Source organism: Caretta caretta, chromosome 3, assembly GCF_965140235.1.
Source record: "Caretta caretta isolate rCarCar2 chromosome 3, rCarCar1.hap1, whole genome shotgun sequence".
Lineage (NCBI taxonomy): Eukaryota > Metazoa > Chordata > Testudines > Cheloniidae > Caretta > Caretta caretta.
Window position 1 is genome coordinate 101585030 of NC_134208.1, and position 72089 is coordinate 101657118.

Sequence of the window (72089 nt, forward strand, 5' to 3'; positions counted from 1 at the left end):
CCTTGGGCTAAGGGAGAGTATCATTCTATTCTTCTCCCTGCCACTCTGAGGCAAAGAATATGAGGAGCTGGGAGGAAAAGCTGGGGGGAAGGAGGAAGGTATTTGGAGGAACACGGAAGTTCTGGTGGATCGATGCTTCTCCTCTAGCCTTAATTCTAGCAGGATTTTCAAAATCACCGTAAGCACCTCTCAGCATCTTTAGGCACTTACATGCCTTTAACAATTTGGCCCTGAGCCTCTATCACCACATGCACATAGACGTGGTGAAACTAGAATCCTAACAATAACACAACACTCTCTCTCCTCCCCCTGCACTGGTCACTGGAGGAAAGTTAATAAAATAGTTCCTTTCTTTCTCCGTCCTCCTAACCAGCATGTTGCACTGTGCCTTTGTAACCTCTTCCTTAGCTGAGGTATAAAATAATAATTTCAAGCCATTTCACTACAGTGGGAAAGATGCCTGGGATCATGTCTCTGAAATCTTGTTATCTGAAAGCTGCTGCCTCTACTCTGGGATTGCCAGGGTCATGAGACATTCATCAGGTAAGTGTTTTTCTTTTAAGCAAACCACACTTTTAAAGTTACTAATTCAGATTGCAAAACAATTTAACTTCTGGGGTCAGATCCTTCAGCTAGTATAAACTGTGTGACAGTGGAAATCAATGATGTTATGCCCATGCACCCAAAGGTGCCAAAGTCCCATTTTCAAAAGTGACTTAGGGGCCTACTGGGACTTCGGCTCCTCAAACACTTAGGTGCTTTAGAAAATGTTACCGCTGCTCCCTGATCTTAGTTTCCTTCTTAAAAATTCTTCCTTGGCTCTGCCCCCTACCCTCTTTCTATGAGCTCTTTTGCTGTGGCTGTACCCAGGTGGGCAGGTGAAGGTGCCTGCCCTTAATGGTAGCTCCCTTACTGACTTCAAACAGGAATTCAGCATGTTCTTTAACACACCTGACTCCCTCAGCCCAGCTAGCACAGGCATAAATAGCAGTGTAGATGGTGAGGCATGGCTTAGGAGTGTAGAGTGCCCTGCACACCTGAACCCCTAGAATATGTGGCCTACACGGCTCTTTACACACCCAAGGAGTGCCCCTCATGTTGGCATTGCTGCTTTTAGCAGTGTAGTGTCATGCTGCCGGAGCCTTTCCCTGCTGCCTCCTCCTTCCAAAGCCACATGTAGCTACACACCACAGTGACAAGTGTGGTCGCAGCCTGCCTTTCACTGCGGTGTGTAGCTACACGTATCCTAAATGCCACTGCAAGTGTCAATGAGGCTTTTGTCTGGCTAGCTGTAAAATATTCACCTTCCTCACAGATGAATTATGGTACAGGGGCATGGTTTTAAAAATAGAATTCTGAAGTGAGGCTCCTAAATCCACATGTAGTCACCTAAATAGGTGGCCTGACTTTTCCAAAGCACCGAACCCTCAACCGCTAGCTCCTAATGAGGTCAGTGAGAGCCACTGGGTGTTCAACACTTTGGAAAATGAGGCCCTAGAAGCGCAAAGCAAACTTCTGCACATGCACGGAGTCCCACTGAATGGTGCTCACTCTGCCGGGCAGCATGCAGGTATAGCGGTCCATCCCCAAACCCCGTACAGTGCAAGATCAGGGCCCAAGTGTGTGATTTGATGGCCTGTTCGATTAATCAGCATATGTCACAGAGCTAGCTAGCTATAGCTATAGATAACACTGAAACCACATCACAACCAAAAGGAATTTATTTGAAAAAGGTGGAGATATAGGATGTTGAAATGGAAACTACATTTAAGTCTTAATTATATTAAACTGCTTTGGTCTGGGGGGAACATTGGTTAAGTTTGATTTTGAAAATTAGGTCCGCATAAACATAATTAACTCTTTTCACTGGAGATTTTAGTTTTTCTGCAGAATATTTAATATTAAAATATTTAAAGAGGAAAATTAATTTTCCCATGAGACTCTCAAGCTTTGAATATGACAGCTAAAATGGATTGTTCTTAAGTGCACAGAAAATCCATAGGAGAAATAAAAAAGTTGACATACTCCCTAAGGAGGACCCATGCAGACAATTAACCAAATCCCCATGATCATTAGCTTAAAGATCCACATAATGGCTTAATTGCTTTGAGTTGCTGAGAGTGTGGCACTGCAGCCAGATGCTTGCTGTGAAGTGTGTGATTCCCAGAGACATCCATCAGGCTTCAGTGAATTGACTTTCCATGCTAATTGACCTAGATGTGCTTGATTTTTAGCTCACTATCTCCACTTCGTTCAATCACCAGTGTGGAGGAGGGAATGGGGAACAGGACTGTTTATCTCTCATCCTATATTAAAAAGGAAGCTTTTCCTAAAACATTATTTTGTGGTGCTGTGTGAACTGCTCAACTTGAACTGCAACAGCAATTATTCTGCCTTGGTTTGTTCTTTATCATCCATCGATCTGTATCAGACTCATTCTTCCTGTAAGCAGAATATTATATCTTCTCTGGTACTCCTACCCTCTGCTCAGCCAACCAGGGAATAGGTCAGATGATGTTGTTTCTATCTCACCAATCAGAACTAAGAAACACAGCTGGAAGTTCCAATGTTCCAATGTTTTACTCTATAGAGTGTGTGTTATGTACTTCCCCAGGGTGCAACCTGGAACTGGGGTACCGCTGAACCCTCTGTCTTACCAGCCTTGGCTCCCTCTCATATTGTGATGCTGTGACAAGCTGCAGACCCCTCCAGGTTCTGCGCTTACACAGCCATTTACAGACAGGGACACACCCAGCTGAGTTACATGAATGCTTTCGCCAGCCATTCATGAACCAAAAATAGAGGGGTTCAAACCATTCCCCACAGCTCCCCAGCCTAGGACCCCAGAGCTGTACCATCTTGCCTTGGTCAGAAGCCTGACCAGTGTAAGTTTATTACCCAGTCTGCCCCTCCCTCAGTGTGAAGAGGACAATGCACCAGCCCTTGTTCCTGAGCAGATTTCCCTTTGCACTTCAACCAACACACCATTTGAGGTAAAAAAATAGAAACCAGATTTATTAACTACAGAAAGATAGATTTTAAGTGATGATAAGTAATAAGTGTATAAATCAAAGTAGATTACCTAAGAAATAAAACAAAATTGCAATCTAAGTTCTATAAACTAGACAGGATTTGAATCAAGCAGTGTCTCACCCTGATGGCACAAACAGTTCACCAGTCTTCCATACACAAGCTGGGATTCCTCCTTTCCTACCTGGGATCACCTCCCCAGTTCAGACTTTGTACCTAAGGTGTTTCCAGGTGTTGAGCTGTGAGGGAAGTGAGGCCAAGTGATGATGTCACTTCCCCCTTTTATAGCTTCTTTTATGTCAAGGAAACGTTTTTGTTCAAAACAAAGTCCCTAGCCCAGTTTGTGGAAAAGTACTGGCACAAGATGGAGTCCAGTATCACATGATCTAGTCACATGCCCTTGCATGCTTTGATGAGCCATAGCAGTTATTATTCATATACTGGCTGAAATGTCCATAGGAAAACCCATCAGGTGTGTATAAGCTTCTTCTATGGCCTATAGTGTTTCTTAATTGACCATCACCTTGAATGGTTCATTCACAATGTGCTAGGTAGATTGGATGTAAACTGCCTTCTGGGTGTCACCCCAGGAGCAGACACATTTGAAATACTGGTACATAGTCAATATTCAGAACTTCAGATACAATGACAGCACATATCATCCAAGAGGATATTAATGTTCAATAGATCAAGACTTTTAGAATGATACCTTTCAAGGCATACTTTGTACAAAACATAACATAATTATATCATCATGGTAAATATGGGGGTGTTGCTTTAGGGTAAAGAGTGTCACAGCGTGATAGAAAAAAGAATCTAATAAATTTTAACAATTAATAAATTGAAGGGAATCATGATATGGTAACTGAATAGCCACAAATAGAAAAAAGGGTTACATTGCTGAATAAATTTTTAGGGGAGTGGGAAAGTCCATTACGGCGTTAACTACACAGTGTGTGGGTATATGTAAAAATACAATATTTTGGTTTTTTACTATTGAGATCTATAAATTCATTGTCAAATTACATATTTTTGTTTTTCAAACATAAGGGACTAAATTCTGCTACATTCCTGCAATCCCAGTGAAGTCTTTCTTTTATTATGACGTGTTCTCCCTGGCTGTATGGAGAATTCCAAAGTCTACCATAAGGAGCACTTTATGATTCCAGAAAAAACAGGCAGAAAAGCTGGTATATATATGTACATTAAAGTCACAGTGGAACAAATTCTGTGCTCATTGAAGAAAATGGACTTAGTTTGGATTTACACTGTTGTCACTGAGAGTAGAAATGTTGCCAGTTAGCTATATTGTGTAGTAACCACCAGAATAATGTCATGTTCAGTGGAGTTCACTGACTTCATTAAAGATTGTATTCCATATATGGTCAGGTTTCATTGTTTTATATAAAGGATCCCTTCCAAATTGCTGATTCATGCTGCTGAAATATGTCTGGTGATTTCTCTGAACTGGAATGACTGTCGAGATCCATGGAGATCAAACTGTGGAGCCACACATGGACTCAGCAATTTGGCAACCGCAGACTAAAACTTTGGCAGTATCATATTCACAACCCAGATGTTGGAGGGTTCGACCACAGCATGCAACCTATTAGAGTTGAAGACGGGCTAAACGTTGTAATTTACTCTTCTGAATTTAGATACTAAAGGCTGGTAATGTCTTTAATGATTTTATCCAATCATTAAGGGCCAGATTATTTGCTATACATACAACCCTGAAGAGGAGATCTGAGAGGATCTGAGGAGATCTGAGAGGTGAAATCCTTCCTTAAACAGCCCACTTAGACACAGTGTGTCACCTTTAGGATACATGCTCCTTTTGCCCTTCCACTTTCCCCATCACATATGTACGTAAGATCCAGTCCCAATTTGTTCTGAAAGGGAATTACATGTACAGATGTATATAGTATTAACAAAAGTGATACCAGGGACCCTCTTGCTGAGTGCCACCACTGAGCAGTAGGACTTTGTGGAGTCTCATAAACTAGAGATGGAAAGGTCAGTGGTGCCTGGTCTTAAATTGAATTAGTTCATCCTTAGATTAAGGTCCTTTTTATAAAGGTTCATAAATTCTTACTAGATGTTTTTAATAAAGAGCTAATCAGTTATTATTGAGGCTCTGCTTAACTTGTGTTATTGTGGAAATTGAAGATTCTGCAATATTAGGCTTCCACCGCAATTTTGACAGAAGGAGCCTGCTGTGCGTGGGGCTGAAAGTGGGAACTGCAGCTGCCCCAGGGCTAAGAGCAGAAGTGCCTACTGTCAGTCCTGAGCTGCTTTCAGCTCCAGGCAGCTGACAGAGGGAGCCCCCACTATCAGCCCCAGGCCCATGGTCTGATCCAGGCTTCCCCCACTCTCCGCCCTGGGTGGACGACAGTGGAAAATTGCTGAAAAGTAATGGACTTTATTACCGCACATAATAAGGTCCATTATTACTTTTCCACAATTTTCCATGGCTTGTACACAACTTAGCTGCAATTTGTTTTAGAATCATCCTGCCATTCAAGTAAGGCCTTGATTATTATGGGTTGTTATAGAGTCCAGTAGATCAACAGGTTGCTTATAACAATGGCTTATATCCATATATAACCACTGGTACTGATGTGCTCATAAGCATCTATAGCACATATTACTCATGTCTGTAACATACTTATTGCCTCTATTAATCCTTTATTGACCATTTATAAGTAGAAACATGGCCCTTAATTCTCTTGCTTTTTCCTTCCTTCTCAAAGGTCAGGTTGTTGGAGTTCCAGATCACTTCTGTGGATGTATCAGATTAACTCATCTAGGACCAGATTTTCCTCTCAGTTACTCAGTGTAGCCCAGTGAAGTCAGTGGGGCTAGTCTCCTCTCCATGGTCAACTTTGGGGAATTGTCCCACAATTGCATTAGCATAGCTCCACCTGTTCTAGCCATGATGGGAGCACGAGTGTAAACCAGCCCCTGGTACTTTTGCCGCCATGTTGTCTAAGTCTGCTCAAAGTCAATCTATACAATACTGTGTTACACTTACTGATACTAGTGCAACAATGAGATGTTTCTCAAAAACTGCTAGCGTAAGCACAATCTTTGAGCCCAAAATTCTGCCCCTTGTGGATACCCTTGGTGCTTAGGTACGACAGTGATTAGTACCTTAGAAATATTTATAATATATAGAGACAATTTCCATCATATCTAGATTCTCATCTTCATTACCATGTCTCAGAATAGCCATGTCCTCAAGTCTGATCAGTTATGCATCCACTACATCCACAATAGCCTGCATCCGCTACCTATTAAATGACATCCCTTTTGTTCTGTATTCAGAAAATGTTTTGCACAAATAGTATAACTTCCAAAACATGGTACAGAATAAGAGGTAATAGTCTTGAGAGTTCAATTCTTCTTCATGACTATATTATTTAATTAGTCTTTGCAGATTATTTGCTTACATCTACAGAAAATACGATGACCATTTTTGTTTGGAGAATGATAGAATGAGCAACACAGTACTAAACTAATACCTGTAATTGAATTAATCTAATTTATTTAATCTAAATTCCAAGATGAAAACCTGGACAGAAAAAAAAGCAGAATGCACACATAAAAACCATTTGCTAAGTACCAAGGAGACAAGCTTTCAAACTTCACAGAGCATTGCTTTAGTGCCTAGGAGTTCATTTTGAGAATTTGGACATTGTGGGTTCAACATTTCTGACAGAACTGCTTATTTTCCTGTTCACATTATGTTTAAGGACTATCCCTTTAAACCTATCTGAGGGAAGAGAATTTATGTGATGGTTTCCTTCCTCTGCCAACCAATCAGTCCGAGCAGTTGTGTGTGGAAAAGGAGGAGGGGAAGAAGCAAAGCTGAACAGAAATTACACTGGGAACTTTTATGTGACAAGCTCATTGTCAGGTAGCAAGAAAGGAGCCTGAAAGAGGAATGGGGCTTGGCTAAGACAGAAAGAGAGGACTATAGAAGAAGAAGTTGCCTTCTAAAGGTCCCAGCCTAGAAACAAGAAAGGTTCTGTAGCACTGGAGCAGTTAGAGTGGTCTTGAAGGCAGGAGGGGTGTAGCAAAAGAAGCTTGAAAGAACCAAGGGGGGATGGAGTCTCTTTGTGTCTGTCTCTTTGTGTGGCCTACTGTGTGAGTCTCTGGTTGTGATATGGTTGAGTTCTTAGTAAGAACAGACTAGACTAACCAGACAGACCAAGCTTTGGAAACAGAATGAGATGACTGGCAGAGGAAAGAGCCACAGACAAAGAACTTCACAAAGGAATTCAACCCTGGCATATTGAATTGGCCAAGGAATCTATAAATATAACTATCTGTTGGGGTTTTTTTTAAGTCACAGATGTGTAGAAAGAAATAAGTTTTACGCCATTCAAGATAGGGCTATCTTCCCATGCAGAGGACATATACTGCATGTTGTACTAGGTTGTTCATAAAGACTGTAATTTCCCTATTGTTATTTGGGGTGAGTTTTAAGGTGTTAGTACAAATTAATCCAGCAGAAAGGGAAATAGCTTCAAAACCCCCTTTATATCCAGAGGCTATCAGTGAGGGACCTGTTGTGTCATAGTAACCAGATCAGAAGACAGCATGCTTGAATTGCAGTGGTTTTCAGCTCATTTGGGCCTCACTATTTTCTCTGCACACAGTACTCTCACAGCAGCTCAAATAAAAAGCAGATGTTTTCCTTGCCATGGTCCAGAGTCTGTGAAAAAGAGAGTCCTTGCATAAGAACAGTGCTACAGGACACCAAATACTTATACCAGCTTCTGTTTGAAGCTACAAGGCTGCCGGAAAATCCAGCCACGGGACACCATAGGTAGCAGTTTAATCTTTGTCAGTGAAATTGACCCAGTGTAGGAGCATACTGTTGCAAGGTCATGAGTAAGCCTACATACTGTAATATATGAAAGGATTTCTGTACAATCTTATTGCCAGCAAAAGGGTTTTTCAGGCAGCTAGAAAGATAGACACTGCAAGAGCCTTTCTCCAGCAGAGAGACTTGGAAGTGGGGATGTTTCACAGACCATGGAGAAATTAAAAGGAAGGATTAGGCAGCTGGTGGGGTCAACTGCACTTTAATAGTCACAAGTGGATGGGGTAGTTCTATAATTAAAAATACTCCTTTACTCAGTCTCCTGGGCTCAGCATCAGAACCATGCCTGGCACAGCTCCACGGCATTCTTCAGTTGGGCAAGTCATAAGAAGGCTTTAAAAATACTTCTACAAATGGTTAAATTTAAAGGGGCTGACCACTGAGGGAAAAAGCCTTAATTACTGAGGCCATTTTGAATAAATATACTTGATAAATATACACTATGAACAGCGAATACCTAGGGCTGGTTGGAAAAAAAGTTGCAAATGATTTCAAAATTCTTTCCATTGTATAATGTTAGAAATGGCCTCACTTTCTTTAATGTGTTTTTAATAGACATTTTAGTCTATAATGTTATCAAAACCATGGTTTCAATAATGTTTCCAATCATTCTGATACAAAATGTTAATAATGTGAATATTTAAAAAAAAAACCCACAAGTTTTTTTGTGATTATTTTTAAATAAAAGGCCATTTTTTGGTGGAATTTTTTTAAAATGTTGTCTGTCTCTAGTACAATGGTGGGCAACCTGTGGCCCATCAGGGTAATCCGCTGGCAGGCCACCAGACAGTTTGTTTACATTTTTACGTCCGACGCAGCTTCCAGTGGCCACGATTCGCTGTTCCCAGCCAATGGGAGCTGCGGGAAGCAGCGGCCAGCACATCCCTGCAGCCCGCACCGCTTCCCACAGCTCCCCTTGGCCAGGAATGGCGAACTACGGTCACTGGAAGCTGTGGGCGGCCGTGGAAATTTAAACAAACTGTCTGGCAGTCCACCAGTGGATTACCCTGATGGGCCACATGTGGCCCGTGGGCTGCAGGCTGCCCACTACTGTTGTACAGGGATCCAGCCAATGGTAGCTGGTCATGAGAGGATGGACAGCAGAGTAATTAATGTTCTTACAGGAAGTACTTGGCTTGGGAAGGAGGGTACTTCCCAACTCCATGATGGAAACCTTGTGGCATTTACTTTTCTCACCTGGCCCACTCCTGTGGATTTTTTCCATAATTGGGCGAGATCTAGCCCTTTAATTTAAGTGCTCTCTTTTTCAATAGAATGAGGTGCAAGAAGGAAGAGTGAAAGTGGCCCTTCAAAAGCACTAAATAAAAAGCAGCAGAAGTGAAAGCACCCTATGTTTGGTAATGAAAGGATCCTTCAGAGTTTTATCATGTTACTACTTTTCTTTCCCTCCTTTGGCATTTATCAGTCCAGCTAGAAGCTCACCACCCTGGCAACTGAAAGACTCATTTTACGTTAAAAAAGCTACTTGCTTTGCCACCTCACAAATTTCCCTTGCCCCCCTCTCCCACCATTCACCTTGCTCTACACAGACCACAACCGCATGGATTGTAATCAGATGGCTCATTCTTCAGGACTGGACAAAAGAACTAGTTTGGGAAACAAAACTCTGGGCCAGATCCTCAGATCACATGTAAACTGCTATAGCTCCAACTTCACTGGAGTTGTGCCCATTTACACCACCTGAGATTCTGGGCCCCATTCACAATGGAGCAGAGAGTTGCCTATCAAACTGTTAGAGATGAGCAATTAATCTAGCTCTTGTGAGTAATTTAATACATATTTTATACCTACTACATAATCTAATGTGCAGGGTTTAAATAGCTAGACTCCTCTGAATCCCAAATTTAATGTTTAGTCAGGTGGATTCAGCTCTTCATCCCTCTGAGGTTACTATGTGGAGTTCCAGGCAATTTTATGTGTCAGGCTCTCTCAGATGATTCATTAAAAACCTAAGTCCTGTCTCTATATGGACATTAAACATTTAACCCTGTTTTTGTAAGAATAGGGGCCATAGCCAAAACTTCCCTACCCTCTACTACTGTGCAGAGTGCCGTGCTCTGGTTGGTTGCCACACTCCACACCAGAGGGGGCTGCATTTTACTGGCACAATGTGTGAATAGGTTGGGGTAAAAAAGGTGCCCCGTGTAAAATAATATTATATAATAATTAGTAAGGGGGCCATGTTTCTGCCTAGTTCTTTCATGAGTCCACAACGTTGTGGTGGGGGCGAAAATCTAATTTTTTTTTCCATTTCTGCTCCTTCATTTTCTGCTTGTGTTTCACTCAGTCTGGACAATGAAGCTGCTCAAAAGGTAAACAAACAGCATAGATAGGGAAGAGCAAGTTAGATTTCTCAAACCCTTTAATCTTAAAAATCTAAATGGTTAATAATAACACACTTAAAAACATACAATTTTTATCTTTCCACTATCCCATTAACATAGTTCCTATGAGGATTAGTTATGAAAATGCAAATCCATTCTGTCTCAATGGGATGATGAGAAACTGAAATTATGACAGGTATCAAAACAAGAATAGGTATTGTAGTGTGAACAGGGGTAGAACGGTAGATCTCAAGCTAGAGAGTCTTTGTGAAGGATGGATTGTACTTTATTTGCTATCTTATGGGGGTTTTGTCTCAGCAGGTTTCCTGTTTATTCTTTGAAACATTCTGTTACTTTCAATATGACAGACATGTTTTGCATGTACAAAATCTTCACTCATGACGTTGTTTGACCAGAGACTCCAGCCCTGTTGATGTGAGGGGAAAAAATATATTACATATAAAGGCATCTTGTGGCTGCTGAATGGATTGTCATAAGAGGGGAAAAGCTTGGGTCAGAGTTGTGGACACTGGAATCTGTCCATAATAAATTGGTGTCCCTGGGAGAAAGACATTTCAATAAAAAGAAGCACTCCAAATTGTTTTTGGACCTAGAAATAAAAAAAATCCTTTTACTCACATGCAAACTCTCTCTCTCTCTCTAATCTGTGCATACTTCAGCGAGAGAGAGCTTTTTATCTAGTGGCTCAAAAGATTATAGGAAAATAAACTTTTTACAAGTGTAAGTCCAACCCCTGCAAAGCCTGAGGAATTGCCTTCCACCTTGTACCTCTCTGCAGAGCTGGCCAGGATCTCATTGGGGAATCCAGATGGGGAATCACATTTAGATGAAGGTTGGTTGTGGGTGAGGGCAACTACAGACAGAGGTGCTAAAGCTACTGCTCTATCATATGCACCCTGAAAGCCCTCAGAAAACGCTGAGGTCAAATTCTGGGGGCTCCAGCTTAGCATCCTGAAGAACACAGGGCAGAATCTTCCCCTTACAAGTTAGTCAGTGGGAGTCTACACTGAGTCACATAAAGGTAAACAATGAAGCAAAGGTTAAAATGACTGAACAGCTTGCAATTACCAATCAGGTTTTATACCACAGTTACGTCTCAGCCTGATGTATTCAATCACTAGTAACTGCAAAGATCCTAAAATGGCATGAGAGGCCTCTTAAATACTAGGCTGCCCAGTGTGCTTGGCACCAAATTCAGACAACTTTGAGAAACAGTTCAGATCTTCTGGGTATTTTTACTTTCTTACTTTGTATTTCTTTCCATAAGAAAGCAGGTCTATTTTTAGGATTTGGCTGAGTTGAACCCAGTGGTTTTATTTTCACTCTTGTTCTTTTTCCTCCCTTACATAAAAGCAGGGGTCCTGGCTGATCCAACTGTATTAAAGCTTTAGTTCTTTTAATGTTATATTCAGAGGGGTTGTGTGTGTGTGTGTATATATGTGTGCATGTGTAAAGCTTCTTTACATGTCCTGGAATAAAAAAGATCCTTACTTTCATTAAATCTCTGGGTTGTGCTTGTAAATTACTCCATTCAGATGGAATTTAAAGGGACATTGTTACGGGAGTAAAACCCAACATTTAACATAATATATTTGAAGTTCATCTCTCCAGTCTTATTCCTTGCTAACACTCACAGATCATACCTTAAATACTTCTCTCCCCCCCCCCCCCGCCTTATTGGGGGCAAAAAGAGCTGGATACAACCCCTTACAGAACCAACTAACACCATTCTCTCCATCTGCCAGATAGCTCTAATCAAGGAAATGAATGTGCTGTCTCAGAATGGCTTACCAATCCCCACTGCTGTGCTTTGTTCAGCTACCTGTGCTTTTAAGGTAGGTGCATTATCAGTAATAGATTTGTTATGATGCCGAGTGTTCTGCACAGGGTAGCTGTTACAGTGGGACTCAGAGGACCCCATCGGGTTTGAGGCCCCGATGTGTTACATGCTGTGAGAGAGACAGGGTCCCTGCCCCAAGTTGATTTCAGTCTATGTTATATAATGCCCTGGTTTAGGTGTGCGCTGTGTCTTGAGGCAGCACATCAACTGCTCATCTAGGATAGAATAGGGATGTTCAATTTCATTTCACAACCAGAAGCCTGAAGTAGAATTATCCGTTAGAGCATTGATAACAGGAACACGTATTCTTGAGGCACCACATTTACTACAAGTATTTATTATTTGCTTTGTGGTAGAACCTAAAAGCTCCATTCCTATTATTATGCCACAGGGATGGACAAATACATTCACAACAAAACACCCAGCCTCCACCAAACCTTTGTTTAGAACTCAAACCCAACTTTTAGAGATTTGCAAAAGTTGATAAAAGTTGCTCCCGGTTTCTACAAAAGACCAGAAGCTCAAATGTGCAAAAAATCCACCAGAGTATCATGATAAAGGATGCTCTTGCCAGGTTTTTCACTTCAATGCTAAGGACTTTGCTAATGATTTTATGTGGAAAGACTTATACATTGAAGTCAGAGGGATGTAAAATCACAAGAGAAAACCTTTTCCTGCTAGATTTCCAGATCAGTCTTTGGACATTTGAGGGCTTATCTCAACCACACTGAACCTTTGAAACATGTATGGTTTACTCTTCACTAATAGCAAGAGTGTGGGTGCCTGCAACTCCCATTACAGCCGAGGGTTTGAGAATGTTCAGTGTATTGTAGGTGGGGCTCAGCGCATTAGAGCTGGTCTCACAGAGATTAAAGACTATTCTGAAATGTAATGCTGAGATTCAGTGAAGTGAGCTCCAGGACATTGCCAATGATAATTCAATGAATATAGTTTTAATGCACTCTGTTACAAAAGGTAAGGGACAAACCTCACAATGTTCAGTGGTTTGATTTTTTTCAAAGTTTATCCAAACCATTGTTCTCAAAATGTGGGTGAAAATCCCAAGAGAATAGGCTTTCTGGTATTTCCTGGGTCACAAATACCTCAGATACCTTCTAGTTTTGGTCATGGGTGAAAGCAGCAAGATATGCAAACATGAAAACAAAACATTCAATTCTTCTGATTCTCTTATTGTTTTCCTCACACACTAACTGTTCACCGAACTTTTTCTGAATCTCAAAAAATCTCTGGTGTAGGATTGGCTTGCATTTAGATTGAAAAACATTCATGTCAGTTCTTACTTTGTTGATGCTAACTTGCCAACCCTTAATTAAAACACAGGGTTTTTCTATTAAAGAAAATCGGAGGAATTATACTTCTGGTATTTATGAATGTACTTTTCAAAGGAGAAGTGTTAGACTCAATGTCATAGCCAAATTCCAATAAAAGTAATTCCATTCTGTCTACCTACATTCCCATGACATTTTTATTGGAAATGGTATTCTTCTTCACGTTCTGCTCCAAACTGTTATGTAGCATTGCTGTCTACTGTTAAATATTTGCTGTCCTCTATCCCAGGAGTGGCTGCCTTCTGGTGATAATTAACGTGGCCCCCTATGGATTTTTATGACACTCTGGTGCTTGAGAATGGCACTATATAACCAATGAGTACAAAATAAATAGTAAAATATTTATCACAATATTTGTTAATAAAAAGTTATCGATTAGTCTGAAACTCACAAAATAAGAACTGTTTAATTCTGTGCCCAGCTCCTGCAATAACTAGCCCATATAAGTAGGTAACATAGAAAGATAATGTGTTTTCAGATGAAGACTATTTGAAGAGGGAGATTGACACAGTAACAACAATTCTTACTGTGATTCATTTGTATCAGTATATTTAAAGTTTGCGTGCCCTGTGGTAATAAGCATGTGAGGCCTAGATACCATGGTGATGGTTTAATTAGAAATGTGCTAGCGATATGTCATTAGATAAAATATTCAGAAGCCTCTAACCTGGCTGTTATATATTTCTATGTGTTAGTCACATGCATTTGTCAGCCTGAAAGCAACTTATTTTTAAAAACAAGTTTTTCCTTCAATATTTTGAAGATAAATGAATGAAAATAATAATTATAAAGATTTTCCCACTTTTTGATACTTTTTGCCTCCTGAAATTTAAAAATGATGTGATTTTAGGGAAAAATAGTTTAGAAGAATATTTGTTCATAATGTAGACTGACACCTTTAGGTACCAACTAGCAAATAGTTAACTTGAAAAAGTGGCTTTTCTCCATAGATGCAGGAATGCATTTTTCATTGTTCTCTTGAAACTGTGGGCTATAGAAAGATATGTTAGTATGCAGAATTACTTTACAAATGTGGCTTTACTTTGTTGCACAAGTTTTCTTTTCAGAGTACCATCACACATTCACCCATTTTGGTAAGTACTTAGATGGAGAAATCCTGGTCCTACTGAAGTCCATGGCAAAATACCCATTGACTTTAATGGGTGCCAGATCTCACACAGATACTGTGGTGGTGGATGCCAGTATGGGAACCTGGGGACAGAACGAGATCTATCCATGTTTTTCGCCTTCCTCTGCAGCATGGGGCACGGGTCACTTGCTGGAGGACTCTCTGCTCCTTGAAATCTTTAAACCACGATATGAGGACTTCAATAGCTCAGACATAGGTGAGAGGTTTTTCGCAGGAGTGGGTGGGTGAAATTCTGTGGCCTGCGTTGTGCAGGAGGTCAGACTAGATGATCATAATGGTCCCTTCTGACCTTAGTATCTATGAGTCTATCCTCTATTTTAAGTGAATCTGTATAATGAGAGGGCCCAAGAATTGTCTTCTTTGTGGCTTGCCAGTATAGGACTGTTCTCTCCATTGGCAGTTTCATAGCTGTGGAACCTACAGCTGTGGTATTGCCAAAAGTGCTGAGGCTCTGATGGCAGCCCTGCAGGCCTGAGAAATCTCCCTAGAGCCTGTGGTTGGAGAGGCATGTATGTAACTCTTCTGCCAGGTGGAGCCGGTAGCAACCAGGGCTGGGTTCAATATCTGGGGGGTTCCTTTTCAGCAGTATAACACAGAACTGGCTTGATCCCCCACCCAGTAACCTGGGAAAATTACACACCATCCCTGGGTGCTTCTGAGAGGCAATACTTCCCCACTCGCAAGCACTGAGTCTGAGTGTAGAAAATAAAACTTTGAATGAAAGGAGAGAAGTCACCTGACATTAATTATGGCAATGCCACAAGCAGGATTCATACTCATAAAACTGTGAGCAGGACACCCACCCCAGAATGTGTCTTCTGCCTCATGCTCTTGAGTTCTACAGCCAAAAGTTCCCTTCCTGTGCCCCTCTCTATTCTCTCCTCACACCCCACTCACAGTGCTTGTCCTGGGTCAGTGAGGACCTAGGGTTCAGAGGTGCATCTGTGTGAGTTCACCTTCCATTCAGAGAAGAAGGCACCTGGCTTGCTCCACCATCTGAGCACTTGCTCTGGCTGGCCTCCCTGCCACCCGCCTTTCCTCTCTGGTGGCTGCCCTCCAGCTGCTCATTCCACACTGCTCACCACCTCACCAGTGCTGTTCCACCCACTGGTCACCTTCTGCCATCTGCTTCTCTGTTGTGACCTCTGCAGGTCAGTCTCTTGAGGCTCCACCCAGATCTTAGTGATTTTTCAGCTCTGAGACTGGGCCGGGACGCTGTCCCACCACAAGTGATTGTCAGCTCTTTTAAGCACTTAAAATAACAAAAGACTCCTAATGGAGCCCATTTAGCTCTATCTTTGAACAGTGGAGAGGAACTGGTTAAACCAGATGGGGGACCCTTATGGAGAGTCCACACCTCCTTGATGCGCCACCTGTCCCCACCCCTCTCCATTTTCACAGGGGGCTGGCATTCGAGCCCCTGGCTTAAGGAGGTCCTTTCAGCTGAGGGTGACCCCCTCATTTGGCACAGCACAGTTCTGCTTCCCTTTATTCAGACAATAAAGACAACAACATTGACAACAGCATTTCACTACCGTGCATTCAATTTTAAATTTTTTATTAAAGCTAATGTTAAAAAAAATTATATAATACACAGATTAAGGAAAGAGTGTTTGTACATGTGGGTATAGTGCTTAGATTATCCAAAAATAAAAAGTTTGTTTTAAAAGTGATAAGATACATATAGTGCATAATCAGCAATAACCCAAATTCCATGTTTCACTGAAAGAGAATCACGGCCCTATGATCTGGATAATGTTTTATAAAGAGTTAATGCTGGTTTATCATAACGTACAATGAGTCAGTAGGACACAGAAACAAGCCTGCAGGATGGAAGCTGAACTGGACATGTAGCAGAAAATATTAATCATCTAAAACAAAAAGACTGTAATTGTTTACCAAGCCACACAAATTTCCTTTTGTGGAGAGTGTGAGGAGTTTTTGTTTTAGCTAAACATGAAGCTTCCCAGTAGGCTGTTAAATAAATAAATCTGGCTCTGGGATTGAAGTCATGGAGAAGCTGCTGATTATGCAGAGAATTTACAACCTAGATGCAAGGGATTTAGCTAAACACACCCAAATCTGACCTGACACAGATGCTGGAAAACTACAATGATAAAGCATTTGACCTTATTTTGTGTGTTTCCTGCAATGAAAATTCCTTTGGCAATACTGAAACAGTGGGATTATTCTTTCAGCAGAGAAGCAATAGCATAAATGACCAGTAGTAGAACCATCAAAAAGGCCAGTAGTAGAATGATAACCTTGATTTTTTTTCCTGTTAGCCACCAGATATGATTTATATCTGACACTTTTGGAATACCCAAAAAAACATGTCATATTGTGCATGTATTCAGGAGGATATAAACCCATCAAGGAGAGTCAGTTTTTCACAGATTTATGTTTTGCTGCTCTATGTGACTGTTATTACATGCCAGTAAAGAAGCAGTGACACCCATTGGACTGTGTGCTAGACTATGAAGTGTCAAGGAGGTGAAAGGGAGCCTCTGGGGAAGATGGAGCAAGAGTCCCTGGTTCTGTACTGTCCATTTAAAAGGGAAATGGAATTTCAGGGGTTTTGATTTCCAAAATTAGTAGCCTCCAAAGAAAACTCACCTGCTGCCAATTCAACTGCCAGACTGTGGATGCTTACAGATCCTCCAGTCCTTCTGTTTGTTTTTACTTCTTTTATTTCTGCTTCCTGGAGGAGATGCCAGAGCTCCTTGGCCTTCTCAATGTGAGCACTTAGGACTTCATAATCCATTTTGTTGATCAGTTTCTTAAACATAGGACTATAGCAAAACCACAAAAGATGTTTCTTAACTATCTGCTCCCTTTAAGAATTCTTGTGGATTCTTTATATTTTTGGTTAAATGTGTTTTTTCTGCAACCCCTTCTCCCTGTTTTGTTTGTATATGTCTTTCTATCCAACCTACTTTAGACTGAAATCTCCAGGCTCTCAAAACATTTTTTTGTAGTTAGGTAATGCAGGAAAACAAGAAGCAATGTCAGACATGGATTCTGATGCTCTGAACTCAAGGTCTTCTTTTGTAATATGCACAATAACTTTTACACATTCCATATTTTGAGCCCAAGAAGCTGCTAAACTTAATCTATCACAAATACTCAGTTGCTCAGTATTTCACAAAAGCTGTCCCGACTAATGGATTTCACACCTGCATTGCTTCACGATATTAGACTCCCAAATCTCATAAATCGCCTTTTCAGGTTTTCCAAACTGGGATCTTTGTGGGTTATAGAGCTGTCTCATAAATACGTCTTTCTCCAGCATGGCAAACAAAACCTGGAAAGCAATATGATTCCTTTTCTTTTGGTGTGGTTTTAATTTAGAAGGAAAGGAATATCATTCTTTTTCCTGATTGCTTTTGATGCTGCTGATAATGGATTTACTGGAGAGTAGAGTTCACTGTGTTTGGGATCAAAATGTGAAGTACGGCTTTAATCCTTAAAATATTGATGTTTTCTGGATGGCCAGAAAAATGAGTGTTTATTGGAAGGTGAGTATGTAGATATACACACTGTACTCTCTTGAGGGAATTAATCCTGACTCAGAAGCAGGAATATGTCCAATACACTTATTTGAAGAATCCTCATAGCCCTCTTTACACTTTTTAGCAGCTTGTGCACGACTGATATCTTAAGCCTAGTGCTGCAGTTCTGATATGACAGTGTGATGGATACTTTAAAGGCAATATCAGAAGGGTTATGGTATTTAGCATTTTAAGGAGGCAAGTCTTTTGTCTTGTTTGGGTGGTGCTCAGTGCTTGAACAAATATGGGGCCTGATCTTGTTCCCACTGAAGTCAGGAGTGTGGCCACTGAATTCATTAGGAAGGGACCCTTAATATCTAAAGCCCCCTTCCACACTCATGTGCCTTTGAGAAATTGCATAATCTACCCAAATGCCACTAAACTTAGATGCACCTTTTCATTCCATCATTGCTGCTTGCCAAGATGTCTCTATATAAAAAATAGGAGAGAACACAGGAATTGTCAGACTGGATCAGACCTGTGGTCCATCTTGTCTGGTATCCTGTTTCAAACAGTGGCTAATGTTTCAGAGGAAAGTGCAAGAAAACCCAAAGTGATCTATTTTAACCTCACAATAAAGGGAATGTTAACACAACAATCACTGGCAATGCTGATGAATCCAACAGAGCGGAACAGTTTGGGTAACACTTTCAAACAAACACTTTTAAAGTCCCATGGAAAGTTAGTGCCTACATCACAAAGGCACTTTTGAAAATGTTACCCTGTCTGTAAAATGCACGTAACAAAGGCTGCATCCAGAGTTTCCCAATGATGCACTAAGAAACTACGTTTCTTTGAAGAAATAATTTAGGAACAGAACAATAGGAATCAAGAACCGTATTTTGCTAGGATAACCCCAGAAGTAAACTTTGCTAGGCCCAGTGATATATATATAACATGGTAAATATATGAGTAATACAGTAGTAAAATAAACAACACAGTAAAACTGTGATGTGAAGTGAATTTGTTAACGTTCTGCAAATTGTTAAGATCCAGTATGCAGTGGTGTTGTAGCTGTGTCAGTCTCGAGAGCTTGTCTCTCTCACCAGCAGAAGTTGGTCCAATAAAAGATATTACCTCACCTACCTTGTCTCTCTGAGATCCAGTACTTTCAAGTGGACTAAGGTATCACAAACACAATTGTTGTGTTTAGCATGAAAAAAATTGTTCCCTCAATATACCAAGAGAAAAGGACAGGTCCTTTTGTTGTCCAAAAATATCTAAATAATTTGACAGTGAGTTGACTGCATGCCACTGAGGTGGCACAAACTGCTGGATTAGTACTTGGCATTCACAGGGCTCTGGGAAAGTCTCCAGTTGTGTTATAGTTTAAAGCACTATAGTGCCAACCCTGGGGATTAATGGGGAGAAGTCATCTCAATATAAAGAAGTTGGGGGTGGGAGGGGGAGACGCTAAGGAAAAAAGGGTAAGATCCAAAGAACACTGGTCAATCCTCCCAAAGTAAAAGCTTGCTTTGTTATTTGCTCTGTCTAGGCCAGTTTTTCTATTTTTGGGTGAAGTCAAACACAAATTTAATTACCTTATAAGCTAAGAATTCAAAACCACTTGTCTGGGACTGTGGGGAGGGGGAAAGTATATTTAAAGAGACATATGTGAATGTTTTTTCTATCAGTGTAACATTTCCCCTTTTGAGGGGGAAAACATGTCAGATCTATTAGATCCTATAGCCAGCAAAAGGTTCCCAGTCAGGTTTGGGAGGCTCTTTCACTCTGCAAGTCCTCTTTGCTTAACCTCTGGTCTCCCCACAAACATCCAGGAGACTCAGTGCATGGCCAGCCAGCCAGTTTTTCCTCTCCTGATTGACTGCCTTCTCAGCTCTTGCTTGGTGTGTGGCTGCTGCTTCTTATACAGGCTGAAGTGCTCTGTGTGTTTTGTTTGGCAGGAAGGGGTTTACATGCTCTGAGCCCCAACTTGTTCATGAAGCCTGTCAAGGGTTTTGAAATCTGGAAACTGGAGTTGGATTGGTGAGCTTCTCTTTTCTGGGCCAATTCCATATTATTTTCCAAGGGGTTAGACCACTGCACAGAGCACCGACTTGCTAGACAAAATGTAAGTCACTGATTTGAGGCTGCCTGAACTTTTAATGCACAGAGGAAAGCGATTGGCTGAGTCTGAGATGTTCAAAAACAACATTTTAATCTAATAAATAAAATGAGATGGGCGGGGGGAGGGAGGGTGCAGAAGAAGGAAGAAAAGTCCACACAGGAAGTTGGGGGATATTTTTCCTCCACTGGCTTTCAGAGGAGATCCTTGCTGAGCTGCAAAAATATAAAAGCTATGGTGGGTCTCTGGGATTTCCCATTTTCCTCACCATTAGCCAATGCTTCAACTCTTTGAATGAGTGTGGGACACACAGTGCATTAATCCAGTATTTGTATCACACAAATAACTTGACTGGTCTTGTCACATCCCTGGGATTTCAAAAGGTATGGCTCTGGGAATGCTGTATTGTGTGGTGTTTAAAGGGTTAATCACCTTGCCTCTCCCATATGAATGTTTAAGAGGATATAGATAGATAGGCTGATATATCTATATACAGAGAGAGATGAGTGTGTGTGCTCAGATACTGACCTGTAGCTGAGCTGTGCTTCTTACAATCCTGCACTGGCCTGGTTTCTTCAGGCTGCTCTAATGTAATTCATCTGCCAACAGCCCCCAAGGGGCCATTCTGGCAGCCATGCTCATTGTGATGGGGGCTAGGAGGAGGGATGGCACGGGGGCTATACTGGTGGCTCTGTGCCACCCACAGATTTCCTCTCTGGAGGAGGAATCTTTCACTGGCCTCTCCAGCTGGCTTCAGGGCAACTTTACACCAGTAGAGTAGCACAAAACCTGCCATGTTTGTATGAGAGGATCAGGACCACACTTCACGGCTCTGTGCTTTGCTTCACACCATCCTTTACAATCCATACAAAACATCGGTGGCCTTTTCCTCTTCCTCGCAACAAGATGTAATCGCACGTGCCATAGAAAGGTCTAATATTCCTAAGAGTTCTTTCTCTTGATAAAATATGCTACATTACAGATTTTAATATAAATCAGAGTTTTATCATGAATAATAAAACCAAACCATAATTGACAAAATAAATGAGACTCGTACAGTTTGTGATGCACTATCCCTGCCTTTTATCCTATGTATTGTATTCACATATTCATTAATTAGCAACATTCTATCATTTATAATGGCTCTCCAAGTCATTAGTATGTTTTAGCAAGATACTACTGTATACACAGTTATAGGCTGCTGGGGAGGTTTTCAAAGGCACAAAAAAAGAGAGGTGGCCAAATTCCAATGATATTCAGTGACAGTGGAGTGCATAGCTACCCTTTTTGCTTTAAAATCTCCACCTGTATTTCTGTCTGTATAGGAATGCAACACAACATGGATTGAGCAGTGTCTTGCAATTACAATTACTGCAGTACTCATGGAATTACACAAATGCTTAAAGCAAACACCAGTTGTAATAGAAAAGCCACAATGGAAATGCGTGAAAATTCAGTTTACAAATGGGGGAAAAAATAATTAAATTTAGAACTTATTCCACCACTCACAACAGCCTCATTTACAGGAAAGGCACAACAAATCCCTTGTTTTTCTGGCACAAGGCCTGTGTACTGGTAAATATTTTGAGAATTTTGCCTGTAGTGTTTGCCTAGCAAGACCATAAAGAATGCCTCTGAACTGGGCGAGCTAGTGACTCTCCACAGACACTCAGATCTCTTCTGCTCTTGTTTCCGTTGCGCCTAAGGCCAGTAAGAGAGAATCTTCCTGTGAAACTGGCCAGTACATTTATTCCGAGTACAGACTCAGTGGTCTTCCATTTTGCAATGACAGAAACAAGAAGATCCTGTCAAGCTCTCCATCAGCCCCCTCCCCTACCACTTGGTATGGCTATAGAGGCTATAAATGGAACAGGAAATTTGACCACGTCCAGGATCAATGTAATTAAAGACACGTCTTGGTTTAAAAATCTAATTTTACATAACTGTTCTGTTGCATAATATGCTTTTGTTTGTCGTCTTGATTTTCATCGACGCAGTGTACATTCCCCTGGACCTTTTCATGAAAGAATGTTTATACCTGTGGGCAACTGCTAATGGCAGTGAAAGGCTTGCATTCATGGGAACAGCGTTTAGCAATTCATGGTTGCCAAGGTAAGCAGCAAAGGCATGCCCTCTGCCACTCCACTGCCTCTAAAAGAAACAGTCTCTAAGGTAACAGGCTAGCACTCCTTGAGGCCAAAATTCTCTAGCTTTTTAGACTGAAAAATACATTAAATAATACCAAAAGCATTTTTTTTTTTGGGTCCAGGCATTTTTTCCCAAGACAAAACAGGTCTCAAAGTGTTCTATTTTTGGTTCCACGCTGGAATTTAATTCAGATTTTGCCCAGTGCATTGTGAGCTAAACTCCCCTTTCACAGTTTAGTTTCAGGGGCACATGGGACTAATGAGCCAAGGCATGACTGCAGTTGGAGGCTGGAGTCTCCCAGGCCTGTGATTGTTGTTCAAGTGAATAGGCAGTTTCTTTGATTAGGCTGGAATTTGCAGCATTATCTGGACAGTTGTTTGCAGCAAGCACTTTTTCAAGGATCGCAATCAATGTGGGAAACTGAGCCACCTGAGAAAAATCTCTGCAGACACTGATTACGGTATGTTGTGAAGGACAGGCCAATGTACTTCTTTTTTTGACTTCATCGAACTCTGAAGCTGTTTGCCATGCTGCCGTATCAAAATGCAGCAAATCATCCCAGCTACAAACACAGGATTTCACTGGACAAACAAACAGCACATTTTTGGATTAAATTTTGCAAGGTGGCAAAGACTAGAAAGGCTTAATAGTTACTCATAGCTATGGGCCAGATTGCCTCTGTGATCATCCAAGTGTCGTGGGGAACTTCTGCATGGAGATCTCCCCTTATCAGTCTGAAAGGGGGTCAGTTGCATCTGCAGGACTTTCCATAGGGTTAAAGCCTTTCATGCTGTTCAGAGAGCAGTGCAGTAAATTGGGTCTGGGGACAAACTAAATGTAGGATTTACCTTGTTATTGCATTAGCCTTTCTCTTCAATGACCAAATCAATTACGTAATTTAATAGCTCACGTACAGTAGCAGAATAACAAAAGAAAAGCTCATTGGAATGTGTCTTTTAGCACAGTGTAAGCTTTCTGCCAGGTGGAGCTGGCAACAATAAGGGCTGGGTTCAATATCTAGGGGTTCTTCTGAAAAATACAGAACAGCCCCTGCCCACTAATCTGGAAAAACTTAACTTCACCCCTGGGCACCTCTAAGAGGCAATATTTCCCCTCAGAAGCACTGAGTCTGTGTACAACAAAAGGGGGACCCAGCATTAAAAGGGGACCCAGCATTAATTTGAAAACACCACAACCACACTTTCAAAGCATGTGATTGTGGGCAAACACCGACCACACAGTGTGCTGAGCAGTGTCCTTTGCCTCAGTTTCCCACCCTGAAGTGTGAAAGTCCCATGAACAAATGTTCCTTTAACACGCCACTCCCCTTTCCCTCTGCTGCACACAACTCACAGTTAGCTGTCCTTGGTTAGCAAAGACCCAGTGTTCAGAGACTCATTGTCTCTGTTGCTGCTGCCACTGCTGCAACTGGCTCACAGCTGCTGCTATTTTTCTCTGCGGCCATTGGCTATTGCTTTTCTCTGCCATCACCTGCCGCTCACAGCTACTTCTGCAAGATCACCATCTGAGGTTCCTCCCCTAGCCTAGTTCTTAGTGATTGCAGCAGGGAGTGGGGAAATCTCATTGTCAGTGCAGTAGCTGCATTGTCTTTCTTTCAGCAGCTCTTGTGTCCTCTGCATTCCTCCGCCAGGCTGCCCGAGTGCCATCACAAGGGGTCATGGGAGAGCCCAGGAAAGCCAGGCTCCTTGCTCTCAGTTCCAGTGGCTGGTCCAATCCCAGAAGTAGCAGTTGCAGAGAAAGTCCAGCTTTGCCCCTGAATCCCTGAGCTGGAGCGTGTTTAGTTGCTCTGTGGGGATGGCACATGTGCAGTCTGGCCAATCCTAGGATCCGTGAGGGGATGCAGCATGCCAGGCCTGCTCTACATTTAACATTTTTGCCAGCAGATCTATGGTGGTTAGGTATGTGAACTCCCCTCTCCACAACCATCATAGCTATGCTGGCAAAAGTCCTAGTGTATATACAGTAATATGGGCAAAAAAAAAATTCTTTTGATGGTATAGTTTATTTTGTTCAGGGAACTAGTATAAGCCAAATGGCAAAAGAACTCTTCTGCTGGTATAAGATGCATCTCCTCTAGTTATAGCTATACCAGTAAACCCAGTATACTATTTGCTATACTTTCTTTCTAGTGAAGCCAAGGCCTCCGTGAGGATGAAATCTTTGGTGAATTTAATAGAGAAGTTCCCTACTGAGCATGTGTGAACTGAGATTTTTCAAAGGCTTATAACTTGGCTAAAGTTGGGTGTGTTTTTCCACAGGAACAAGAAAAGGCTCATTCCTGACACACAGGTCACCTCCCTGCCAAATTTCAAGTCCCTGCTTCAAGACATGGGCATGCTAGAGCTTCTTAAAGAAAAGGCCCCCAGAAATTTTTTATTATGTCCAATCCATTTTTCACTCATTCTCAGGAACACCTGGTCTATTTTGGCTGAAACTTTCCAAAACAATTCAACCTGAGGCTGATATCTGACGTATAAATTTTCAGCCCAAATGGTAAAGTCTGGCAAGGTTATAATCAACTGCAAACAGGGTGTTAGAATGGGAAGGGTTGGGCAACATTAATAACAGGCAACGCTACCAGCCCTGTCCACAATAATGCAAGTAATAAGAATTATGGGCCAGATTTTCAAAGTTACTCAGTGTTGGCTTACCTCAACTCCATTGAAGTTAATCGTAATGGGTCCATTCCCATTGACTTCACTGGGAGCAGAGTTAGGACAACATTGAGCTCTTTTGAAAATCCCACTCCATGGGCTTGTCTACATAGGGAGTTATTGCGGAATTACTAGTCCTGATTGATTAATGATTCCTGATTAGTTCCATGTGCGGATGTTATTATTCCAATATAAGAGTACTTTTTTCCAAATTATCTTAATCGACTGTGGATTATACCAGAATAAGTGCAGTATAAATTGATACCAGAATAAGAGCATTCACACATGAAGTTAATCAAGAATATTAATTAATCAGGTTTAGCTATTCCAAAATAATTTCCCATGTAAATAAACCCATAGAGTGGCATTTTCAAATGTGCTCAGCCTTGGCTTAGTGAAGCAATCTGGCTGACTGTGCAGTCTTAGATACTTTAGAATAGTTTTATAATTTGAAGATATAGAGTTTATCCACACATGAAAATTAATCGGAAATAAAGTAGCAGGTGAATTTAAAGTGGATTAACTGTTCCATATTAACTCCATATCTAGACTTTTTGGCTGGCCTTTGGTGCATTTTGACTTTCAGTTTAGTGACAGGTAACCTAAAAGGATCTGGCTTTTCCGTCCAGACAGGCATCAGCAAGTTCACACTCTTATCCAAACCTTATCTGAATGAGCCAAACCTCCTAATGCTGCGAAGTTAGGCTGGAAATCATGTGCAAATAAGACTTGCTTGCCAGATTTCCAGTATTTCTGCTTCTGATCCCATCTGGAACTACCACAAGAAGAGCTTTTCCAATGATATTTTGATACGTCTGTTTCCAGCTCTATCTGATCCCCAGAAATACAAAAGCATACAGAAATATTTTTTAAAACCTCTCCTAACATTTTAGAAATTAAGGCAAGGTTTGGCTTGCTTTTAATAATGGGCAAATGGGTTTTATTTCACTTGAAATAAAGTTTATCCATCTTTATTGAAGTATTTGCCATGAAATACACCAGGAATCTGAAGACATTAAAACTCAAACCTCCTACGTGAATAAAGATAAACTGTCATGCTTAATGGGGTAGCAGCAATAGGAAAACAACTGTGGAATCCAGAAGTGAATCAAGACATGATTTACTATCCACAGTTGCTAGATAACTATAGAATCACATGAAAAAGGGAGAAGGTGCTTGTTTTACATTCATTTATTTATTGATATAGTACGGTATGGTTCTCTTCTGAAAAGTGGTTCTGTAAAAATGGCACCACAGAGTTCCATGTCTGTTGTCTCTCACTGACTTAAAGATCAAATCTGCTCACATTAAAGTAAAAATATATTTTTTCTAACTGCAAACCCAGCAAAAATCTATCTGAAAAACAATCTGTGTAATCTTTTCCTTGTGCATGACCAGTAAGCTTGGCCAAAAAGTATGTGCTGTTGGTATGTAACTTGCACATTGGGGAAGATTTTCAGAAGCACAAAGGGCAGTTAGTTACCTAAACCTCCTTGGATTTCATTGTCATTATTTTGTTGCCAGAAATTAGGTGAATCACTGCCCATTGTGCCTTTGAAAATCTCCCTCTTTATCTACAACAATATCCACTCCCCTTGGGTTAGGTTTAATGAAGATGACGCATGAGCCAGAAAGAACACAGCTTGCCTTTCACATCCAAGGAGGAGTTTATTTGGCTGACAGCTAGAAAAACAAACATATTTTTATTTTACTTGTAAACTGAAATTTTATATGAAAGAATTGAGAGACAATTCAACATGAGTCAGAATCACTTTTGAGAGTTCAACCAGGTTTTAAATTGTGACAATGACAACAAACCTGAGTCTGTTCCTATGAAGGTCACTGATCCTTTGGCAGAATCAGGCCTAATCTGTACAAATACAATGTAAATTGTGAAGTTATCTTAAACTGTAACTAACATATTAGAAAACCTGAGTCCCATGGGATCACACGTGAGAAAGGAATAGGAATAAACAAATTCAGCTGCTTCCCATTTATACATGGATAGGTTAAGTTTTCCACATTGATAAACAATGAAGTCATTGATATACACATATCAACAGATATATATAAACATGTACAGCTTTGCAAAACATAATGTTTATTAAGCCTCATTTCCCAAAATAGTATTTACTGGAAGGATTCAAAGGTTTAGCAGAAAGGGCTGTTGTTACTTGGTTTTACAATTTACTTTTTTTTCTTTTCCAGATTTTACAAAGACACTCAGCAAGCTAAGAGGGGAACATACCCTGAACCTCAAATGGAATGAGACTGGTGCAAGACATTTCTTTGTTAAAGGTTGCTCCTTGAGTTCTTCTATCTAAATACAGCACTGCTGAGGTTTTGCAATGCTAATGAGCGAGCCAACATGAGTATCTGCAAAGCATGAAAAAACTCTCACTGAAAATAGCAAGGGCTTCCATGGAAACACAGAAGTAGTGCAACTGTTGATCCTTGATTGGAAATTAAAATTAGCTCTGTTTGCAATCTGAGATGCTCGGAAAGTGCAGATTGCTTTAATTAGCTTCCTTTGGCACTGTAAAGATATTGGGAAAAATGCCTGTAAAATAAAATAGTTCAAGGATTTTTTTTAAAAAAGAAAGACATTGGAAACAATCATTCATAATACAAATAGAAATTAACAATACAAGTAAAACCCTATCATGAAGTCAAGTTTTACTTTAAAAGAGTAAATGATAGCATTTTCCAATTTTCATGTTCAAAACACTTGTAGAACAAACTATTATAAGATTTTAAAAAAAGAGAATAACATAACATTAAAAATTAGAATAAGAGAATAATAATAATAATTTGGAATCAGGGCTGGTCAGACAGTACCTGCTAAGATTCTGGTTGAGCTAGAATCTGAATTCCCTATTTTTTAATATTTTAACATCACCTGTACTCCTTAGTCTTTGACATCCTGAGCTGCCAAAAAAATTGCTAGTCCTTTAGGCCAGGGGTTCGCAAACTGTGGTTTGTGACCCCCAAATGTGGTTGTACCATCAGCAGATGGCTCACAGGTCTAACAGGCCAGATTTAGCCCCGAACATGACTGGACCTGCTCCACAAACTCTGCAACAGGACATGGCTGTTTTGGCAGCCTCCACACAGTGTGACCTCACATGTATGGTGAACATGTGTGGGGAAACTGAGGCAAACACTTGTGGAGCCTCTCTAAAACATGGGTGCTTTTGCTCGTCCAGTTGGTGTGAGCACTGAGGATTGTGATGCACGTTTCTTGGCTTTTGTGAAATACACATAGGAGGGTTCAGTTCTCGAAGATATTCTGTTCTCCCTCTTCCCAGGCATAAGACGGCATAAAGAATGTTCGATGTGCTACATGGCTACGTGCAAGACAAAAATATACCATGTGATTGCATGATGGGATTTTGCACAGATGGATCTCCATCTATGGCAGGCCACAAAGCAGATCTGTGTGCCTTGGGTTTTTCCGTCTACTGGGTGGACTCTCTGCATGATTCACTAAGGAAAAACTGGTACCTAAAGCTCTGAGTCCAGAGGTTGGTGAAATTTTTCTGCAGACCTCTTCTGTTCTGAACTACATCAAGGTTCAGCCTCTTCGCACATCTGTTTGCAAAACTGTGTTAAGAAATGGGATCCAGTCATGACATGACATTGTTCTGTACTGATGTTTGTTGGCTTTCAAGAGGAAAAATCCTGAGACAATTTATTGAAGTGAGAGACAAGCATTCTTATGCAATAGACTGCAAAAAGAGTGAGTTAATTGATTTTCTATGTGACCAAGGAATACATGCCACCTTGTCTATGTCACAGACATATTTGGGAAACTGAATGAATTGAATGCAGGTCTACAAGGAAATAACACCCATATCATTCAGATGAGTGAAGTACAGGATTAATGAAGCAAATTGTTTCCTGGAAGAATCATCTGTTGAAGACAAACTATGGCTCCTTCCCACAGCAGACTTGCAAATTCCTGGCTGACTATTAAATTATTCAGCCTCCCACCCGGGTGATGGCTGAGCATCTCAGCCAGCTGAAGGAACAGTTTGCATCCTTTTTCCCTGACTTGGACATGATGAAGTAAGATTGGGTGCGAAACCCCTTTCAGTGCAAGCCTGATGCCATGGATTTGCCAGCAGCAGAAACCGAACAGATCATTGAAATTTCCTGTGATCGATTCTTGTGAGGAACATATGCCCAACTTTCTCTCCTGGGGTTCTGGTTCACTGTCAAGAATGAATATCTTACACTCTCAACACGCACCTTGAAACTGATGATGCCATTCGTGAACAGGTATTTGTGTGAGATTGGATTCAGCACACTTGTATCCATCAAGTCTCAGTATTGATCTACTGTTGATGTCACATCAGAGAGTAGATTACAATTTCTACCATGCCTCTGGACTTTGAGAAGCGTAGCGCTTCCAGGGCTTGTGCTGAACTGGTGCAGCTTACATATCACCCCTTCCTAAGGCTGTGCCTAAAGGTTCAGTTTAGCTTAGACCTTCGTTAAAGATAAGCCATAAAATACTCAAAGTACACACCCACACAAGCAAACTCACACTTGTATACATGTGTGTTGCGCGCACACTCATCCACAACAAGAATCTGTCTATAAAAACCAGCATGGCTACAACTACACTGCATACAACAATGGATCTTGTAGCAGGGCAGTTACCCCACTCCTGGAAAACAAGGTTAAAGGTAGGCTGATTGGGGAAGCGGCCACTGCTGGGGCACACCTAATCAGGCCACCGCAGGCCCTGATAAGAAGGGCTAAGGGAGGAGCTGCGTCTGAGTGTCTCTCTAGCTTTGGAGAGAGATGGACCTAGCTGCCTGAAGGAGCAAGGGTACCTGAAACTGAGCAGTGCTGGGGAAGGGCAAAAGGAGCTAGGGAACTCCAGCCGGGCAACTCCTCAGGCTGAGGCCTTGGTAAAGGCCTAAGCAGGTACTGGGGCTGCAGAGGTGCAGCCCAGGGATAGGCCAGGCAGAGGCAGCTGGTCCAACCCCCTTGCCAGTGATGAGTGGCCATTCCAGACTGCAGTCTGCCCCAGAGAACGGGGGCTAGATGATGACTGGCAGTAGCCACTGAGGCAAGGTGGGTATAGAGGGTTGGGGGTTCCCCTGGTGAGGTAAAGGGTCCGGAAGGGACACAGGGGCCTGAGGCAGGTGGGACACCAGCAGCGGGCGCTCCAAGAGTTGGAATTGAGCTAATTCCCGGACTGAGCAGCAGGAGGCGCCATGCTGGTGAGTCTGCGGTTTGCTATAATCTATAAAAAGGTGCATACATAACTACACATAGTAACAGGTTAGCTCTCCGTAGAGCCGGAAGGATGCAAAATATGAACAATATGTTGTGGCAAAGGGGGTAGAAAACGGAAATCAATAACTTTACTGGAATAAAAAGGATCTGACCTGGGATCTGAAGAGGCTTAATTTTAACAACCACATCTAACCCAGGTTCCTTAAATGTTACTTAGTCATTCATTGCCCCACAGAAATCCACGATCTCTGAGGCAGTGGTTCTTTTGGTATGTGGTATGTAGGAGTTAATAATCACTTTGGTCAAAAATTTCCAGGTGCGGCATTTCTAGCTCAACATGGATTCTGACTGAACACCACTGACTAGGTAGAAATGGTTGTCAGTAACACAGATCCTTCGAGAGGCAGGACAAGCACAATAGGGCCTTCAAATGAGTTTGGGGCAAGATTCAGCCACACAGCCAAGGGTGCTGGAACAATTTGCATAGTGGGGGTGTGGACAACCATTGAATGAAACTGAAAACCCTGTATATGATGGAAACCACTTCAAACCAGGTGATGCGGCAGCACCCTCCACACCCGTAGTTCCAGCACCTATGCACACAGCTCTTCCCCACACTAGGAGTTTAATTAGAGCTGGTTGAAAATTGTCCATGTCTCATTTTTGATTTTTCAGAAAAATGTGACCACTCTATAAGCTGGCAGAAAAAGAGCAAGCATTTTTTTGCAAAAAATGCCAGAAATGTTTTGCAAAAATTTCAAAAATCTTCAACCAGTTCCATGCCCGATCTGATGCAAACACCTTCCATTGACTCCAATGCACACTGACCCACCCTCTATAACTTTCACTGATTTCGAGAGCACTGCAACCTAACAATGGCTTTGTTCATGGACACACTTGGTGAACTGTGGGCGCTTTGTGAAGTAGCGTATCCCAGAGTGCACTGTCCCATTCCCAGCACTCTGTGCAAGGGGACATCACAGCATAGAGTGTCCAGGGTACGCTGGTGCTGCTCCGTGTTCAAACCTGGACAATCTGTCCCATGCTAAGGCAGAATAGGACAACTGCCTAGATTTCACCAGAATTGACTGGTTCAAATGTGTTTAGGCAGAACACCGGGTGTGGATGACAGAGGGTCATGTGAAAACCCTGTTGGGTGGAGACAACCCGGCCATGTTTATTGTAACCAGGTTACACGAGCATGTCACGCCTTGGGTGCAAGACCATGGTTGCACTTACAGTGCACATAGAGTCCCAGGCATCATAACTCTTGGGACGAAGTCGGAGAAGCAGTTTGATGTGAATCTTGAACTGAGAGTTGGGTTGGACCTGGAATTCTAACAATACAGCTACTCTGTAAATTGTAAGTGGTGCTGCTGCTTTTACCCTCAAAATTCCTGTTCAGAATTATAAAAAGTGTGAATACAACAAAACAGGGGACAATACACTGGCTCTGTGTCACTTGGGAACAGATCCATTCTGGAAGTTGTGATCCTCTCGGTAGCGTTTACAGGCTGTTACAGGACTTACCTGGTATTAATGCAAAGTCTTTCTGCTATATCTTGTCATTATGAATGATTGTGTTCACTTCACTTAATTAATAGCATTGAATCAAGCAATAATTTCAGATGGATTCAGGTTTAAAGAACTTACTCAAGTGGTGTGACTTTCTCTGACAGAGCTGCTACAACACAGAAGAGTTCAAGGTTTAACCTGTGCTGACCTGGAAGTTCAAGAACCTGAAGGAGACAGAAAATATTTGCTTGTTTTGGTTTTGCCACAGTTATATTTTGCAGTGTGTGTTGATACTGCAGCATGGGAACATGAAGGACATTGGCACATAGCTGTCACTTTAGACAGCTAAATCCCAGTATCAGGCCCTACTGGGATTCACAAACACCCTCTCAGCTGCCCCTAAACTATATTGGTGTCTAAACTCATTCGGCGCCTAAAATCTCTAGGTGCCTATGTCTTTGTACCTGAGTATGTGCACTGCAGCACTTTGCCAGGCATCTGGACACCTAAGCTCAAAAGCAAGTCACATACTGGGGGAAGATAGGTGGTGTTCCTCCACCTCACTCGCCTGTGGGGTCCAGTCTGGCAAGCGTGCTCAGCGCTTACACAAAATGGCCAGGGGGAGGGCCACCTCCCTCACAACTTATAGCACAGTGGTTAGGGTACTCACCTGCAATGGGGTGACCTCTGGTTCAAGTTCCCTGACCCTTCCAAGGGTGAGAAGGGATTTGAAGTGGGTTCTGCTACCTCTCAGGTGCAGGCTGTGGGATAGTCTGATGTGGGGCTTCCTCAGTCTCTCCTGTTGAAGCTGTTCTGCTGTGGACAGATAGTTTAAACAAGTCATTGGACCAGTGGACTGGTTCCTCGGTCTTCCAGCTCCCAATCACCAGGCTACAGAATCATTCCTGTGCTTGTTGATGCTCTCTTGCCAATGATTTTTTTATTACTTATTCACAGTGGGACAGTTTCAACAGAAGAGACTGGGGGAATCCCACATCAGAATGCCCCGTGGCTATCATTGACCCAGACTATCCTGATCTATATGCATTGTACACCCTTCTGTTCTCTTTTTCTCTGGTACAATGTCATTGACTGCAGTGAAGCCACACTGTGATAAAGAAGAATGGAATTTGTCCCAGATAATTTTGTTTGCCACATAATTGGTTGGTACCTGGAAGGAGTGGGTAAGAAATACTTATATTAGTGATAGCTTATACTATTTTATGATCCAGAGATTAGTTAAGAATTGATTTAGTTGGTGATGGAGAGAGACTGTATTTTTCCAACCTTTTATAGGAGCTGGTCTAAAAGCGTATGTTTCTATGCTAATGCCAAACACAGAAATAAAAATCACAATGACAAGTTTCCTAAAGGGTTTGAGCTTTCCAGTCCAGGAAGCTCACAAACGGCATGCCAGGGTTTTCAAGCCCTATTTATAAATCTTTATCAGTGAGGTTTCCAGAATCAGTAATGCCAAACTCCTTTGGCCTGACACTGTTCTAACAATTGACACCATATTTTAGTATTCTGGGTTTTCTATCAGCACGTTACATACTTTGAACAAGCTTTAAGACTTTGCCTCTTTAGTGGGTGACACTAAGGGCAGGATTCCTAAAGGTGTTCAATGTTGGCCTCACTCTGTTTTCATTGCAGACAGTGGGAGTTTTACCGTGGGTGCAGAATTAGGCGAACACTGAGCACTTTGGGAAATCCTGTCTTTCCAGTCCAATCCTGCAAGCAATCTATGCACATAAATCCCACACTCTTCAATGGGAATTCTGCAGTTGGCCCTGCAGTTGGAAGCTTTGCCATTAACTTCAATGAGCATAGGACCAAGCCCTTGAAGCATTTGGAAGCATCAGGCCCCAAATTAAAATGAACAATATAGCACAGCCACACAGGGCAGGAGGCCTAGATTGCAGTATCATTTCTGGTTTCTCATGCTTCCTAGGTAACATTGGTAGGGGAGTTATCCAGAACCTATTCATCATCCTGTCTGCTTAATAAAGACTAAGGATGGGATGAACCAGATGGAATAAAGTACGAATCAATCCAAAACTTTTTCATCCCAAATTTAAATGGACTGTTTTTGAGGTTTGAAAAAGTTGAGTTAGTTTATATCTGTGCGTGTGTGTATGTGTGTGTTCATGCTTCTGCATTCTGGCAAGGGTCAGAAGCAAAAGAAATGGAACCAGTTAGTTTCTGATGTGATTGTGCCATTTTACAACCATGGGTAATGATATATCTGATCTGAAACAGAATAAATACAATGAGGCCTAGCTAAGGAGCGTCCACTGTGCAGAATTGTAAAACTAGTGCAAGAAAGACTGACAAACAGCAGAAGTTAAATATTACAGATCTCAAGAAAAAATCTGTTCTTGAATTTCCAGTTGAATTTTGCAGAGCTAGGAGGATTGGACAGATTGGATAAGACCTGAATAAACACCTGACCTTTGGGTGCTTATCTGAACCATATTGAAGCTCTCAAATATTAGAAGTTTGCCCATCATGACCACCACCATTGCTGGCCAATTTGGAAGCAGCACCAAGAAACAGAAGAAAGTTCTGTCCCATCTTCCATGGTTGGAAAGATGGTGACTTGGGTTGAAGTAGAGTCAACTAAAGAATGATATGCATTGATGTTGGGGTGTAGTGGACAGATGCAAAAGGAGGGAAAATGGGAGTATCCTCAGGGGTCTGACAAGAAAGAAGGGGACCATGGAAGAAAAGAGTTAATATCCCATTCAAATAATATAAGCTCAGTATATATGTAGGAAAAGTCCACTAGTGGGATAAGAAGCTCATTCTACTACTGCCAGTACTTTATTGCCGTGTTCCTCAGCCAGACCCCAAATAGTGACCTGCTCTACCATCATTCCTGCATTCAGTTACCAGGGCAATATTTTTATTGCCAATGGTTAGCTTTCAGCCTTTGAAATAGAGCCTGATGCCACTAGCTTTAATATTAGAGTTAGTAAGAAAAAGTCATAATTTAACTTTGTTTTGCAAGTATCCTGACAGATTGAAGAGGCCTTTTTATTTTAGTGTCCGGAAGTGGGGTGAGTCCCTTGCAGAATTCTTGGCATCTAACTAACAAGAGTTCAACGCTTCATCTTTTCTCCGTGTGCGGATTGGTATGTATAGAAACCTCAGCCCTGCCTCCTCATGTCTGAATTCCACAGAAGCAGAAGAAGCAAACCAGCGATAGGCTTTATATAAGAAAGACCACAGCAGCTGCTGAAAAGAAGTTTTTTAATATCCTGGCACAAAACCAACACATTTTCTGTTCATGAATCCTTTTTTCTTTTTAATTGGCAGATGAAAGTCCTTGAACTCTGGAGCTTCCATGGTTGGTGTGTTCCAATAATATATGTACTGTCCCCTCACAAAGCCATTTCACCACTGTATGGAGTGTGCCAAAAACACCACAGGAAGCAATGATTTGCAGGCCTAAGGTAAAGTGGAAAGAATGCTGTGAATGTGGCAGTTATTAGCCCAGAATTTTAGCTCTCTTTTGAGAATTTTGTATCTGTGCCAGTTAATGTATGCTAGCACACAGCTGGGAATATTGGCAGAAAGATAGGCAAGAGGATGGTTAGCCTTTTCAGTCACATATTGGACTTTTTACCTGCTCAGGTGAAGCTTACCATGCTACACAGAAATGAACGGCAGGTCAGTTTGATGCCCCATCCACAGGCAGATGTCACAAAGTCTAAAGGATCCTCAGCATTTATGGGCCTGTGGAGGTGCTGAGCATCTTCTTAGAGGTGCTGAATGCCATCAACTACTCCCATGGATTCCAGTGGGAGGTAAGGGTGCTCTGAACCTTGAATAACTGGGTCCCATGTATGCCACTTGTAAGAGTTCTGTCTTTAAAGAGGACAGGCCTAAATTTAAAGCCCTCTATATACACCTCTTTCCCCATAGAAATGCTGGCCACCTCCAACAAATTGTCTTAGATAGCTAAGTAACTTGACATCTGTTTGTAGTGTTCAAAGTATTCTCACTAGTAGATATAGGAAAACTAAGGCACTATTGCCAATACTGAGATAACCATACCTATTTACCTAAGGCAAAACTTTACACACGTATGCCTGCTTACATAAGCACTTTGAGATATTCAGAAGAAAAGCACTACATACTTGACAGGGTCAGGCCAGATGGCTATAGGAGAGTAATCCCATTGGGATCCAGGAAGTGGGCAGGCGAAGCCCGTCCACTGCTAAAGGATCCCCCCCCCAGCCTAAGAGGGGGATCCACAGGACCTGGACACCAAATAAATCCGGGGGAAAACTAATGAAATAACAGGAATAGGAGAGTGGTCAAAGGGTCAAATGAAGGGAACTGGACGGGGACACCAAGCAGAGAACCCCGGACAGCGCCCACTGCTTGTCAAAGGCATCAAGGGAGTCAGTGGACTCCACCCAGAGGAACTCCACCTGGATACGTGAATGGACAGAGGATCGGAAATACAGGACAGCACAGTCACAGGAGACTCCATCGGCCAACCTCTTCACTCTGGTTTTATAGATGGCCATTCTAGCTAGGGCCAGGAGGAGGTTGACCAGAAGATCCCGTGACTTTGTGGGGCTGCAGATAGGGACTGTATAAATAAGAAGGTGAGGGGAAAAGTGCTACCAAAAGCATAATAAAGTATTGGTGAGGAGCCGGAATAGGGACTGCAGGCTGGCACACCCCAAATATATGTGTGCCAGGGTTTCCCTCACACCGCAAAAGGGGCAGGTGTCTGGGTTAGGGGTGAACCACGCCAAGTACACACCCTTGCTCACGGATCCGTGAAGGAGCCACCAACTGATATCCCTGGAAGGTGGAATATAGGCTGGCCCACTGGGGCTTCTCACCCTCCAAAGGTAGCAGGAGGTCCCGCCATTTTGTATCGGGGCGGGACATGAGGGTGAGGGCGTGAAGGGTATAGAGCACGAGCATGTATAGATGTTTTCTTGGCGCGGTCTGGAAGCAGACCGGCTGCAGTTCGTGCAGCCAGCTCACGGTGAAGAGGTTGGGGGGGGTCGGTTGGGTCCACGGGGCAGGGGCCCGATGAAAAGGTCCGGCGGGCCTGGGGTGGAGGGTAGGCGGGGCGCACCCTCATGCAGGACCTGGTCAAGGTAAACCCGAGCAGCAGGCGGCAAAGCGGTCCTCACCTCCTGAAGTACGCACCGGGGAGTACGAGGTCTGGAGAGCCCCATGCGCTGAGCGAGCGTCAGGGGATCCAGCCAGTCTCCCTGGTCGTAGTCCAGGAGCCCTCCGACTCTTGTGACTTCCGCCAGGACCAACATCTGGCGCACCAAGGGGGACTCTGCCACCTGCACGCGAAGCTGGGGGTTGTGTAGCAGGGGCTCCGCGAGGAGATCTGCCCCCTTGGTGGCCGCCATGGACCCGGTCATTGACAGCAGTTCCCAGGTCCGGAAGAGGTCCTGGTAGAAGACTGGCAGCCTGGAGAGGTCTCGCGGAAGACCTCTCGGAGGACATAAAGGAGCTGCCGGTCATATCGGAGCCCTCGGAAGCGGCGCAGAAAGGCGTGCACCAGTATGCTCCACGCCGGACTACCTGCACTGTAAAGGAGCCTCTGCAGGGCCTGGAGGTGGAAGACATGAGTGTGCAGACACTTCAGGCCCTGCCCTCCCTCCTCCAGGGGTAGATGGAGAACCCCCACAGGGACTCAGTGCAGTCCTGACCAAAAGAACTCCAGAATCAATGTCCGGAGGTTGGCCAGGAAACCTGGGGCTGGGACCAGGGTGTTGAGCCAGTACCAGAGCATGGACAGGACTAGTTGATTAAACACCAGCGCTTTCCCTCGAAGGGAGAGGCACCAGAGTAGTCCTGTCCATTTCCGGAGCCGCTCTATCATCCCGTCCTCTAAATTGTGCCAGTTCTCCTGAGGAGAGGGATGCGTGGCAGAAAGGTAAACGCCGAGATAGAGCAGCTGACCCGCGCTCCACCAGATGGCCTGAAGCGCAGGTGGGAGGGAGCTTGCCTGCAACCAGTCTCCTACCACCAAGCCAGAGCTCTTGACCCAGTTGACCCGTGCAGAGGAGGCTGCCGAATAAATGGCCTGGCAAGCCTCCACCCGCGCCAAGTCGCCCGGGTCCTGGACCATGAGGAGCACGACATCAGCGTACGTCGACAAGACCAGCCGCAGCTCCGGCTTCCGCAGCACCAACCCCGTCAACCTCCTGCGGAGGAGACAGAGGAAGGGCTCGATTGCCAGAGTGTACAGCTAGCCCGAGAGGGGGCACTCCTGCCGTACTCCTCGCCTGAAGCTGACCGGTTCAGTCAGGGTCCAGTTGAGCCTGACCAGACACGCTGTGGAGGCGTACAGCACCCAGAGAAAACCCATAAACTGGGGTCCGAAGCCAAATGCTTGTAGAGTGCTTAGGAGATACCCGTGGTCCGCCCTGTCGAACGCCTTCTCCTGATCCAAGGACAGGAGGGCGAATGACAGACCATCCCTACACCCGAGTTCCAAAAGGTCCCGGACCAGATATAGGTTGTCAAAGATGCTGCGGCCCGGGACAGTGTCGGTCTGGTCTGGGTGGACCACGTCCGCCAGCAGGGACCCCAGCCGCAGCGAGATTGCTTTTGCCACAGCTTTGTAGTCCGTGCTGAGGAGCGAGACGGGACACCAATTTCATAAATCGCGGAGGTCCCCCTTCTTCAGCAATAAGGAGAAGCAAGCAATTCGGCTTGCTTGCACGAAAGAGGGAGGACCCCGCTCTGCAAAGACTTGGCCCAGACAGTGACTAGGTCTGGGCCGAGGACGTCCCAGAACAGGCAGTAGAACTCCACGGTCAGCTCGTCCATGCCCGGAGATTTATTGGTGGAAATGTGACAGAGGGCTTCCGAGAACTCGGCCAGAGTGAGAGGCAGCTCTAGCCGGTCTCGGTCGCCCACGCTAACGGGAGGGAGCTCCTCCCAGAGCACTCTGCAAGCGTTAGGATCGGTCGGATCCGGGAAGAAAAGGCTTGCGTAGAAGGCTCTCACCCTGCCACACATCTCCACCAGATCCATGAGGGGGGTGCCATCCTCTCCCAGAAGGCAGGTGACGTGTTTCTTGGCTCCCCTCATTTTCTCCAGGGCATAGAAGAAGCAGGAGCCACGATCCATCTCCCGAAGGAGGCGGATACGGAAACGAACAAAGGCACCCCGGGCCCGACGGTCCTCGAGGGCCTGGAGCTCCTCCCGCTTCTCCCGGCACGCTCCTCAGAGGAGTGGGTCCTCGGGGCTGGTGGCCAGACTCCTCTCCAGCTCTAAGACCTCCCGTTCCAACTGCTCTATCGCTGCATTTCTCCGTCGGCTGGTGCCCCGGGTGTAGTCGCGGCAGAAAAGCCTGGTGCACACCTTCCCCAGGTCCCACCATCGCTGCGCCGAGTGAAAGGCACGCCGCTGCCCTCGCCAGGCCAGCCAGAATTCCCAGAAGGACATCACAAAGCCCTCATCCTCCAATAGGCTGTTGTTAAAATGCCAGGAGGCCGGCCCCGGCCTCTCCGCACAGAGGGAGGCTGTCATGGTGGCTAGATGATGGTCAGAAAATGGGGCCAGCCGAATGCTGGAGGAGTGGGCTCGTGAGAGATGGAAGTGTGATAAATAAATGCGGTCCAACCGGGAGTGGCTTGACCGATGGGCTTCCATCCAGACAAAGGTGAACGTGGAAGTGTCATCCGGGTGGTGGTCGAGCCAGATGTCCACTAGGGAGTGGTGTTCGACTATCTCCCGGAGGGTGTCCGTGGTGGCCGGGCTCTGCTCGGTCCCCAAGCGGTCCTGTTCCTTGAGGGTGGTATTAAAGTGCCCTCCCAGGACCAGGCACTCGTGAGAATCTAAGGTGCCGAGGAAGGCGGATGCCCGCTGGTAGAATTACATCCGCTCCGGGCCCGATGTCGGCGCATAGATGTTAATGAGGTTAACCACGAGCCCCTCCATACGGACCCGGAGATGCAGCAGGCAACCTGGCACGGCCTCAGCGACCCTTAGCACCTCGGGCTGTAGGTCGGGGGAGAACAGGGTCGTCACTCCAGCCTGTCGAACTGTGGCATGGCTAAAGTAGACCCTGTCCCCCCACTCCAGCCGTCAACTGTCTTCGGTGGTCGGGTCCGTATGGGTCTCCTGCAGGAAAACCACAGAGTACCCTCCCTCCCGAAGGAAGGAGAGCACCTGGGACCTGTGGAGAGCCATCCTACAACCTCGGGTGTTCAATGTTGCGATGGTGAGAGGTGTGATGGGGAGGGTCGGGGGGGTCCTCACTGGCAGGGACGCTCGCATCTCCCAGTGGGCCGCGCAGCAGTCTGTGACCCATCCCGTAGGTGAGTAATTGTTCACGGAAGATGTGGACCTGCCAGTAGGCCGCGGCATCCTGCTTCCCCGTCCCTTTACCTTCCCCCATGAGGGCCCTTGTGGCCCGGAGGATTTGAGAAAAGTCCCCCCATCACTGGATAGCAAGTTGTACCTTGTTGCGGGAGCCACAGACATCCTCTAAAAACTGCTGCAGCTCTCCTCGCAGCTCATGGGGGGGTGGGGTTATGGTTTCCCGGTTGTTCCCCGGTGGGGCCCTTGGTGCAGCCCCGTGGTCCACTAAAATGGACAAGCAGGGTGTGGACCCCCGACAGGGTGCCTGATGGGCTGGAGCTTCTAGGCCCGCCTCAAGCTCTGGGGCGATAGGGGGCGGTGAAGGGAAAATAGCAGCTCCTAATGGGTCGGGGCAGGAGAACACAAAGGCCGCTCCATGGGGGTCATCAGTTGGGAAAGGGAAGCAGACAGCCCTGGGGGCAGCAATGACATTGCAGGAGGTAAATTGGATAGGGGTAGGGGCAGGAGTAGGGGCAGAGGCAAGGTTTTGGGTTTCAGGAGGCAAGCAGCTGGATGGTGGCGCCTCCCGATCAGGCTCAAGGGTTAAGGGGGTGGGGAGGGAGCTCTCAGTGACACTGAGTGCGTGCTCTGTGGTGGCTTTAGTGGCCACAGCATCAGGAGCTGGATTATCTTCTGTAGGGCCTCCACCCGGGAAGGAAGTCGATTGCTCCGCACCAATGGGGGGTGCCCCTGGCGACTCGTGCCCCAGCCGCATGGCGCCGGCTGTCACCTGAGCAGGCTCCGTGGTTGTCAGCGGGGTGCCATCAGTGGCTGGGTTGGTGGAGGAGTCCAGGGGCTCCTCGTAGGTGGGAGGGGAAGTAGCAGTTAAGGGGAGGGAGCATGGGGAAAAGAGGGGTGGAGTGAGGTCGCACAGATCGAGATTTGCTGGCAAAAGGTCATCCTCCCCTGGGTGACCGGGGTCAGATCTAAAGCCTTGATCTCCTCGAACATGGAGGAGAGGACACTTTCTGCCGCCGCGGAGTTCTCCCCGCCGGCACCCGTCACGACGGTTGCCTCGGGATTCACGGGGGCTTCGGGTAGCATCAGGACAGAAGGGGCTTCCTCAAGGGTCTCGGAGAGGAGGGTCTCCCGTGGAGGGGAGACACTACCCTCCGGTGCTGCCCTGTCTTTCCCGGCTGACACCGGTGGATGGGACAGAAAGCGGAAGTGGATGGGACACAAAGTGGGCAAAGCACAAGGTTTGGCATCGGTGCCCCCCTTCCTGGTCTTCCGGGGGGCCTCCGCCTCGGGTAGATGAGGCGGAGCTCGAGCCTTCCGCTTGCCTCGCTTCCCCGGACTAGGGCTCAGCCCTCCATGGCATCATCTGGGGGCTGGTTAGCAGGGGTCGTGTCAGGAGGTAAAGGCGATGGTTCAGGGACTTGAGGGGGGAAACGGTGGGGCAGCATAAGGGAGGGAGGATTCTCCCTGGGGCAGGCTTTCTCCCATGCCTGGTGGTATCTCTGCCACACCCTCCTCCATAGGCCCCGCTAGATTGTCAGCAGCGAGGGCGGGGCTCTCCTGCTCGTCTGGGCGTTGTAGGGGAGGTGCACCTCGGGCCTGAGCGGGAATAGCGGTGGTCCGAAGAGGGGCGGGGGCAGGTTCGGGTACCGGGCGGCCAGGGGCATCGGCAATGACGGGGCCAATGTCCTGCCGGGTCTTGGGGATCCCAGGTGCCCCTCCTTGCCGGGCTAAGGGGCAGTCCCTCCGGACATGCCCCAACGCCCAGCAGAGGTAGCACCGGGCTTCCCCCGTGGAAAAGTACACCCGGTAACGGGCCCCCGGTGGGGGACTAGGAAGGACCCTTCGAGCGCCACTCCGTCACGAGCTGCCGATGGCAGTAAAAGTTGCACTTGCCGGCGGAAGGAAAAAATGTGACGGAGCGTGGGGTCCTTGCAGCCCAACGGGAGAGGGCTGATAACAGAAACAGGTTTCCCCAGGGCGGAAAGGGCAGGTAGCAGGGCAGCACTGGGGAGAAAAGGAGGGACAGAGGTCTGGACCAGGCAGATGCCCAGGTCCTCTTGCAGCTCTAGGGGGACAAACACCCCCCCCACCACCAGGCCCCTCTCCACTGCTTCCTGGGCGGCAGCCTCCGATGCTAAGAAGAAAACGACCTTCCCGTACATTTTGGAGGCTGCCACAATAGCCGAGGGCCCCACCACCCTCACCAACACCCGCACATAGGTCTCTAGGAGGCATCGGACACCGTGCTTCCTTGTCATGGTGGGAAAGGGGCCCCGGCCGCTATTGATGGTGGCGGAGGTGGTGGGCGGGAGAGATGACGAGGTGGCAGGTGGGGGGGGCTACCGCCGCCCGGGCACATGTCCTGGGGGTTGAGAGAGGGACATCTGCAGAGCTGGTGGAGGGGGCAGCAGGAGAGGACGCCGTGGTCGGTGGCGGGGCTGCAGCAGTGGGGGTGGCCCCTGCCATGGACGGTCCGGTGGTTTTAGCGGGGACCTTCCCCTTTTTCTTCCCCTGGCCTTTCCCGCTGGCTGGGGGGGGCTTCCCTAGAGTCTGGGGAGGTGATGGGCATGGCGGCGGCAGAGGTCACCCCGGTGCCCTCCATTGCCAATGCCCCAGCGGGGGCAGTGGCAGGTGAATAACAGGAGTTGGGGTCAGGTAGTAAGGGACAATATGTGGGGTGGACAATTCGGGGGGGGGGGAAATGAACCACCGTACGCTTGTCCAGAGAGTCCTGTTTGGCTGGCTGGTGCTTCTGGCCCACGCGGTGGAATCAGGGCGAGCAGCTGAGTCCAGAGGCAGATGTTAGACAACCAGCAAAGATGGTAGAGTGGGGGGGTGAAGATCGTAGTGTGGGGGTTGGGAGGACACAGATGGATCGGGGGGCAGCTCCGTGCTACACTCCCTGTGTCCCTACAAACACAGCTAAGACACAATCAAGGCCTCCCCCCACACGGGAGCACAGTTTGAAAGTTACTCAGTCTTAGGCCCCCTCCACGGTGATTTGTAGATTCTCCGGGCAGTGTTCCTCCGGTGGACTGCTTTTTCTCTGTCTGTTCCGGGTTTTCTTTTTTGCATTCCAGAAATGCCGGAGCAAGTGATAAGAATCCTCTCGACCGGAGACGGGTCCGCAGACAAACAGCAAGCGGCTGGGTCTGGGGGCTGGGTCCTTCCTCTCCCCCCCTCTGGGGAAGCGGGCCGGCAGGCCCCCCCCCTAGGGGGGGGGGTTTCAGCTAGGGCGGTGGGGCAGGGCGGGGCGGGGCGGGGATAACAGCCGGCCGGCAGCCAGCCAGCACTCTAGCAACAGCAGAGAAAGAAAAAAAACAACAAAAAGAAAAGAAAGGGAGGAGAGCGTCTGGCCCGGTCGGGGGGAAGCCGAAAGCAGGGGCAAAAAGCAAGGAAAGCCCAGGCCAGAGGGCAGCAGCAGGAGAGCAGGCTAAGCAGGTCCCTTTTCCCTGGGTAAGGTAACAGGGAAGGTTTTGGTTTTTTTTTTGAAACAGAAAAGAAGTTTATTTGTAACACTTACAAGAATTACCAAAGGAAACAAAACAACTATGCAACAAAACAATGCAAATAGAAGGTATAACACAGCAGCTTTCAGGAGGGAGAAGTGTTCAGGCTAGCCTGGGCCCAGAGCGGGGGGGCTTCCTCGACACTCGTGGTCTTCCACCCCCTCGAGTTACCTGTTGGCCTAGAGCGGGGGGGCTTCCTCGACACTCGTGGTCTTCCACCCCCTCGAGTTACCTAGTGCCGCGCCCAGTGTCACTGATCCTCCCTCTCCTGAGAGTGCCTGGCAAGATGGGCATGGCTGCGGGATGGGCGGTTTAGGGGTGGGGGGGTAGACACCCATGTATTATAGGACCCCTCTTAGATGACAGTAATGATGGTATCCACAGCGGCAATGGCTGGGGCTGGCATCTCTCTCTCTTCCCCTCAATCAAAGGGTCAGATGGAGGGAACCGGACGGGGTCACTGAGCAGAGAACCCCGGACAGCGCCCACCGCTCCTCGAAGGCGTCAAGGGAGTCGGTGGATGCCGCCCAGAGGAACTCCGCCCGGATACGTGAATGTACTGAGGATCGGAAAAAGGCCCTACAATCGCAGGACGTTTCATGGGCCAACCTCCTCTCTCTGGTTTTATAAATGGCTGTTTTAGCCAAGGCTAGGAGGAGGTTGACCAGGAGATCCCGCGATTTTGTGGGGCCACGGATGGGAAGTGTATAGATAAAAAGGTGAGGGGAGAAATGAAGCCAGAAGCGCAATAGAATATTTGTGAGGAGCCGGAAAAGGGGCTGCAATCTGGCACACTCTAAATATACGTGCGCCAGGGTTTCCCTCACATTACAGAAAGGGCAAGTGTCCGGGATGGGGGAAAACTGTGTCAGAAACACGCCCGTGCTCACAGCTCCGTGAAGGAGCTGCCAACTGATGTCCCCGATGGGCCTCGGGACCAAGGTGGAATACAGGCTGGCCCACCGAGGTTGCTCACCCTCCAAAGGTGGCAGGAGGTCCCGCCACTTTGTATCGGGGCGGGGCACCAGGGTGTGGGCGTGAAGGGTGTGAAGTGTGAGTGTGTATAAATATTTCCATGGTGCAATTTGAAAACTGACCGGCTGCAGTTCATGCAGCCAGCTTGCAGTGAAAGGGTGAGGGGTTTGTTGGGATCGGCAGGGTAGGGGCCCAATGGAAAAATCCAGTGGGCTTGGGGTAGAGGATGGGCGGGGTGCGCCCTCGCGCAAGGCTCGGTTGACATAAGACCGAGCAGCAGGGGTCAAAGCGGCCTTCACCTCCTGAAGTACGCGCCGGGGGTTACAAGGGCTGGAGAGCCCCATGCGCCGAGTGAGCGTCAGGGGATCCAGCCAGTCTCTCCGGTCGTAGTCCAGGAGGTCTCCGACCCTCATGACTTCCGCCAGGACCAACCTCTGGTGCACCGGGCGAGACTCCGCCACCTGCACACGGAGTTGAGGATTGTGCAGCAGGGGCTCCATGAGGAGGTCTGCTCCCACGGTGGCCACCATGGACCTGGTCGTTAGAAACAGTTTCCAGGTCTGGAGGAGGTCCTGGTAGAAGACCGGCAGCCCGGAGAGGTCTCGCGGAAAACCCCTTGGAGAAAGATAAAAGAGCTGCCGGTCATATCGGAGCCCTTGGAAGCGGCGCAGGAAGGCGTGCGCCAGTATGCTCCATGCCGAACTACTTGCACTATAAAAGAGCCTCTGCAGGGCCTGGAGGCGGAAAACGCGAACCTGAGTGTACAGACGCTTCAGGCCCTGCCCTCCTTCCTTCAGGGGTAAATGAAGAACTCCAACAGGGGCCCAGTGCATTCCTGACCAGAAGAACTCTAGAATCAATCTCCGGAGGTGGGTCAGGAAACCCAGGGCCGGAGCCAGGGTGTTGAGCCGGTACCAGAGCGTGGACAGGACTAGTTGGTTAAGCACCAGTGCTCTCCCTCGGAGGGAGAGACATCGGAGTAGCCTCGTCCATTTCCGGATCCGCTCTATCACCCCGCCCTCTAAATTTTGCCAGTTCTCCGGCGGGGAAGGGTGCGTGGCGGAAAGGTAAACGCTGAGATAGAGCAGTGGACCCGCACTCCACCGGATGGCCTGAAGCGCGGGTGGGAGGGAGCTTACCTGCCGCCAGTCCCCCACCGCCAAGCCAGAGCTCTTGACCCAGTTGACTCGGGTGGAGGAGGCTGCCGAATAGATGGCCTGGCATGCCTCCACTCGCGCCAAGTCGCCCGGGTCCTGGACCACAAGGAGTACGTCATCAGCGTACGCCAACAGGACCAGCCGCAGCTCCGGCTCCCGCAACACCAACCCTGTCATCCTCCTGCGGAGGAGACAGAGGAAAGGCTCGATCACCAGAGCGTACAACTGGCCCAAGAGGGGGCACCCCTGCCGCACTCCTCGCCCAAAGCTGACCGGTTCAGCTGACCGGTTCAGTCAGGGTCCAGTTGAGCCTAACCAAACACTCCGCGGAGGCATACAGCACCCGGAGAAAACTCACAAACTGAGGTCCGAATCCCAATGCCTGCAGAGTGCTGCCGGGGTTGGGGGTTGGACTAGATGACCTTCTGGGGTCCCTTCCAACCCTGATATTCTATGATTCTATGCTCAGGAGGTAACCATGGTCTACTCTATCGAACGCCTTCTCCTGATCAAGAGACAGGAGGAAGAACGACAGACCATCTCTCCGCCCGAGTTCCAAAAGGTCTCGGACTAGAAATAGGTTGTCAAAAAAGCAGCGACTCGGGACAGTATAGGTCTGGTCTGGGTGGATCACGTCCACCATCACGGACCCTAGCCGCACTATGATTTTGTAATCCGTGCTAAGGAGTGAGACGGGATGCCAGTTTCATAAATCCTGGAGGTCCCCCTTCTTCGGCAGCAAGGTGAGCACCGCTCGCCTGCACGACAGAGGGAGGACCCCGCTCTGCAAGGACTCAGCCCAGACAGTGACTAGGTCTGGGCCGAGGATGTCCCAGAACGCGCGGTAAAACTCCACAGTCAGCCCGTCCATGCCTGGAGATTTATTGGAGGGCATGCGACGGAGGGCTTCCGAGAACTCGGCCAGGGTGAGAGGCAGCTCTAGTCGGTCTCGGTCGTCCATGCTGACCGTGGGGAGTTCCTCCCAGAGCACCCCGCAAGCGCCAGGATCGGTCGGATCCGGGGAGAAAAGGCTTGTGTAGAAGTCACGGGCCCTGCCACACATCTCCTCCGGATCCGTGAGGGGGGTGCCGTCTTCTGCAAGAAGGCAGGTGACGTGTTTCTTGGCCCCCCTCGTTTTCTCCAGGTCATAGAAGAAGCGGGAGCCGCGGTCCATCTCCCGAAGGAGGCGGATGCGGGACCGAACGAAGGCACCTTGGGCCCGGTGGTCCTCGAGGGCCCGGAGCTCCTCCCGCTTCTCCTGGCACGCTCCGCAGAGGGACAGGACCTCACAGTTGGGGGCCAGGCGCCTCTCCATCTCTAAGACCTCCCGTTCCAACTGCTCTATCACCGCATTTCGCCGTCGGCTGGTGCCCCGAGTGTAGTCACGGCAGAAGAGCTTGGCGCACACCTTCCCGAGATCCCACCATTGTCGCACCGAGGGAAAGGCACGCCACTGCTCTCGCCAGGCCAGCCAAAACTCCCGGAAGGAAGTCACGAAGCTCTCGTTTTCCAACAGGCTGTTGTTAAAGTGCCAATAGGCCGGCCTCAGTCTCTCTGCATGGAGGGAGACCGTCATGGTGACTAAATTATGGTCGGAGAATGGGCCCGGCCGAATGGCGGAGGAGAGGGCCTGAGAAAGATGGAAACGGGATAAGTAAATACGGTCCAACTGAGAGTGGTGTGACCGATGGGCCTCCACCCGGACAAAAGTGAACGTGGAAGTGTCATCTGGGTGATGGTCACGCCAGACGTCCACTAGGGAGTGATGCTCAACTATTCCTCGGAGAATATTCGCGGCGGCCGGGCTCAGCTCGGCCCCTGAGCGGTCCTGTTCCTCGAGGGTGGTGTTAAAGTCCCCTCCCAGGACCAGGCACTCGTGCGAATCTAGGGTGCCGAGAAAGTCGGACACCCGCTGATAGAATTGTGACCGCTTTCAGCTCATTTGAGGGGCATAGATGTTAACAAGATTGACCACGAGCCCCTCCATACAGACTCGAAGGTGCAGCAGGTGGCCCGGCACGGCCTCAGTGACCCCTAGCACCTCGGGCCGTAGGCTGGGGGAGAACAGGGTCACCACTCCAGCTTGCCAAGTCGTGAAGTGGCTAAAGTATACCCCGTCCCCCCACTCCAGCCGCCACCTGTCCTCGGCGGTCGGGTCTGTATGGGTCTCCTGCAGGAAAACTACAGAGTACCCCCCTTCCCGAAGGTAAGAGAGCACCTGGGACCTGCGGAGAGCCATCCTACAGCCCCTGGTATTCAAGGTTGCAATAATAAGAGGCGTCATGTGGAGGGCTGGGGGGGTGGGGGTTTCTTGTTGGTGGGGGTGTTCATGGCCCCCTGCGGGTTGCGCAGCAACCCGTGACCCATCCCGTGGATGAGTAGATCGTGTCAGAAGCCGCGGGCTCGCTCGTAGGCCGCAGCACCGCACTTTCCTTGCCCCCTGACCTTCTGTATAAGGGCCCTTGTGGCCTGGAGGATTTGGTCAAAGTCCCCCCATAGCTGAAGAGCCAGCTTTACCCTATTGCGGGCACCACAGGTGTGTTCTAGGAACTTCCGTAGTGCATGCCGCAGCTCATGGGGGGGTGGGGTTACAATTTCCGGGGTATTCCCTGGTGGGGCTCTTAATACAGCCTTGTGGTCCGCTAAGGCAGGTAGACAAGGTGTGGACCACCGACGGGGCATCTGACAGGCTGGGGTTATTAAATTCATTTCACACCTTGGGGTGGAGGGGGATGGCAGGGAAAAAATTGCAACTCCTAATGGGTCTCGACTAGAAAGTGCAAAGACTGCTCCCTGGGGGGAATCTGCGAAAGGCGGGAAGGAAATAACCCCAGGGGCGGCATTAGCATTGCAGGAGGAGGGGAATTGGGCAGGGACAGGGGTGGGGGCAGGGGCAGGGGTAAGGCTCTGGGGTTCGGGAGGCAAGCAGCTAAAGAAAAGTGCCTCCTGAGCAGAGTCAAGGGTTAAGGGGTAAGGGAGGGGGCTCCCAATAATGCAAGGCGCTGGCTCCGTGGTGGTCTTGGCGGCCATGGCATCAGGTGGTGGACCACCTTCTGCAGGGTGCTCGCCCGGGAAGGCAATTAGGGGGAGGGAGCATGGGGAAAGGGGGGCTGGGGTAAGGTTGCCCAGCTCGAGGCCAGCCAGCAGTAGATCATCCTCTCCCTGGGTGACCGGGGTCAAATCTAGGGCCTCAATCTCCGCGTACATGGAGGAGAGGCCAGCTCCTGCTACCCCGGGGGCCTCTCCTCTAGGGCCCGCCTCAACGGTCGCCTCGGGGTCCGCGGGGGGTTCGGGTGGTATCCGGGCAGAAAGGGCGTCCTCAGGAGTCTCGGAGGGGAGGGTCTCCTGTGGAGGGGGGATTCTGCCCTCCAATGCCAGTCTGTCTTCCCCTCCCGACACCAGCGGATGGATCTCACTTGTGGCCATAACGGGAGGATCAATATCAGTGCCTCCTTTCCTGATCTTCCGGGGGGCTTCTGCATCAGATGGATGCAGCGGAGCTCGAGCCTTCCGCTTGCCTCGCTTCCCTTGGACTAGGGTCCAGCCCTCCATAGCGTCGTCTGGGGGTTGGTTAGCAGGGGTCATGTGGGGGGGCGGAGGCGATGGTTCAGGGGTTCGGGGGGGTAGTGGTGAGGCAGCATGAGGGGCGGGGGGTTCTCCGTGGGGCAGGCCCTCTCCTGTACCTGGTAATATCCTTGCCACACCCTCCTCCATAGGCTCTGCCGGATTGGTAATAGCAAGGGTGGAACTCCCTTGCTCGCCCGGCTGTTGTAGGGAAGGCATCTCTTGGGCCCGGACGGGAGCAGCGATGGGTCGAGTAGGAGGAGGGTTGGTTTCAGGTGCCGGGCAGCCAGGGGCGTCGGCAACGATGGGGCCGATGTCCTGTCGAGTCTCGGGGGTCTCGGGTGCCCCTCTCCCCTGGGCCAAAGGGCAGTCTCTGCGGACATGCCCCACTGAGCAGCAGAGGTAGCACCGGGCCTCTCCGGTGGAGTAAAAGACCCGATAGCGGGCTCCCTGGTAGGGGACTAGGAAAGACCCCTCGAGCGCCTCTCCGTCACGCGCCCCCACCGGCGGTAGAAGCTGCACTTGCCGGCGGAACGAAAGGACGTGATGGAGGGTGGGGTCCTTGCAGCCCAACGGGAGAGGGCTGATGACAGAGACAAGTTTCCCCAGGGTGGAGAGAGCAGGTAACAGGGCAACATTGGGTAAAAAGGGAGGAACGGAGGTGAGGACGAGGCGAACGCCCAGGTCTTCTAGCGGCTCTAGGGGGACAAACACCCCTCCCACCGCCAGGCCCCTCTCCACTGCCTCCTGGGCGGCAGCCTCCGAAGCTAAGAAAAAAATGACCTTTCCATACATCTTGGAGGCCGCCACAATAGCCGTGGGTCCTACCACCTTCGCCAACGCCTGCACGTATGTCTTCACGTGGGGCGAGGCGGGCACCAGGAGGCAACGGACACCGTGCCTCCTGGTCAAGGTGGGGAAAGGGCCCCGGCCGCTGGTGATGGTAGTGGGTGGGGGGGCGAGATGACGAGGCGGCAGGCAGAGGGGAGCCCGTCACCGCCCGGGCATACGTCCTGGGGGCCGGGAGAGGGACATTCGCAGAGCTGGTGGAGGGAAATGCAGGGAGGGGCGCCACGGTCGATGACGAGGCCACAGCTGTGGGGGCAGCCCCTGCCATGGAGGGCCTAGTGGTTTTAGCGGGGCCCTTTCCTTTCTTCCCGCCCTGGCCTTTCCGGCCAGCTGGGGGGGGATTCCTAGAATCTGGGGGGGCGGTGGGCGCAGCAGCGGCAGTAATCACCCCGGTGCCTCCTGCTGCTGGTGCCCCAGCGGGGGGGGGGGTGGCAAGTATTTTAACAATAGTGGTGGGGGGGGCCTTGGGGGTCGGGCAGGGGGTGAGGTGGGGGAGGGACAGCTGATATTGTTAGAGGGGCCTCGCCCCTCTCATTCCCCGCCATTGTGAGCAGGGAGAGATGGGGAGACACCAGAAGGAGGAGGGGGGAGGGGGAAGCAGATTAACCGCTCCTTCCTGCTGGGCTGCAGGCGGGGTGGGGGGGAAATGCCAAATGGGTTGGACTGGGGGGGGGAATAACAGAAATCGGGGTCCGGTGATAGGGGCAAGCTGTGGGATAAGCAATCCGAGGGGGGGGGGTGTAGACCCACGCATGTTTGTCCAAAGAGTCTCGTTTGGTTGGCTGTTAAGTCCGGTCCGAAAGGCAAAGTTCAAAGCAAACAGCTGGATCCGAAGGCAGATGGCAGGTTGCCAGCAGGGACGGACGGCGGGGGGGGGCCGTGACAGTTGTAGTAATGGTGGGGGGGGTTAGGGGCACACCCCCTGTGCCACCACAGATGCAATTAAAACACAGTCAAACTCCCCCCCATGAGAGTATAATTCAAAAAATTACTCAGTCTTTCGGCCCCCTTCACGATGATTTGTAGTTTCCCTGGGTGATTTCTTCTCCAGCTTGTTGGCTGTGTACCAAGGCTTCCGGCGGGCCGAGATAAGAAAGGAATTCCAAACAGACAGCAAAATGGCTGGGTCTGGGGGTTTCCACTCCCCCCTCCGGATAGCAAAATCGGCAATCTTCCCCCCCCCCTCCTCCGGGGGGTTCAGCTGAGGCAAATAGCTGCGCCCGAAAACAGGCGTGGCGGGGGGGCGGGTGCTGGCGGCAAGTTGGAAGCCGACCAGCACATAAATGGCAAGAAGAAAAAGCAACAAAAAATCAAACCAAAACAAAAAGCGGCTGGCCCGGTCGGAGGGGGGAACTAAGGCAGGTTCAAAAAGTAAGAAAAATCCAGGCCAGGGCGCTTTAGGAAAGAATAGAAAGCAGATAGCTGAGGAGCAAGCAAAGGACGTTCCGTTTCCCAACAGGGCAGGTTCCAGAACAATCAGGAACCTTCTGGAGACAATTAAGACAGGCTGATTAGAACACCTGCAGCCAATCAAGAAGCTGCTAGAATCAATTAAGGCAGGCTAATCAGGGCACCTGGGTTTTAAAAAGGAGCTCACTTCAGTTTGTTTCAATGAAGTTACACAAATGAGGGTCATTCTTGTCAGTTGCCAGCTTGTGCAGATCAAGGAGTGACTGGTTCACATTCTTTTCCAAGTGCAAGGCACACTCCAGGTGTGCATGTGAGGAGCTGGGAACAAGAGGCACTAGGAGCTGAGAGTGAGAACGCGGACTGTTGGAGGACTGAGGTGTACAAGCATTATCAGACACCAGGAGGAAGGTCCTATGGTGAGGATAAAGAAGGTGCTGGGAGGAGGCCATGGGAAAGTAGCCCAGGGAGTTGTAGCTGTCACACAGCTGTTCCAGGAGGCACTCTAGACAGCTGCATTCCACAGGGCCCTGGGCTGGAACCCAGAGTAGAGGGCGGGCCCGGGTTCCCCCCAAATCCTCCTAACTCCTGGTCAGACACAGGAGGAGTCGACCTGAACTGTGAATTCAGAAAAAATGGCCAAGCTGAGGGCTGCCGTGAAGCTCCAAGGCGAGCAAATCCGCCAATAAGCACAAGGCCCACCAAGGTAGAGCAGGAACTTTGTCACAATACATGCTAAGGAGCATTTTTAGGGATGGTGCAAGTTGCACCCAGGTGTTCGATAACAACAAGAAACAGCAGCACTTTTGGTTTGATTTTGGTGTATTCCCTAAGTAAGCTGAATTTTTTTACTATTGTATAATGTGGAATATACTGATACTGGGGAAAATATCTTTTCAACCACTTCAGAGTAGTCTTAAAAATTCAAGCTCTAAGCTGGATAGAATACAAAAAGTTGCAGTTTCTTACGGCTCTCATGGATAATGTGCACCCTGAACCATCCTTCCAACTCCAAAACAATCAAAATCAGCATTTTATCACTGTCAGTCCTCTAGTTCTGAAGAATGAAGCATGCAAAGGAACTAAAGGGTTGATATCACAGGAATTCAGTCAGGTTTTATAGGTGGAAATCTCAGTTGTCAAGCTGTATTTTCTGATTGTGACACTTCATTTTGGAAGGTTTTCCCAATCCTGGAAGCCATTTATCAGATAGATATGTACATTTAAAGAGCTTGTACATGAGGTCTGGCAAAACATCCTTTTCAAACTTGTCAGTATTATTGGTAAAGCACATTAATCCATCCAAATGACCAGAAAGGAGGAGGCATACAAAACTATGAAAAGCAAAACTGGAAGATCATTTAAATATATAGGAGAGTTCCACAAACAGATCAGTAAGCGCCTGGGACTACAAATGAATCTTTCCCATCTTTGGGCTCTTGCTCAAGTGTTTTTGTCTGTCGGTTGGTTTGTTTAATGTTCATGTTTCTATCACTACAAATATCTCCTAGCACAGCACGACAGCTTGGTGTCTAGTTCAGTGAAAATAAACAGATGTACGCAGAGTTCAAATGTACATGTGCTCACTCATCTAATCGTTGTCCCCTGCCACTGCTTTTTTCATGCCCTCTGCCTCACCCTTCTTGAACCTACATGATTGAACATCCTGAAAGAAAAGTCTCTTTTCACCACTCCCTTGATATTGATACCAAGGCAGCCTCACCTCCACCCAGATTCTTCCCTTGCCTCAGTAACCATGAAAACACAACATCCATCTTCCCCTCTCTTTCTCTGTGTCTTTGGACTCTTAGCCAGGGCAGGAGCATGAGCTATAAATTGAGGTGAAAATCTACAGCTGGGTAAATAAAACGAGAGGAAAGGAAAACAAGAAGGGAAATGTGTTTCCTATCACAGAGTTTGAAAAACAGACTTGGCACGAGAGGGGGGAAAAAACAAAACAGGAAACAAGGTTCTACGTATAAATTAAACTTTTTTACGCTGAACCTTTTTAGATAGCCCAGAAGTAATAAAAACGTGTGTTTCTTGGACTGGCTAAGCAAGCATTCCTACACTATATGGCTTCCTTTTCAACACGTTCAAAGCTGGAGACTGGTTTTGGGGGTTGGTTAGAAATACGTGTGAAGTCTGCACTTTTATTTCTGGCCAATTCAAATGTTTTTAATTCTCCCTCTGCCCGCCCTCCCCCTGCCCCCAAAGAGGGAGTGAAATGTAACCAAACTATTTTCTCCTTCAGCAAGGAAGTTCACTGATTAGCCCTGAGTTAATCTGTAAACATCCATGCTTCCTATGAAAGACACTTAGAAAGAAACTGGCCAATGTCATTCTGTACTGGCATGTGAAGATTTTGGGCTGCAATGAGCAGGAAGATGAGATGCACACAAGAGCTCAAGAACTTGGCCAACGCGAAGAGAGGAGAACAGCAGATATTTGAGGGTGTGAACTGGACTATAACATTTTCCCCCAATATAAACCTATAATCCACAGGTTGTTCATCCATTTTTTTTCTTCCACTGCATTGGCCTCAAATATTATTTTTGTACTCCATGTTCTTCATGGAACTTTAAAAAAAAATTTTTTTTGCAAGGTCTGATTACATTGGTCAAAGTGAAGATAACATTCATGGGAGAAAAGTACGTAGCATGATATGCTGCAGATGTACCAAGGGAAGGACGTTTCAAGAGCCTCACCAAAGCCACAGGGTACTTCTTGCAAAGCTTTTCACAAATAAATACATAAATAAATAAATAAAAATTAATGACCACTGGGCAAGAGAGTTACGTCTGCTTAAATTTGGCCTGTTCAGCCTAATTAGAGGAATCTCTTCAATTACTGCTTCTAGTAACCTTTTTTTTTTTAACCACTGACTCCACAAACTGAGGACAGAAATGATACACATACAGCGTCAGCCAACTATTTTCTCTCCATATTTTTTTTCATTCCAATGTTTCTGGGCAAACCTGGAATTTAAATGCTGTCTTGCTTCAATGTTTGAAGAATACTATGTACTTCATTCAATACGAGATGGTAAATTGCTGAGACATTGGTCTTGTTGTCTGTTGATGTTATGCCACCTTAATTGAACTAGGCTGCATATTTTACATTGGTACCTTTTGCCTAATTTTACAAAAAACGAGTAACAATTGTTTAAGAAGTAATGTTTTTATCTGAAAAAAGTCATAAATAGGGCCAAATACTCAGATAATTTAAATGAGAGTAGCTCCATTGACTTTAAGTAAGTCAATGCAGCTATGCTGGCTTACACCACAGGAGGTTTTGGCTCATCTCTTCTAGACATTTATTTGAAAATGTGCTGCCAAAGGCAGAGATGACTATAGAGATCCTGAGCGCTCTGTGCACGAATACATGTAGTGCCTTTACCAGTTCCCTCACCACATCTGATTGTCTCCCTCACCTCTGTATGTCATCACACCCCACTTCCTTCTGTCTGTGTATCACTGCTGATGGCACACGTTAACACATCAACATTTGCCACTAGCTGGCGTACAGTAACAACAATAATATATTATTATTAATAATAATTTTTAGTCATGTAGTAGGACCTCAAGCCCCACATGGTGTGGTAACTGTTGGAAAATGCTGACTCTGGCAACTGCTATAGTTACAGATGGCTATGGAAACCCACCTCACTTTATCTACCTCCATGTTTCCCCGTCTATCACGCATCACGTGCTCTGCAACCATGCCTTTTGAAGAAGAGGCCCAGGAGACTAACTGATAACAAGGGTCCAGATCTTCATAGATAGGGATGTGGGGAGAAAGAAGCCCAGCAAATTGAGTTTCCTAGGCAGATGTCTAATGATGATACTACTGCAGACAAGATATGGGGTGAGGGAGCAGGGAAATGAAAACTTACAGATCATAGGAACAAATGGCAATAGAAAATAGTTTGATAAGAAGGTTACTAGAAATCAGTTAATATTTACAAAATACATTAAATGTGATATATTATTGTTATATAACATTAACTCTGCTCTTGTCTGCTGCAGCTAACTTCGCTTTGTCTCTTTGATGTTCCTGCTTGCTCTATGTGCCCCAATTGCCTTTGCCTTCATGTCTGTCATCACAACCAGAGGACATGATGCGAAGTGCACAGGTTCACTGGTCAGCATGCTGGAAGCACAGGCTACCAAGCCAGAGCTCGTAGGAATTCAGTCTCTAATGCTGTTCCTGCTGCTCCACCAGGTTCTTCTCCCCTCTCCTTGATACCAACTACAGCAATTCCCTTGAGGTAAATCTGGATCCGACTCCATCCCTACCCTTACCACAACCCCTTCAAACCTCCCTTCCTCACCTACTGCCTATCCTTTGGATGAAAACAGCTCTCTGGCTCACCCCCTTGGCCTGGACCCAACCACTTCCTTACTTTGTTCTTCACCACTATTCTTTTTAGCTCCCATTTCAACCCTCTCAGAGCCAATATTCTTAACCACCTTAACCCCTCCCACATCAAACCTTTTCCCAACAAACTCCCCTGTTTGCTTGCTATTCTTGATTGGGGAGGACTCATCAATTGGTCTGGTATTTAGAGCCAAGCCCTGGCCAGATGTATTTTTCAAATCTTATTTTCCAGGGTTGCCATGGTTCAGAGTCATGCCAGATTACATTTCCCCACAGCCCTCACAATGCAGGGAGGCTCCGAAGATCAAAAATTTGTGAATAACAGCTGGCCCAGCAGAGAGTGTCAGGCCTTCTGAGAACCATCTATAGATTTAAAAAGAAATGTGAACTATAGTGGTGCTCAGTAATAAGAAGTATTAAATTGAGGTTTGTAGGGGAAGGCTTACATTTGGTTTGGTGTGAAGGCTGAACTTTGGGACAGTTCGTATTTTTTTCAAATCCCTTCCTAAAATCCTTTTGTAGGATTCTTCTCCTATGTTATGGTTCAGGTGCTGTGTCCCAACTACCTTACCTGGCAAGGTAAATATTATGTGGTACTAAAATATCCACCTTACATTGCAATAGATGTTAAAAATCATTTCTAGATTGGTGTGGTCAGTTCCTCACTCACTAGGCCATGGTTAATATTAATGAATATTATTTATTAAAATACATACTTTTAAGTTTAATATTTACTGACTGTGTTCTAATATAAAAATGACATACGATTAAAGCTATATTAATGATTTACAAGTTAGCATTTTTTTATTGAATGCAAACGGGACAAAACGCAGGAAATAAAGTTGAACAGTCTGCTAACCAATATTTTGAAGATGATAAGAAAATTGTGTGCAAATATTACTTTTATAGCATGTCTGCTATGCAAAGTGTAGTGCAACAAATGTAGGTTGGATACAACAGCATCTCTCTGAATTGATGGTAGTCATCAGGGCCTGTAATTTATGTTGTAAAGTAGGAATAGTAACAACCCATTTACTTGCACACATGTAGAGTGTGACTGCAAGCCATGAGAAAAGAACATAATTATTTAGTGGGTGGATGACAGTTATTTTTCCTGGAGCCTTATTTCATTTCCAAGATATAGTGAACTTCCACAAATAAGTATCAACGTCTCCCATTTGAACCAAAAATGTCAGATTCCAATGCTGCTTACGTATTTCTCGAGAAGTGCGGTGGGGGAGATGGAGTTACAAAATCTGAGAGGCAATGGGTATCGAAATTACCAAATTTCAGAGCGTTTGGTGCATAGAACCCAGACTAGGTGACCTGTATGACTTGCCATAATATGCCATTGTAAAACTTGCTTTAGAAACAGGCCTTTTCAGTTTTCTAGTGAAAATGGAAAGTAAGGGTTTGATACTACAGTTTTAACATAGAATTTAAAAGTATTGCAAAAGAATATCTTTAAAGAATATTTATAAGAAAGTCTCAGTTATTTCTCACTTTTTTGAAGAAAGAAAGAAAAAGATGAACATGATACATGCTGAGGGCACTAGGCAATCTGGTGCAATGCTGCAAACAGAATATCCAACTAAATATGGAAAAGAAAGCCAAGGCAAAAGGTCGATTTATAGTAGCTGAAATCCCCATTGCCAGGTAGAGAAATCCTAATCCTGTTACATGATCCTAAAATAGCTCAAACTGCTTCAGTGAATGATTGCCATTACCAATATGGGCAGAAATTTACTATATCAGCTTCCCAGACACTGAACAATATGCTGGCAAAATTGATAAAATATTAACTCAATGAGTCAGGTAGGGCGTTCTTTTTTTTTTATCTCCAAGACATACAGCAGCAGTTCCAGACATATTGACTTTGGCCAGACTGCAGAAGACTTGGGTAGCTTGTATGGTAACAATCTGACTGATGACAAATGGTATAGTAAGACTTACATGGTAAGATAAGAGAGATAACATTATAGATATTTAGGTGAGCTCATAAAGCAGTTAGTATTATATCTTATTTGGATGCAATCTGCGATACAAAGCACTTTGTGACCTTCTCTCTTCTTGAGGAATCTTGGTATTTTTAAGAATGCTGTGTAACGAAACCTCTGCATTTTTCTCTTCTAAAATCCTTCTTGTTTCTATAGAGTAGACAGCAGAGGTGGTAATGGAAAAATCAGAAAAAATAGGTGCTTAAGTTGGTGAAAACAAACCCACCCAAATGAAATCTGAGACAAGTCTGGGAAGATGAGATGGACTCTGAATTGTTGTCAAATGGAAGCTTAAAATATGCAAGGAGCTATTTCCAGCTCAGAGAAGCTCAGCACAGTGAACATCAACCTCCCTTTCGCTCCGGTAGATCTGCTGCCTACCAATCATGAGAGGCCCACATCAAGTCTCTTCTAGAATGCCATACTGCAAGTATAGCCAATGAATGGGGGTACTCATTAATTGAACTAATCTGCTCTAGTATGTGGACAGCACTAGACTAACAACAGCTAAGTTGAAAAATTTCCAGGAATTTCTTTCTTAGCCTGCACAGAATACTTTGTTAATTCAGAGCCTGTAGAAGTCACTAAGGCAATAATTCCATAGTGAAATGAGATTTGCATGTTCAATAGTTGTTTGTGATTTAAGCAATTGTGGATTGGATCAAATTTGATGGGCAGCCCCACCCTAAACAGATTAGTTGAGGAAAAGGCTGCATTTAGGATTGACGAGTTGTCATCTTTTTCTGGAATCATCCTAATTTTGATCAGGCGGCCCTGTATATATAATAGCCAACAAGTTAAAAAGACCAAAAAATTACTTCTGAAGCCCTCCTACCTCTCCCCCGAAAATCTCCATGTCATGATGTTTGTTGATAGCCTGTGATATACAGGTCAGACTAGATGATCTGGTGGTTCCTTCTGGCCTTAAACTCTATGGTTCTGGTTGTGTTACAGTGTGCCAAAGCAGTGTTATCCCATCATGACAAAAACACCAGTAAGTCATGATAAATGTATTTGCTCCACTGGAAAACTATTCAACTCTCACAATTCATGAGCCAGTAATAAAAAATTTTAACCAACTAATAACCAAGAAATTGGTAAATTACTTAATCAGCATATTGCCAACAAACAGATATTGAGGATTTGCTACCTGAACTAACCCCCGTCCCTGCCCAAAAAACAGGTGATGAACCATGAGACTGTTGCTATGAAGCATTCAACATCTCTGCCAAAGGACATAGAGGAATGAAAAGAAATATAAAAAGAAGGCAGGAAAGAAAGAAGAAGAAGAAAAGAAACAGTCTACTTACTGTGTCATGAACTATTTCTCCCTATGGGACTGGGGAAGGGGGTTGGGGTGCGGGAGCAGATGAGGGCTCCAGCTGGGGGTGCTGGCTCCGGGGTTGGGCTGGGGATAAGAGGTTTTGGGTCTAGGAGGGGTTTCCAACCTGGGGCAGAGGGTTGGGATGCAGGTAAGGGTGCGGGCTCCGGTCAGGCAGCACTTACCTCAGGCAGCTCCTGGTTGGCAGCACAGTGGGGCTAAGGCAGACTCTGTGCCTGCTCTGGCTCCATGCTGCTCCCAGAAGCGGCCAGCATGTCCAGCCCCTAGGCACAGGTGCAGGCAGGAGGCTCCTGGCAGTGTGCACTGCCCGTGCCTGCAGGTGCCGCCCCTGCAGCTTCCATTGGCTGCAGTTCCTGGCCAATGGGTGCTGCGGAGCCAACACTTAGGGCAGGGCCTGTGCACGGAGCCTCCCTGGCTCCTGCACCTAGGGGCCCCAGGGATATGTCACCACTTCTGGGAGCTGCGGAGAGCCAACACAGTCAGGGAGCCTACCTTAGCCCCACTGCACTGCCGACCTGACTTTTAATGGCCCGGTCAGCAGTGCTGACCAGAGCTGCCAGGGTCCCTTTTCAACTGAGTGTTCTGGTCAAAAACTGAATGCCTGGCAACCCTAGATGAAAGCACTTGTGAAGGAGACTTTTTCTACTAGTTTTATGGAATGGAAGAAGGATTTGCAGAGATACAAAGCCATTTCAGATGACAATCTGAAATACGTGAAAAAATCCTCACCAAATGACATCACTGGAAACACAAGAGTAAATATTTCAGCAGGCAATTAATCTGTTTTAATACTTAAAGGATAAAACAAAAGCATCATTGATATCATCCATTTCCTTTTTCTAATCGAACTACTGGAAAAAGCTAGGGAACACAAACTTGTGACTCTCAGTTGTTTCCCAAAACTGTAAGCTTCCAGGTTTTCCAACAGCTGTTAAGATTAATTGTTACCTTTGGCTGTAAATACCACTGTCAGTATGGGCCCAATCCAACTCCCACTGAGGTCAATGGCTGTCTTTTGAGTGATCTCAACTTGAGCTGCATCGGGCCATATCTGATTAAAACAGATGAATTTAAATCCTTTCTTCCATGGCATGCAAAGCTGCTAGCCCTTCTGGGGGCATATAGGGGACTCTCAGCACACATTTACTTCACTGCCATAAATAGTATTCCCGTTAATGGACCTCTACTGAAAACAGATACAGCAAAAAAACTGTTTTATAAAAAGAATCACATATTTTTCAGTTACCTTGGTGAGCGGACTCAAAGTGCTGTGCTGCTACTTCTGTGGACTTTCTAATAGAAAGGAGCCTATCCCAAAACCACAGATCCAGACATCATAGAGCTGTGGGGAGTTTGAAATCTAGATCCAGATCTGAACTTTGAGGTGTGGGATTCATCTGCACTGTCTAGCACCTTCATGCTGGGGTAGAATAAATATTTGCTTTATATATATCCTCTAAGGTGCTGCGTACTCTGGAGCAGATTATTAAAGATGTTTGGGCACCTAAAGATGCAGATAGGTAAAGGGCCTAGGTACTTTAGCCCTATCTGTCCTGCTCCAGCAGAGCATGTGAATCATCCCATAGACTTTAGGGGGATGACTCACATGCTTAAAATTAAGCATGTGCTAAAGTGGTTTGCTGGATAAGATAACATGGCCTTGCACTGAGGACTCTGAAGTGGAGCTCAGCTAGGGAGAAAAGGGATGGGGTCCATCAGGCTAAAGATTTTGCCTGTCAAAGCTGATAAGAAGAAAAGAGGAGAGGAAACCCTATCTCAAATAATAGGACCCTTCCCCAAAACTGATTCCCTCCCCTGCCTTTTCCCAGTTACTGAGGGTGGGAGGTCTGCCAACCCCTCCACAACTCAAACTAGAGTACTAGTTATTACTAAAATGTAGGCATGGGTCCCTCTTCTCTTCTGTCAGTGCAAAGGCCTTTCTTCAGTGTCCCCAGCAGGCAAAGGGTGGATCCAACCCAGACTAGGGAACTGGAGTGTGCTGAGGCATGCAGGATCAGGTTCAGGCAATTTAGGGCCCTAAGCACACCACGACATGGGAAGCCACCATGGTTCTGCCTCCACTGACTGGTTTGGGGGCCTCCCCCCCTTCCAGAGAGGCAGCAGTGGTGGGATGGGGGCCCCTTCTTACCTCCACTGGTGAGCATTCTCGGTGACTAGGCAGTGGACATTCTCATGCACGTTCCCTATTCCCGTGCCAAGTGTCCAAATATGATGTGCTGGACATGAGTGTAACACTTTGTACACATATATACCTGCATTTGCACTGCTGCTGTTATGTGACATTAGTGTAACCATTTTATGGATGGTATCCCAGGGTTCTGCATGAACTGGGAGACACTCTAGGAAACACTTTGCTGAGTAATGTTAGTACTGTCTCCTGCCGTCACACATTTCCTAATGGCAGTTCCTGATCACATCTCCCTATACTGTAATTCCCTGCCAAACTGGGTGGAAGACATGGAGCAATTGGATGATGATGTGGTTCTGTTCCTGTGCCTTATTGTGGGACAAATGTTTATACAGTGGAGCCAAAGAGGTTATTATCCTCTTGTTCTGCAAGACTTAGTGGACCAGAGGCAGATTCATGAATACAGGCATAAGAAACACCAGGAAGGCTGATGACTCCAGGATGCTGAGGAGATCAGGATAGTACTTGTACGGAGAAAAGTATTCCTCAGATACAATATTGTTCTGTATGGTGTGGCTGTGCCAACTGCTATTTTGGGGGACCCCAAATATCCATTCCTAACTCAGCTCATGAAACTGCATCCCAACATCCCATGTCCATGGGAAAAGGAAATTCACTTATAAACTCAGTAGGTGTGGAATGGCTATGGAGTGGTCATTTGGTAGACTGAACTCTCATTGCTGCTGCCTATACACCTGTCTAGATGCCAAAATGGCAAATGCAGTTTGTATAATTGTCACCTACTGCACACTCCATAATGCTTGTGAGGGTAAAGGGGCGTGCTTCCATACCAAGTTGGCTCAGGACAAGTCAGGTTTACAAACTTTGTACAGGCAGCTGGGTTCCACCCACATGCACACTAGTCCTGTTTCACCGAGGACAAGGGAAAACAGAGATGACATATGTCCACACGTTCACAGCAGGAAGGCAGAGGATGACACAGTTGTGCTGAGCGACATCTTGACACTCTCTAGAGCTGCTGGAAATGCACATGAGGGAGCATTGGCACAATCTTGTGGGGCTACATTCCTTTGTGAGGATTCTGTTTCCCTGCAGCAAAAAAAAATTAGCCATTCATTCTTGTGACAATTCATACATTAAAGACAATTATAACAGGGCAGCTCCATGGGGTTATCACCTTATGGCTGAGTTTGTGCTGTGAAGAGTGGCGGCAGAGTTGTAATGTGGTCATTACGCAATGCTTTAGTCTTCATAATTCACTGTTTACAAACCTCTGTTATTGGGAGCACTCAGACTCTCTTAGTGCCTTTAGCAACATTTCCTTTGTATGCACTCATTCTTTTTTTTTTTAACCGCTCAGTGTCAGTGCTACCAAATGCACTTAGCAACTGTTAGGGAGCTAAGGGTTTAGTTGTAGTTTCCTCAAGTTGTGTCCTCCCTCCTTCCTTCTTATAATGAACATAAGATTTTTCAAGTTCAGGAATGGAACCCACAATTCACAGTACATGAACTGGATAGTAGCAGATGCTTGTATTGTTACTTGGATTGTGTGTGGATTTTCTGCATGTGAACTACTAAGGTTTAATACCTTAGGGGTCCATTGTAGTACAGAGGCAATTGTTTATGTGTTATTGTGTGCAAGAGATTGTAAGTATTTCCATGGGAAGGGTGAATACGGCTCCTCCAGGAACTGAGAACAATGAAGGGTGATTAATCAAAGTCACTCAGGTTGTAACACCTCCACAGAAGCATTGCCCCCTCCCTCAAAGGGGTTTGCTTAAACTAATTCAGACTGGATTCTCCAGGGACCAACAGACAAAGAAAGGATTTTTGAATAAATAGCCTAGTGGTAAATTGACTCAGGGCTTTCTTTCTGATCCTGCAAATGCACAAGACCTCTGGTACACAGAGGGCCCCAATCCTTAGGGAAGGGTTGAAGGACTTTGGCCTACAGTGGTCCCATCAGGCTGTATTCTTGTTCTGAGCAAAGGATGTTATGAACTGGAAAGCACAGGAAAACCCCTGGTTGAGGTTTGAAGGACTGGTCTCCTTCCAGAGCCCATGCTGGAGCTGGGGTGATCTCTGGTAAGCCTATTAGCATGTGTGTCAGGTCTTCTATTGTTTTTAAAATGTTTTTTCTCTTGCTTTTACCTTAAGGATTAAATGTGCTTTCATAGACTGAGGGGTCTGGTAAATTAACTGTGGTGAATACACTGTTAACTGTCTCTGAAGAGAAAATAAAAGAAGCTTGTTTAGGTAGCTTGTCTTTTGCTGGGGAATATCACAGTGAAGGCAAGGAACTACCATAGTCAGAAAGGAGAGAGATGCATGTCTCCACACAAGAGAGGCCATTTCTGGGGCATTGGAAGCTTACAGTGGTTGCGCTTGCTGGACCATTGAGGGAGAATACAGGTGCAGTTGCCTTGAACGGTGACAGGGAGCATTGCATTTTTGTTTTCCTTGGAAGACGCTGAGAAATCCCACATATAACACAACTTTGCTGTGGAAGACCACAATTTTGATACTTTTCAGTATTTCAGGAATGCAACTGTTTGACAAGCCTTAGTTCTCAGATAATTTTTGCAGTTCTTGAGGCGGGAGCAGAGGCTACTAATGGTAAGATAAATGTACTGATGTTTTTAAAAATTTAAAATGTTAAGTGAGTCTCAAAGTACAGGTTGGCAGTTCCTTCCAGAGGCTACGTTATCAGTTAGCAGTTTCTTCTTTAAAACCTGGACAAACGTTTTGATAACATAGCAATTTTCAAGGTACCAGAATGGAAAAGAGATTTGGCTTTCCAGTCTTGTGGAGGTGTTCCAGCAATCTATGCCAGAGAGATGTTTCAGCTAATGGTTATCCCTCCATGTATTGCTGAGTGGAGCAGTTAGGTCAACTATGAAAGTGGATCGAGCAGATTTGCAGTGATCTTGAACCTCAACACCCAGCTACTCCACAAATGTGCTGAAATATGCTTACAGAACTGGGAGACAAAATTTGACTGGAAATTGACTCTATTCTCAGCTAGCATATGGAGTTTCTATGGAAAGGGAGATGTTCTCCACCCCACCCACACCCACCATCACCAGAAAATCCTGCCCCTGTGCTTGCCTAACAACAGTGAAAGGGACAAGGAAAGAAAGAAAACACCACAACTTTATTTGGCTCCCTGAACTTTCAGATCAGTGCCACAAGCCCCTCGCATCTCCACTGCAAAGATATACTGCACTGTGTTTGTCCAGCTGCCAGACCTGCTCCTTCCTCCACCTCCATTTCCCCTGGCATGCACAGAATGGCTCAGTGTGGGGAGAGGCCAGACACCGTGGATAGGGATGTTCAAAATTTTGTAATCTTCCAAGGGAGAAAAGATTGCTGTGACTAACTGTTCCTCAGACAACCAAAGTGTTCCCTTTGCTGTACCTAACCCGCTTCACTACCCCGCAATTCTGCTTGGCTCCTGTTTGTAAGGAGATGGTAAGATCAGGGCAGAGGTGATAGAAGTACTGAAATTGTGTAATCTTCCAAGGGACAAAAGAGAGCTGTTACTAACTATAGACAAACCACTAAAAGTTTTCTACAATTGTCCCATTCCCAACCAGTACCTTTCTAACCTGCATCTTCATTCGCTGGTCCACGCGGTCCTGGGACCATTGTAGCTTCACTACTGGCTGAGAAATGCACAGACACAGGGGTACAAAGATTTTTCATTAATAACGTGTTTTTAAGACATAGCTTCAGCTAAATGCATTAAAGTGGTTAATCAGAAATCAATAAAATCATATAGATTTATAGCCATGTCTTGCTTGGGGACCATTTTGAGGTGGAGTGGAGCAGGGCCTGGGCTTAAAATCAGCAATGGAGCACGGGAGCAAGAGGCAATAAGGGTGTATGGGGGGGTCCATAGTAACTTGTCAGCCTGCTGTGGGTTGGGGCCCTTGAGTTTGTTAAGGGCAACTGGCTACTCCGGGTAGAGGTGCAAAATTATATGCTCCTTGTCTTCTAGGTTTCCCCGGACATCCTCCCTACTTCCTTCTTGCTCTGGTGGGGTTGAGAAGGGAGTCGTGAGCCACTTCAGGCTCTGTACTGGGAACTCTTGACAGCAGCCGGACCTCCTTGTCACAGATGGGGCAGGTATGGTGAGCCCTCCTGAGTGACTGTTTGAGTCTTATGCCTTCCCGTACAGGAGCCTCAGGGGCTTGAGGCATTCCAGGCACTGAGTCAGAGTCCACTCAATGCCCACCTGCTCCAGCCTCCATGAAATTTCCCGGTAAAGGTGTATGTTCCTGCTATTTGGGGGGAAGTCATGGAGAATGGTACACTATGACCACACACTAATCAGCACCTGGGGGTGACTGGTGGGAGTGGTCCACGGACCACGTGGCTGCTCTCGGAACATCCACATTCACCTGTACTGATCAACTTTCCGCTGCACTCTTGTTCTGATCAGGTCAGCGCAACTTGCCACTACAAGGGGAACAGGATAAGGATCAGGAAGAAAAGGGTTCAGTGCTCTGTGAGAATGGGGGGGAGGACTATTGAAACTCAAGACCTGGTACACACCCTTACCCCTCCCCCACACCGCACACTAGCACAGGTACAGGCCCATGCCACATCCTGAGGTGCATATCTACTCACACCCCTTAGACATGCTAGCTTCCTTGAACTCTACTCACCTTCAGACAGGTGTTTCTGGGGTTTAGGTGTGGCCAACAGGGGGATTATAGCACAACCACGCACATGGACACATATGGTCGCTAGTGTTAATGTACCCCAGGAATGGCAGTGGGGACCCTACCTTCTGCCCACTGACCAGTGGCTCTTAGAATTAACACACCATCAAGATGCCCCTCTCAGAGTTATTGTTTCAGGCTGTCTGCAGACGCAGGCAGATATTGAAACATCAAGTCACATGTTCAAGCTTCTTTCTTCATCACCCCAAAAGCAAAAAATGTACTCTTAGAAAAAAAGAAAGCTAAGATTCTAATGCAATCACATACCCAGGCACTTAGACCCTTGCCAGAAGCCTAGACCTTAGGCTTAATCTGGCCCTGGGTCCTTTCCCTTATCCTCAGTCCTGCAACTCCCTTCCCTGGATTATTTGATTTTTCCCTATGGACTTGTGTAACAAGCTGATCTTCCTCCTAAATAGTTTGGCTTGCTGCACAGCAAGTATGTATTTTTGGCTGGATAGAGCCCTATATCAAACCATTTTTTTCTTTCCAGGAGAAAATAAAAGAAAGGAAAGAAAAGAATCTTAAATGCTATCCCTGTGTCTCTTTCCCTTTACTGGTCACTTGAAAGATAATGTGGTTACAGTGCCTAGTTTTGACTAATTTGTTAATGGGACACTGATGCAGAATGAACAGTTCTGCACAGCATCCCCTCACTTCAAACCATTCTTCATTCATGCTGCTTATTCTAAATTGGGCATAAAGTTAAATACAGACAGCATGCCACTAAGTGCCTCTTAACATAGGGCCAGATTCCACCTCCCTTGCTCCAGCTGAGAAGTACTTACTCAGACCAGCAGGTCCTATTGAAATGGATGGGACTGCTAGCCATGAGTAAGTACTATTCAGCGTGAGTAAAGGCTGTAGAATCTGGCCCATAATTAGGAACATGCCATGTTCTGTCGCTCCACACTGGTAAGATGATAATAGCAATTTATGGAAACAATGTTAAGCTCTTTGAAAAATTAATAGCTGATACCATAATTATCGTTCTTTCCATGTACTTATTACAGTGGTGATAGGTTGTGCCTTACGAGTGAGAGGGGTGCCAGCATTTCTACTATCACTCCCTTTTCAGGGGGTTCTGGCTCAGCTGCAAATATTCTCTCTGCGATGAAACTTGGCACCAAAAAGCTCAGCCAAAGAGTAAAGTGGTTTTTGTTTGTTTTTTCTTTGAGGAGAGACAGTGGGTTTGAATTATGAGTTAAAAACATAATTGGTGACCTTTGTCAGCTGCTTCTGTGAATGTCACTCAAACATGTATTTGTTTTGAAAAACTATACTGGGCAAGTGATTAGCTAAATCCTCGGAGTCATAGGAGACTAGACAGGACAAGGGATTGGTAATGATACTTATGTTTGTAAACAGTTTAAGAAGATCTCGTTCTAAACGTGAAGTTCATCATGTCGGTGCGAAGTATGGGTTTGACATTGCGAAGTACCGTGCACCCTCCATTTCAATTGATGTCAGTGGGAACTACAGGCTCTCAGCCCCCTCCAGGCACAAAGGGCTAGATTCACAAAGGAATTTAGGTTTCGTGATGCTGAGCATCACCATACCTAACTTTTAGGCACTTAGAAAATCACTGGAATTCACAAAGCCTGAGTTAGGCAGCTAGGCTCCCTGTACAATGAATGGGGAGAAAGAGATGACCTCTCACTTAATCTATCCAATGGGAGATGCCAAGGCAAGGGATATGTGCTAAGTCCCACTTCTCTCAGGGAATTTGGGATCTCCTGCTACTTTGATTCTGATGTGGAGCTTCCTCAGTCTCTCATGTTGAAGCTATTCTACTGTGAATCAAAAATTTAAAAAGTAATTGGAGCAGGGGGACTGGATCCTTGGTCTCCCATATGCATGCTCTAACCTGCAGGCTACAGAGTCATTCGTGTGCTTGTGCTCTGTCTCTGGCCCAATGACTCTTTCATTATTCACAAACTATCCCATAGCCCAGTGATTAGGGCACTCATCTGAGAGGTAGCAAATCCCTATTCAAATCCCTTCTCCCACCTCAGGTAGAGAGCAGACCTGAACCATAGGTCTCCCACCTCAGTATCCTAACCATTATGCCTATGCCAGTATCCTAACCACAAGTTATGAGGGAGGCCCTACTTGTCTCCCTCCCTGGCTATTTGTGTAAGCTTGCCTATGGAGGCCTGATCCAATAAGTGAACTCTGAGCCTGCTTACCAGATCAGGCCCCACAGGCAAGTTAGGTGGATGAATGCCTATCTTCCCAGGATTTGTGCATCTCTATGGGGCTTAGGTATCTGAGTGCCTAAAGTAGGGCAGCAGTTTGCGTGCTCTGAGGCAGAAACATAAGCACCTAGCGAACTTTTACTGCAAAAATGTAAGTGCCGAGCGAGTTTAGACACCTCTAAATTTCAGGGGCTGCTGAGCAGGGGTTTTTATGATCCCATTGGGGCCTGGTTCTGGGATTTAGATACCTAAAGTAGCAGTCAAGCACCTACATTCTTTTATGAATCTAGCACTAAATAGCTATTTGACAGCTGCATCCTAAAGTTCTTTCTTAGTTTTTACTCCATTTTTAAAGGCATTTTACTTGACGAAAGAGCCTCACACTTAGACCTATTATTAATTATTATTAAAGCAATGGGATATGGAACATCTGTCCTCTAAGTTGTTGCCGAGACTCTTTCGCCACTCAAAGGTAGATAAAAGTAAAGGCTGCCTGATGGCCTTGGTTAGTGGTTTGAGTCAGTGGTTTCAGTTCAGTTTCTTCTGGACAAGTATCTACATCACACAGTAACAATTCTTGATCTTTACTGGCTGTCTCACCGGAGAAGAAATGATCAAATGGGCCTGGAGAATGTGCTCATGGGCAGCCACTGCAAATGTTGTTGGGAAATGGATTTCAGACAAATAAGATAAAAATAAAATGATACACAGGAACTCCTACTGCGCCCTACCACTTTCATCTCCTCTTCCATCTCTCTGAGCCCTCATTCTCCCACCGCTCTCTCCATCCTTCCCACCACATCTCAAGCCCCACCCAACTGCTCCCAAGGCCCCACTCCTTGCACCTGAGAAACTTTTCCTTTTGCTTCTGAAAGTCGTGATGGTACTCAGCAACAACAGCAGATTTCTTGCATAAAAGCAGATCACTGTTAGTGGGAGGCAGAAACTGTGGCTGTTCTCTGCCCAGACTATTGGAGTGTGTCTACACTGCAGTTCAGAGTGTGCCTTCCAGCCCGGGTAGATAGACACAGCAGACAAGCCTGCCTGACCCCATGGGTCTGTACTTGGGTGGCTAGCTGGAGCCGTCGACCCTGCTGCAATGTGCATACTGCTATTTTTAGCATGCTAGCTTGAGCAGAGCTAGTGTGCGTCTACCTACCAGTGCTGAGAGGCACACTCCCAGCTGCAGGGTAGCTATGTCTTAGGAGACCTTCTGCACCCTTCCACATAGCCTGAGGAAGTGCTACAAGGGTCCTCCCTCCTCCATCCCACTGTTTCTTAAGCACAGCTCAGAGACATCAACCACCACCTATCCTGGAGGGCTCTGTGGGAAAGAGGGCTTAGTCTCTGTACTGAGTGGGGGCACTGGGTCTGGCAAGCTGACATCCATTTCTGTGAGGAGGCCTGAGTTGAATGTGACTGAATTGCTTGGTCGAAAAGAACTGGAGAAGAGGAGCAGCAGGCAAGCAGTTTCCTGCATGGCAGGTGCATTGACTCCTGCTTCCTTGTACTGCTTTCTCCTAAGAGTTTCCACGACTGTACTGGGGGATGGAGGGGGTGGGAAGTGCACTGCAAAGAATGTGTAAAAGGATCCTGCCATTGCTCCTTGGGAATCCTTTCAAAGGGCAGCATGAGGGGTGCTGGTGGCTCTTCTCATCTATCTGCTTGAAGCCATCACTGCCAATATTGCTTTCTTCCAGGCACGGCACTCTGGGTGGGCCTAGACCAAGTCTCCAAGTTCATATGACTGAACAACGCACTGAAGCAGAGGCTGGTGTGTGTGTGGGGGGGGGGGCACATGACACCGTTGTCAGGGCAGCGTGGAGAAGCTTTCACTGCTGATGCCCTAATGATTTTGCTCCTTTTGCAGTGCAACACTTTTCATTAGCACTAAAACTTTAGTCAATACTCAAATAAAAAAAGATGTATATCAGGAGAATTAAGTGAAGAAATTTGGTAGCTTGCATAACAGTCATTGTCAATGGTTTACATTGACTTTTAAAATTGCAAATATAAAGCATGTTTACAGTGTTTCTAGCCATGTCGGTCCCAGGATATGAGAGAACAAGGTGGGTGAGGTAATATCTTTTACTGGACCAACAGAACCTGATCCAAACATAAAACATACATCCAGAGGTTTATAGCAGAGAGTGCAGTTTTGTCCCAAAGAAAGAAACAATGGCAGTCCTATACTGACATGTAAAACACAGTTCATAGTTCATAAGGCCAGAAGAGACCAGGGTGATCACTGTGGCTGACCTTATGTACCACCATCATGTACCAAACTTTCCCAGCCATAAAACAAAACTGAAGGGAAACATTCCATAGGGGTTTCATCAGACAAAAAGAAACAAAGAGGGACTAACATAATTATGAAACGTGGCATGAGAAAAGACACTAGGCAGACGGTCAAAACTACACAGATAAATACACGAAAGGACAGAACTCATCTTGCCAACAACTACAGCTCTATTGCATGTCACCTTGTTTCAATTATACTAACAATGGTTACCATGAACCAGATTCTGATCTCACTTATACTAAGAACACAGAAGTGTAACACTATTGACCTTAATAGAGATATTTCTGGTTTACACTGATGTCAGAGGAGAATCATCCCCACTGTGTGTCCTTTGCATTTGTTCTGTTTCAGAAATCATGTGGGAAGTGCTACTTTTAAATCCAATCAGAACATGAGCCCTGATTCTCTTTGCACTTACACAGAGGTAGATCAGAAGTCACTCCTTTGAAGCCAATGGAGTTATGTTAATGACAAACTGATGAGAGATCAGAATCTGGCTCATTGTTTCTGACAGAAAAACCCTATTTAAAATCCAGGCTCTCTCTAAGGCTGACCACAAGCAGCGAACATGTTGTCAAAGGTGTTTAAAACTGTCAACTCTCAATGTTAACACACTATAAAACACCACTTAATTAAAATGTGTTGACTAGAAGATCTGAAAAACACATGGGGTGGGATTCACTTAGGGGACTTAGACATGCCTAACTGCCCCTTTAGGTCTCTACAACCAATATTTAGGTGCCACTGGCATTCACAAAACCCCTGATCAGCTGTTGCCTAATGCTGGAGGTGCCTCCAGAACCTAGCCACCTACATTGCCACCATTAAAGACCCTGAAGCACCTAAATTTCATTGCCTGGGCATGCACACAGTCTCGTTAGTCCTGGCACTGTCCAGCACCTAACTCACAATGGATTGCCCCCTCTAATCTTGCCTTCAAGGACTGATCTGATGGGTTTGCTCAGAGCACCCCTAAACCAGCACAAAAAATGCCAGAGGAGGAGGTGATGGTAACGGGGAGGAGGGGGGAGGGGGAAAAGTTCCCATCCACCTAACCTTGAGCCTGAGGAGGAAGAGGTGGGGACAATGGGGATGCCTTCCCTCCCCTTCTAACCTTTAGTCCAGTGGTTAGAGCACTCCCCAGGATATGAGACCCCACTACAATCCTTGCCCTGCCTGCTATGAAACTTGGGTCTCCCACATGAGTGCTCTAACCCCTTGCTAAAGATTCCAAGGCTGGAGCATAGGTACCATCACAACCATTTACTTCCTCCTCCTCCTCCTCACATTTCATGAAAACACTAACCTGGCACAGGTGCCTAACTCCACGAGATAATTCATGGCTGTGAATCCATGAATG

General features: G+C 46.3%; 1 long non-coding RNA gene across 1 annotated transcript; it reads left to right on the forward strand.

The window, feature by feature from the left end:
- Positions 1-369: 369 nt before the first annotated feature.
- Positions 370-27667, forward strand: LOC125634169 (uncharacterized). The gene is made up of 3 exons (XR_007355815.2): positions 370-543; positions 12033-12122; positions 27274-27667. It is a non-coding gene; the product is annotated as an uncharacterized LOC125634169 (long non-coding RNA).
- Positions 27668-72089: the final 44422 nt, after the last annotated feature.